The sequence below is a fragment of the Nomascus leucogenys genome, chromosome 19 (genome assembly GCF_006542625.1).
Source record: "Nomascus leucogenys isolate Asia chromosome 19, Asia_NLE_v1, whole genome shotgun sequence".
Lineage (NCBI taxonomy): Eukaryota > Metazoa > Chordata > Mammalia > Primates > Hylobatidae > Nomascus > Nomascus leucogenys.
The window spans coordinates 71,629,666-71,701,754 of NC_044399.1; the positions used below are offsets into that span (position 1 = coordinate 71,629,666).

At 45.5% G+C, this 72,089-nt stretch overlaps 1 non-coding gene across 1 annotated transcript; it reads right to left on the reverse strand.

Moving 5' to 3' along the window:
- Positions 1 to 36,067: 36,067 nt before the first annotated feature.
- LOC115831687 lies at positions 36,068 to 36,174 on the reverse strand. The gene has a single exon (XR_004027193.1). It is a non-coding gene; the product is annotated as a U6 spliceosomal RNA (small nuclear RNA).
- Positions 36,175 to 72,089: the final 35,915 nt, after the last annotated feature.

Here is a 72,089-nt window from a genome sequence, read left to right on the forward strand (position 1 = left end):
GTTTCATTGCTAAGCAAAAAGGAGACAATAGGGCAGAAGAATGTCTACACTGCTACTGATCCTCACCTCTGTGGGTTCGATGGTGTCTTCTGCAAGGCCTCTCCCTCCAGGGGATGCCCAGCTCTGACTGAGCATCATGTGGCCTTCAAGCCTTGAGGGACCTTCAAGCCTATCTAGTTTGATGCATGAGCCCCCCTCCCATTCCTTCTCCGGTGGTTGTCCATTTACTCATTAAGTAAACTCGTAGGCAACTCCTGCTATCTATCACAGAGACATCTATCCCGCTATCTATGTCTCCTGCCCTCTATAACAGGGATGGAGGGGTGAACAGGATTGACGGTGTCTCTATCCTTGTGACGTTAATGGTTCAGTAGGGGAAATTGACATTAAATAGATCATTCACCAAGTTCTTCCGGAATGCGTACTACTTGTGTTGTCACATGCTTAGATGTCCAACAGAGGAATTGTCTCTATTTCTAGAAATAAATGTAATCTGTGACTCTGAGCCATTGGCCTGGTGCAGATGCCATATTCCAGTTGATTGTTGAAAGGGTGCTTTTCAAGAAGAGCACCTCATCGACACTCTTTGGCCATGGCACCGGGAGGCAGCAGGGCTGACAGTGAAGGGCTCAGCACGCAGCACAAATGCCCATGGGCCCACCCCATTCTTGAGTGGCAGCAGAAAGTGTTCCTTCCTGACATTCCTGCAGCCCTGGGTTTCAGGAGCTGGGGTTTCTGTCAGTGAACAGTCACAGGCTTGCTGGCATCCCCACGGCCTGGGGCATGGAGACGCTGGATCAGAGAGACACAGCACAGTGCTTCCCCACCAAGGGGTTGTCAAGAGGCTTGGCTGCCCTACTGAGGAGTCAGACATGGTGGTAAAAACTGAGCTAGGGTCTGAGTCAATGAGGAAATCATGGCTCTTCCTCCTCAGAGCAGTCTTGTGCCCTGCCTGGGCTGCAGCAGCAGGTGACAAGCGACAACAGCCACTCTATCAGCAGTGGCTGCCAGCAGAGGGGACCAGGTCCAGGTGGGGAACCTCCCCCCACTACCGACCACTGATTGCTCAGCCATAGCAGTGGATCCTCTCCTTTTCCTGTGGGGTGGGCCAGGAGAGGCTGGGACCTGTTGGGAGGGGTGGGGAGAGCATTCACGAGGACTGAATTGTTGATCCTGGATTGAGTTGTGAAATCAATGAATGGAAAGGAAGAAAGTCCAGTATAGATTTAACTGGGTGTCGGGGAGGTGAGACAGGGAGGGAAGAAGCCGGGCAAGAGTCAGATCCCCAGTGAGCTCCTGGCTTCTCGGGCTGATCCCGTGAGGAGCTCTGGCGCATAAATTACGCACAGTTTGCCCTTGCTCCACAGTTGGGCATACTTATTCCTGCACCAGAGATTGGCTATGGGCTGCCCTGACAAGTGCCAGGAATGTTCGGGCACTGTCTCTTCCTATGCAGGCAGGGCTGTGGCTTCAGTAGCCAGAGAGCGGGTCTCAAGAGTCACAGGTGCAGGTGATTGAAGAAAAAAGCACAGAGAAAGGAGCTGGGGAGGATGCACTGTGCATAAAGCGGCCTGATAGGTCCAGGCAGAGCTTTAACAATAACCCACCCTCTGGTGCATCTCAGCCCTCTACAAATCCCAACTTCATCTCTCCCATTCATCCTGAGCTCATTCGATTCCACTTGGTGTGAAGGGGAAGCGTAACCTAGAGTTTGAGTCTTCGGTCCTTTAAAAGCAGAAGGGGTTATTATTATTTTGTGTCTGGACTCCCATACCCCCAGCACAGGATCAGGCACTGTACACAGCTGGTTCTCAATCAAAGTCACCTTCTGTCTGTTAAATTGCACAGCTTGGATGACCCTGGAGCCTTGGCTGGTGTGGTAGGTGCTGGTGTTTTGCTACCATTGCGGTCTAGGTGAGGGATTCCCCAACAGGCTTGTTCCAGGGCACTGCTCTGCAGAGGGTGACAGCTGGGATTTGTCCCCTGAGCCAAAAGGGCTCCAATGCTGGCCCAGAGCTGTGTCTCACATTTTATAAAAGGCTGGCCTTGTGGCCCAGGGCCAGTGAGGCCCGCCAGCTGGCCTCTGGCCTGCATGTCCCGTTGGAGTGCCCAGGTGCCCAGAATGGGGGCTTCTTCAGGCAAGGCAGCACCCTTGCCTCTTGCTAAGCCCTGTGCTACAGTTGCCAATGGGCATTAGGCACAGGGGTGGCTGAGAGATGCTGTGGTCTGCAGCCATCTCAGCTCCTGAGAGAGGGGTCTGCACGTGGCCAGGAGGCTTGAAGCTGTGGATAAGGACCCCTGCCCTGTTGTCCTTTGTGCATGACAAGGCCTGCTGGAGGGGCCGTTTGTCCTCTCTCATTAATACCCTGACCTCTCTCTCCGGGGACCTCTGTTCTTCAGGCCCACTAAGAACAGAGGGAGTCAGAGGGGGTCCCTCCCTTAAGAGACTCTACCAGGGTGGGCAGAGACAGGCGTGTAAACCAGCAGGTGAAGCACCACCTTGAGTTCATTCATTCATTCATTGAATGTTAGCTCGGTACTGGCAAGGCATGGCCCTCACCTTCCTGGAATGTCTAGTGGGGGAGACAGAACAAACAAGCAAACAACCACAAATGCAAATGGAATGCAGATGCTTGTTAGCATTGCGAGGGGAGTCAACAGGGTGCTGGCTGGAGCAGCATAGGGAGACGCAGTTTACCCGGGGTCAGGGAGGGTCTCTCTGGGAAGATGACCTTTGGGAGCTGAGAGAAGGCAAGGGACCAAGTGGAAGGTCTGGAGCAGCCGGGGCTGAGGTCCTGGGAGGAGCTGGGTGTGATCCAGGGGGCAGCAGTGGGCCAAGGAGGGTAGGAGCCAGGAGGAGGTGGCCCTGAGGAGGTTGGGGAGACAGCCTGGGCAGCCCTGGGAGGGTCCTTGGGTTGAATTCTGGGGAAGGCACTGGAGCATTTTATACAAACTTCAGTTGATAAATATAGATTTTGTTTTCTGGAAGGTGTGTTGAAAATGGGCAGATGATGACAGGCGTGCAAGTAGGAAGGTCAGTTAGGAGGCAATGGGAACAGTCCAGGTGGGAGATGCTGGTGGGTGGGGGCAGCGAGAAGAAGAGAAGCACACAGGTTAAGTCCTTATTTTGGAATCACTGATGTGAGAGAAAAAGCAAGATGACAGGAGCACTCCTAGGCTTCTGGTTTTGTGATGGGGTGCATGGCCGAGGCAGGCGTGAATCCATGATCCTGGAGAATAACCAGTTTAAGGTTACAAGTGAGGAGTTCCTGTCGGGTTGGGTGTGTCCATTAGACAAGCAAGTAGAAACATCAGGCCGACCTCAGGTACGTGAATTGGGAGCTCAGAAGGGTGATAGCGTCCTTAGAGGGCCGTCAACATACAGATGCCCATCAAGACAATGGGGAAAGGTGTGACCCCCTGCAGAGAGAAAGCAGAGAGGGCCCTGGACAAGGTGCAAAAAGTCTCAAACTTTGGAAGGGGAAAAGCAAGGAGACGAACGTGGCAGGAGAAAGGCCAGAAGACAGGGCGATGGCAGGGGAGGAGGAAAGCGTTTTCAGCGGGACGGAAACACGCTAAATGCCATTGGGAGGAGGAGTTAGGTGTGCACCGAAGTGGCCACTGGATTTGAAAATATGGGCGTGACTTGCTGATCATGATGCCAAATAGAAAGGAAGACTGTTGCAATAGGGAGAACACTCTGAGCTCAGAAATCTGCAAGCGCCTCATGATCAAACAGAAGGGTATCTTTCATTGAGCAAAGCAGGAGCAAGCAGAGACAGGCAGAATCTTCCGAGGGGAAGCTGGACACACAAGAGCTCATGCCCAGTGAGTCTGGGAAATGTCCACTCTGATCAACGATTCCCAGGAGAGGTTGGTTGGTGCGGGGTGATTTCTACTTTCTTGTGTGTGCCCAGGCTTGGGGGCGAGCAGAGTTTAGAGGCCCACAGGAAAGAGAGAAGTCTGAGAAACGTCTGGCCAAGCAAAGCAGAGGTCAGCGGTGGGCAACAGTGGACACGCGGTCAAGGACAGATGCAGTTCCAGTGGAGGTGGGGGTGGAGCCAGACCAGGGTGGGTTCAGAGGGTGAGTAGGAGGTGACGGAGTGAGGACCACCAGGGTATGGCTCTTTTAAGTTCTATTGTGGGGGTGAGCAGGGAGGCAGGGAGATGGGCTGGTGGCTAGAGGGAAAGGTGGGATTAAAAAATGATTTTTCTAAAGACGTGAGGCCAGGTGTGATGGCTCACGCCTGTAATCCCCGCACTTTGGGAGGCCAAGGCGGGCAGATCACGAGGTCAGGAGATTGAGACCATCTGGCCTATATGGTGAAACCCCATCTCTACTAAAAATACAAAAAAATTAGCCGGGCGTGGTGGCACGCACCTGTAGTCCCAGCTACATGGGAGGCTGAGGCAGGAGAATCGCTTGAACCCGGGAGGTGGAGGTTGCAGTGAGCTGAGATCTTGCCATTGCACTCCAGCCTGGGCAACAAGAGTGAAATTCCATCTCAAAAAAAAAAAGGCGTCCCTTACAGCCTTCCAGGGTGGCTCACATCTGTTTCCTCTTGACTCTGAATGAGTTCAGCTAGCTTCTCTCCTGCTTTCCAGCCCCTCCTCACCTGGCCTGGCAGATGAGCCCCACTTTCCCTCCAGGCAGAGCTTGCCCTTGGGTGCCTGGAGCTGGGGTTGGACCCAGAATCTTTTTCTTACATCCCACAGGCATTGGAACTTGCACAAAACCTCCTGACTTCCCCTGAGCACGCTAGGAGTGGAGCAAACAAGCTGCTAAAACCAACAGTTTTCACCTGTAGAACCAAAGCCCTCTGCTAAGGCAAGCCTAGGTGGCCCCCTCTCCTCTCCCCTCTGCCCACCCACCCACCGCTCTGTTCAGCATGTGGGTCACCAAGAGGATCAGAATGAACAATCCGTTCTGTGAGAATTAAAAAAGCTGGAACAGCAAGGGATTCCCTGTCCCCCACCCAGCCTGCAGCAGCCCATGCAAATTCCCACATGCCTGGAAGCTTCAAGTTATTTAAACAAATGCGCACTTAACTCCTTCAATTGCAGACATCTGAATTCTCTATTTCAAGCTTGAAAGGAGAGCAGTTTATCTTGCAGGAAGACAGTGTGGTGTAGTAGGAAACACCCAGATTTCAGGCAGGGCGCAGTGGCTCACACCTGTAATCTCAGCACTTAGGGAGGTGTAGGCAGGTGGATCACCTGCCTGAGGAGTTCGAGACCAGCCTGACCAATATGGTGAAACCCTGTCTCTGCTAAAAATACAAAAATTAGCCGGGCGTGGTGGTGTGCGCCTGCAATCCCAGCTACTCAGGAGACTGAGGCAGGAGAATCGCTTGAACCCGGGAGGCGGAGGTTGCAGTGAGCTGAGATTGCACCACTGCACCCCAGCCTGGGTGACAGAGGGAGACTCTGTCTCATAAAAATAAAAAGACTCAGATTTAGAATTCTATCGGCATTTCCATTTTCTAGCTGCGTGAATTTTAGGCAGTTTACTCACCCTCCCTGTGCCTCAGTTTCCATTTGTAAAACGAAGATGTTAGGAAGAACCCCTCCCTACCTGCCTCATAGGTCTGACGTCGAAATCAGTGAGTGTTTGTGGGGCTGCTTTAGAAACTGTGGTCCAAGGGATGATGGGAGGGAGAAGGTCACTGGGCTCCCCATGGATGCTGCTCACAGAGCGCCTGAACAGCGCTTTTGCCGGAGGAGGCGCGGTGCTGTGCAGCGTGGGCTCTGTTTTCAGCTTGAATCCCACAAAAGCAGTAACTGTTCTGGCTAATTGGAGCAGAATAAAAGTCTCCCCCAGTGCCCCAGAAAGCAAGCAGCAAGGAGAGAAAGCACCGACGGGGGCCGACTGCTGCGGGGTACACAGAGGAGGATGCAGAATGCAGGGATGAGCCGGCAGGGAGAGCGGACAGCAAGCCCGGAGGGACCGGGGAAGGAGCTCCGCTGCTTTGCGGTGGCGGCTGTGGAGAGGATCTGGAAATGAATATCCAAAGAGTGTTTTACTTTGGCTCATGTACTTAGGTCTCAGTTAAATTTTAGTCAAAATCATCTAGTTCCCCTTTCAAAGTGAGGTTTCAATCATTGTCAATGAACCCTCCAGTCTTAATAAGTTTTTAAAGTTTAAAAGTCACTCTTGGAGAAGCTTGGGTATGGCCTATTTTGCTAATTCCAATTAAAACCTGGGTGCCCTGAAAAGGGTTCAAGATAGGTAATTCTATCGAAAACACACCACTTATCTCCCTGTGTTTGCGGATCCTCCAGCAATAAGCGATGGTCACGCCTTTGAAAATGGAAACATACCTTCTGAAACGTTAATTTTGCCAAGAAAGGTGAGAGGTGGAATTGGAATACCTGGGTTGCAATTCCAGCTCTGTCACTAGGGGAGAATTTCATTATTCATTCAATATTCAATCCACAAAGGATTGTTGAAAAAAATGAAGGCCAAAATGGAAGATGTTAAACTCATCTTAATAATCACCCCAAATATAATTTGATAACATTCAGTTATTTAAAAAAGTATAACCTAAGAATTCAAGGATTTTTCAACAGGAGAAAACATACCTATTTCAATGCAAAAATTGCACTGGTAAAACACAAGTATCTTTAAAATTAGGAACAAAAAAAGGAAGCCTGTTATCACACTGATAATTCATTAACAAGTTAAGGCTGGGCGCTGTGGCTCACGCCTGTAATCCCAGCACTTTAGGAGGCTGAGGCGGGTGCATCATCTGAGGTCAGGAGCTTGAGATCAGCCTGGCCAACATGGCGAAACCCCATCTCTACTAAAAATACAAAAAAAAAAAAAAAATTAGCCAGGCGTGGTGATGGGCACCTGTAATCCTGGCTATTTGGGAGGCTGGGGCAGGAGAATCGCTTGAACCCGGGAGATGGAGGTTGCAGTGAGCTGTGATTGCACCATTGCACTCCAGCCTGGGCAACAAGAGCAAGACTCTGTCTCAAAACCAACCAACCAACAAACAAACAAAAACCAAGTTAACTTAAACCCTACCAAGTTCCTAAAAGGATTTAAGGTAGTGGTGCGATTTAATCTTGTTTGGACATCCTAGTCAATTTAGTAAGGCAAGATAAAATAAATTGGGGGAAGAAAGGAACAACATGAGAACATTTGTATGGATAGTGAATACAAAACAATCAGTACAAATTCACAAATTAAAGAGTTTAAGGGAGAGGACAAATGCAAACTATACACATAAAAATTGATAGTACTGAACACCACACTAGCTGGAAAATATAATGGAAAAAAACCATTTACAACAAAAAACAAGTGATCTAACATACTTAGGAATAAACATATGCCTGACTTTTTTTTTTTTTTTTTTTTTTTTTTTTTTTTTTTTTTAAGACGGAGTCTTGCTCTGTCGCCCAGGCTGGAGTACAGTGACGTGATCTCCGCTCACTGCAAGCTCCGCCTCCTGGGTTCACGCCATTCTCCTGCCTCAGCCTCCCGAGTAGCTGGGATTACAGGCACCCGCCACCACGCCTGGCTATTTTTTTTGTATTTTTAGTAGAGATGGGGTTTCACCACGTTAGCCAGGATGGTCTTGATCTCCTAACCTCGTGATCCGCCCGCCTCGGCCTCCCAAAGTGCTGGGATTACAGACCTGAGCCACCGAGCCCGGCCATCTGACCTTTATCAGGAAAGCTGCACATCCTAATAGAGTGGAGGCAGGGAGAGACAAGACGAGCACATTTGGTATTGTGAAAATGTCTCATTACCTTAGGTGAATTCACAAACATAGCCTACCCCAAATCAATCTCAACAGTACTTCTCTGAACACAATTGATTCAGGAAAACAAACAGATGAGGATTTCAAAGGACAGTCTAAGAAAAAAGAGTAAATCCCATGGCTGGACCTGTTAGACATTAGAACGTTTTATAAAATAATAATTTAAAATGAATGATGTTGTGAAACCGGATAGCACGGAAGAATTTTAATTGAGCTTCCCCCTTCCACTGAAATAGACTACAGATGGATGAAAGAGCTAAATTTATTTTTAAAAATAGAAAAGTTAGCAGAAAATGAAATATTTATTACCTCTACTAAGAAGGACCAGTGTCAGCTTTGAAGAAATAGAAGAAACCACAAAAGATAAAACAGACAGAAGACAGCAAAAACAAAACAAAAACTCCCATACGTCAAAAAAAAATGTAATGAAATGCTAGATGGAAAAAGATAGCTGCACCAACTTTGATACAGGAAGAGTTGATAGCAATGTTACATAAAGAGTTCATTAAAATTTATGAGAGAGAAAGTATGACCCAATAGATAAGTAGACAACACATTTTTTTAATATTATACTTTAAGTTCTAGGGTACATGTGCACAATGTGCAGGTTTGTTACATATGTATACATGTGCCCTGTTGGTGTGCTGCACCCATTAACTCACCATTTACATTAGGTATCTCTTCTAATGCTATCCCTCCCCCATCCCTCCACTCCGCAACACATTTAAGCAGGCTATTCACATGAGGGACATCTGGCGTGTTAACAAACACCTGGGAAAATGTTTAGCCTTGATAGTAATCAGAGCAATTAAAATTAAGCAGTCTTGAGGTGCTATTTGATGCTTATTAAAGTAACAGAAACACCTACCTCCAAGCACACACGTGTAACAAGTCACCACGGCAAGGCTGGGGTGTGGGATGTGGGATATGGATGGGGGCACAATGGGTTACTCTAAGTGAGCAATCTGCAATAAGAATCAAAAAATACTCCAGCCATCTCTGCTAAAAAAAAAATACAAAAAATTAGCCAGGCGTGGTGGCGGGCGCCTGTAGTCCCAGCTATTCGGGAGGCTGAGGCAGGAGAATGGCGAGAACCCAGGAGGTGGAGCTTGCAGTGAGCCGACATCGCGCCACTGCACTCCAGCCTGGGTGAAAAAGCGAGACTCCGTCTCAAAAAAAAAAAAAAAAAAATACTCCAGCCAGGCTGGAGTGCAATAGCATGATCTCTGCTCACTGCAGCCTCCATCTCCTGGGCTCAAGCAATTCTCCTGCTTCAGCTTCCCGAGTAGCTGGGATTACAGGCATGTGCCACCACACCCAGCTACTTTTTGTATTTTTAGTACAGACAGGGTTTCACTATGTTGGCCAGGCTGGTCTCGAACTCCTGACCTCAGATAATCCACCTGCCTTGGCCTTCCAAAGTGCTGGGATTTACCTATTGGTTTACCTCCAGAAAGAAAAAACCCCTTTGAAGATGTTCAGTGTGTAGCCTTATTCAATAATAAAAACTCAGTAATAGGGGAAATACCTTCACTATTCCATTTTTTTACAGATATTAAATTTAATCAAAACTGCATGGAAAAATGAAAAATATTTATTATGTATTATTAAGTAGACAAAAAACCCCACCTGTAGATAAAAATCATGTACATATTATCATTTCAATGAAGAAAAATGTATGTCTCTGTAGACGAGGACAAGAATTAGATACATAAAAATGAAAATGGCTTTGTTGGGGTAGGGATTTGGGGGTGCCTTGCTGTTATTGTTGTTTTCATTTTTAAAAGTTGGGGCTGTGCACAGTGGCTCTCACCTGTAATTCCAGCACTTTGGGAGGCAGAGGCAGGAGGATCACTTGAACCCAGGAGTTTGAGACCAGTCTGGACAACATAGCGAGACCCCATCTCTACAAATTAAAATATTAGCTGGGCATAGTGGCAGCCGACTGTGGTCCCAACTACTCGGGAGGCTGAGGTGGGAGGATTGCTTAAGCCCAGGAGGTCAAGGTTGCAGTGAGCCAAGATCATGCCACTGCACTTCAGCCTTGGGGACAGAGTGAGACCCTGTCTAAAAAAAAAAAAAAAGAAATTGGGAGGAACTCCTCTAAGGCTTGTAGGATCCACATCACAGGCACTTTCTCAACCAAAGTCCCTTTCCTGGCTGAAACGGGTGTCCCCTGGATCACCCTGGATGCCCCATTCTCTGGGTCTGGGCTCTGCCTGCCCCTATGAAACAAGGGCATGTCTACGCCCCTCTGAATGTGGACAACCAGCCCGTAGCTTTCCAAGAGCTCCAGCAGAAGCTTCTGCCTCAGTACTTGAAGCAGCTTTGAGGCCTCTGAGGCAGCCACCTCTACAGCACTAGGCCCCAGGTGGCAGAACCTGTCCTCCAGATAAATGATGACTGCAGAACCCCAATTAAGTAGCTTTGGTCTAGTTCCCAGGGCTGCCAGGACATCTCAGCAGTCGGGACTGAGACTACAACCCTAGAGCCAAGAGACGAGCTTCCAGGGCTCAAACTAGAGGAGTCCGAGGTTCTGACCCAAACTCAGCTCCCTTCAAGTCCTGGCCAGCGGGTGGGTACCGGAAGCTTCTGCAGGAGCCAGGAGCGGACTGCCCACAGCTGTCCTGGGGAGCTAGGTCACTCCTGGGAGCCAAGCTACCGAGGCCCTGGGGCCCTGTCCGGAGAAGAACTCCACCCCATCCTGCCCCATGTCTGCACCAGAGGCTCCAGACTGGGCTCTGAGCCCAGTATGTGTATGATGTGTATGCATGAGTGTGCAATGTGTATCCAATGTGTGTGCATATGAGTGTGCAGTATGTGTGCATGCATGTGAGTGCAATGTGTGTGCATGTGAGTGTGCAATGTGTGTGCACGTGAGTGTGCAATGCGAGTGTATACATGTGAGTGTGCAATGTGTATGCATGTGAGTGTGCAATGTGTATCCAATATGTGTGTGCATATGAGTGTGCAGTATGTGTGCATGCATGTGAGTGTGTAATGTGTGTGCACGCGAGTGTGCAATGCGAGTGTATAAATGTGAGTGTGCAACGTGTATGCATATGCATGTGCAATGTGTATCCAATATGTGTGTGCATATGAGTGTGCAGTATGTGTGCATGCATGTGAGTGTGCAATGTGTGTGCACGTGAGTGTGCAATGCGAGTGTATACATGTGAGCGTGCAGTGTGTGTGATGTGAGTGTGCAGTGTGTGTGTACCCATGGGCAAACTCTTCTTATGCCTTCTCTCCTGCGTTCAGCGATCATCTCCTCTGTTCTGGTTTCCACGGGGACTGTCTTTGGGTCTTGACCATTAACTTAGAGATGCTGGCCCTTGTTATTCTTTCCCCAACATCCTGTTTATAGGACCTGAGCACTCATTGCTATGGATGGTAACTACAAGGATAAGGTAAAAACCACCAGCACTTTACAGTTTACAGAATGCTTCCACACCAGCTTGCTCTCTGTGCCTTCCTTCATTCCTACAGAAGGACGGACAATCCCAGCACCAAGCTAACCTCAATGATGAAATCACCTCTACCTGTGGTTTCCACGGAAAATTTTGTCCCACCTGTTATGTCACGATTTTTATAGGATTCGCAAAGATTTGCAGGAACATACGAAGGAGTCACGGAGTGGGGGGCTTGGCATGTTGCTGGAAATTTCCCAATAGACCTGTTTCTTTGGCTGCGGCTCTTCTCTCTCCTGCAGGGTCGCCAGCACTCTGGGCACATGAATCAAAGCATTCGCCTTCCCGAGGAGGGTCCGTTTCAGGCAGGGGTTCTCTACCCCGCTGCCATGGCGAGGTGGTTCGTTATCCCAGAAGCAAGGGGACCTCATTTCATTTATACTGTAATAAAACTCATATTGATTTTAATAAAATTGAAAAATCTCTTTGTGAATGAAAACCCTGGGGCCCCACCCTGTAACTGCTGACTTACCGCATTTTCTGTACACCACGGACGTTGTGATTCATGCCTGGGCACCGCTGCGGTCGAGGGCTGATTTCCCCGGTAGAATAAATGCGAACTATAAAAAAGTTGCACATTTGAGTGCCTCCCAAGGGCTTTTGGTGGGTCCCGGCTGGGAGGGAGAAAATTTTTCCACTGGGGCGGTCAGAGCCGCCAGAACAGCGAGGAGACAGCTTCGGGAAGGGACAGAGAGAGCGCTTATCACTCCACTCGTGACACCTCGGTCCCCAGCCCCTCTCCCTCTGCTGGAGCCCCCGGCAGCTCATTCCTCACGATCAATGCCTCGTCTGGATCGCAGACTGCATGTCTCAAACTGAACTCCAGGTCCCCTGCACCCGAACACCCCCAGCTAGGTGCTCAAACGAGAAATCTAATGCTGGGATGCTGTCAGCTCTCAGCAACGGAGGTAGAATCCACACCTTGCTTAGTCACATCCCCTCCTCAGGGAGAATATTCATGATGTCCACAGGTTTCTACCCCGTCACTATGTGGAGGGTCTGAAGGGCTTGTGATGAGCCAGACACTGTGCTAGGTACTTGGCCTATATTACTGGGTTTATTGTACGACAGAGGCGGATTTGTCCTGCGAGGCCCAGAGAGGTTAGGAGGACTGTGACCATCCTGGTGTTGGGCAACTGGGCAGCCTGGCTCCAAAGCCAGGGGGCTCCCCACAGTGCCCTGCCGCCTCTCAAGCCCATTTTTTCAACAGAAGGGCGCTTCCTCCTCTAAGCTGCAGACTCCCCCAACAAAGGATTTCCTTGAGACAGGAGCCAGCTCCGGATATGCCCTCTTAAGGGAAATAAAAAGTTATTTTCATATTCCACTCATTCAGCAGGACATAATACATAGACTGAATAAAAATAGGAGACCAGGATCCAGCGTTAACATTACGAGGCCACAGGCCAGGATGGGACTGTGACATTCTCAGAATTGTGGTATGGGAGTGGGCGGCCTCCAGACAAGTCATCCATGCCGTGGTGCCAGCTCTGGTGTAGATGCTCAGCCTGTTCCCCTTCTTGGAGCACCCCTCCTGCCCCACACAGGAACAGGTGCGTGTCACCATGCCTGGCTAATTTTTGTATTTTTTTCTAGAAATGGGGTCTCCCTGGCTGGTCTCAAACTCCTGAGCTCAAGTGATCCTCCCACCTCAGACTCCTAAAGTGCTGGGATTACAGGCGTGAGCCACCGCACCCAGCCTTCTTTGTCAATTTTTAAATGTATACATCCATTCTTGATTTGTTTACTCATTCATATATTCATCCATTTATTCTTTTCTTTATTGAGGCACAATAAATAGTACACATTAAAGAGCACAGTTTGATAAGTTCTCTCTCTCTCTCTTTTTTTTTTTTTTTTGAGACGGACTTTTGCTCTTGTCACCCAGGCTGGAGTGCAGTGGTATGATCTCAGTTCACTACAACCTCTGCCTCCCAGGTTCAAGCAATTCTCCCACCTCAGCCTCCCGAGTAGCTGGAACTACAGGTATGTGCCACCACGCCCGGCTAATTTTTATATTTTTGGTACAGACATGGTTTCACCGTGTTGACCAGGCTGGTCTTGAAATCCTGACCTCAGATGATCCACCCGCCTTGGACTCTCAAAGTGTTGGGATTACAGGCATAAGCCACCATGTCTGACCCTATGTTTAATTTTTTTAATTGAAATTTTTATTCAGGTAATTGTAGAATCACATGCAGTTTTAAGAAATAATATGGAGAGATCTCATGTACTTTTTAAGACTCATTTTTCTCCTATAATAACAATTTGTAGAATTATGGTACAATATCAGAAACTGGATATTGACATTGATCTATCAATATTATTCCGGTTTCCCCAGTTTTAGATGTACTAATTTGTGTGTCTGTGTGTGTATTTAGTTATACACAATTTTATCACATGTGGAGATTCGATACCACTATAGCCAAATCCTGAGCAATTCCGTCAGAACCATGATCCCTGTCTTGTCTTTCTGTAAGTATAAATCCCTTTCTCCTGTTCTTTCCCCATTCTTAACCCCAGGCTATCACTCATTTTTTCTCTATTTCTAAAACTTTGTCATTTCAAAAATGCAATATAAACGGAACCATGCAGTATATACCCTCTTGGCACTGGATCTTTTCATTCAGCATGATTTCCTGGAGATTCTTCCAAGATGTTGCCTATGATCAGTAATTCACTGCTTTTTAAAAAAATATATATGTAGTTCATTATTATTATTTTTGAGATGGAATCTTACTCTGTTGCTCAGGCTGGAGTGCAGTGGCATGATCGTGGCTCACTGCAACCTCCGCCTTCTGGGTTCAAGTGATTCTCCTGCCTCAGCCTCTTGCGTAGCTGGGATTACAGGGGCGTGCCACCACACCTGGCTAACTTTTGTATTTTTAGTAGATACGGGGTTTTGCTATGTTGGCCATGCTAGTCTCAAACTCCTGACCTCAGGTAATCTGCCCGCCTTGGCATCCCAAAGTGCTGGGATTACAGGTGTGAACCACCGCACCCAGCATCTTTTTTTTTTTTTTTTTTTTTTAAATAGAGATGGGGGTCACACTATGTTAACCAACTCCTGGCCTCAAGTAATCCTCCCATCTTGGCTTCCCAAAGTGCTGGGATTACAGGCGTGAGCTACTGCGAATTCATTGTTTTTTTTTGTTTGTTTGTTTGTTTTTTCTGAGATGGAATCTGGCTCTGTGGCCCAGGCTGGAGTGCAGTGGCGTGATCTCGGCTCATTGCAACCTCCGCGTCCTGGGTTCAAGCGATTGTCCTGCCTCAGCCTCCTCAGTAACTGGGATTACAGGTGTGAGCCACCGCACTTGGCCGAATTCACTGCTTTTTATTGTCCAGTGGAATTCCATGTTATAAATGTACCAGCTTGTTCATCCACTCATCTGTTGAAGGACATCTGGGTTGATTGATTCCAGTTTTTGGCTGTTAGGCATAAGGCTGCTGTGAACATGTATGTACAGGTTTCCGTGTGAACACATTTTCGTTTCTCTGGGATAAATGTCTAAGAGTGCAATTGCTAGGTTGTGTGGTGGTTGCATGCTTAATTTTATAAGAAACTGCTACATTGTTTTCTAGGGCGGCTATACTGTTTTACATTTCCACCAGCAATGCACGAGATAGCTAGTTTCTCCAGCTCCTTGCCAGCACTGGTGTTGGTCTGTATGAACTTTATATTTTGTCACTGTTTTTTAATTGTAGCCGTTGTGATGATAGATGTTTGGTGATATCTCACTGTGGCTTTAATTTGCATTTCCCCAATGGCTAATGATGTTGAACATCTTTTCATGTGCTCCTTTGCTATCTAGATATCTTCTTTGATGAAATGTCTAATAATGTCTTTTGCTCATTTTCTAAGTGGATTGTTTATTTGTTTTTTACTGTAGAGTTTTGAAATTCTTTTATATATTATAGATAACAGTCCTTTCTTGAATACATTATGTGCAAAGACAGTATATATCTTGTCTTTTTATCCTTTAAATAAGGTCTTTCAGAAAACAAAAATTTTCAATTTTGATGGAGTCCAACATAAATTTTTTCTGTATCAATTTTCTGTATCATGCTTCTGGTGTCAACTCCAACAATTTTTTGCCTAGCTTTGTATTCTGCAGACTTTCTCCATTGTTTTCTAAAAGTCTTATAGTTCTGCATTTTACATTAAACCCCAAACTCGGCTGGGTGCGGTGGCTCACACCTGTAATCCCAGCACTTTGGGAGGCCGAGGTGGGCGGATCACCTGAGGTCCGGAGTTCGAGACCAGCCTGACCAACATGAAGAAACCCCGTCTCTACTAAAAATACAAAATTAGCCGGGCGTGGTGGCGCATGCCTGTAATCCCAGCTACTCCAGAGGCTGAGGCAGGAGAATGGCTTGAACCCGGGAGGCGGAGGTTGCTGTGAGCTGAGATTGTGCCATTGCACTCCAGCCTGGGCAACAAGAGTGAAACTCTGTCTCAAAAACAAACAAACGAACCAACAAACAAACAAAACCCAAACTCATCTCCATAAGTTTAGAGTTTATTTCTGTATAGACTTTATATTTTGTATACGATGAAGTTTAGGTTGAGGCTAAATATTTTGCCAGTGCATGTCTTTTCTTCCCGAAATTGCTTTGGCACCTTTGTCACAAGTCAGTTGAGCATATTTTTGTGGGTCTATTTCTAGATTCTCTTTTCTGTTCCATCGATCTGTGTGTCTGTCTCCTCACCCATACCACATTATCCTGATTACTATAACAATAATATTGAATAGAGTAATCTCTCCCACTCTATTCTTTTTTTTTTTTTTTTTTGAGACGGAGGCTGGAGTGCACTGGCACAATCTCGGCTCACTGCAAGCTCCGCCTCCTAGGTTCACGCCATTCTCCTGCCTCAGCCTCCCGAGTAGCTGGGATACGGGTGCCCACCACCACGCCCGGCTAATTTTTTGTATTTTTAGTAGAGACGGGATTTCACCGTGTCAGTCAGGATGGTCTTAATCTCCTGACCTCGTGATCTGCCTGCCTTGGCCTCCCAAAGTGCTGGGATTACAGGCGTGCGCCACTGCGCCCGGCCCACTCTTCTTCTTTAGAAGACTTTTAGCTATTTTAGAATCTGTGCCTTTTCAAATAAATTTTAGAATAAGCTTGTGTATGTCCACTAAAACCTTGCTGGGATTTCAATGGAAATTGCATTAAACCTGTAGACCAATGTGGGGAGAATGAATACCTTTAAGATGTTGAATTTGCTAATGCACGAACACAGTATCTCTGTTTATTTAGATTTTCTTTGAGGTCTTTCATCAGGATTTTGTAATTTTTCACATACAGATTCTGTACATGTTTTGTTTAATATATACCTAAGTGTTTCATTATCTTCGAAGTACTTGTAAATGATATTGCGCTTTTAATTTCAGTTTCTGCGTATTCATTGTTAATATATAAAGATGCAATCAGTCTTTGTGTTTTGATCGTTTATCCTGCAAACTTGCTGAACTCCTTTTTTAGTTCCAGAGTATTTTTGTTGATTCCTTGAGCTTTTCTACATACATAATCGTCATCTGCAAATAGAGGCAGTTTTACTTCTTCCACTGCAACCTGTATGCCTTTTGTATGTTTTTCTTTTCTTGCCTTATTGCAGTATCTAGAACTAGTGCTATGTCAAATCAGAGAGGTGAGAAAAGACATCATTTTCTAGTTCCTGGTCTTAGGGAGAAAGTATGATGTCTTTAACCATTAATTATTATGTTACCTATAGGGTTTCTTCATAGAGGTTTTCATCAAGTTCCTAACTTTCTGGGTCTTAAAAAAATTAAGAATGAGTGTTGGATTTTCTCAAATGCTTTTTCTGAATTAATTGATATGATTACACAGTTTTTCTTCTTTATCTTGTTAATACGGCAGATTATATTGATTATTTATTTATTTATTTATTCATTTATCTTTTAAGACAGGATCTCCCTCTGTTGCCTAGACTGGAGTGCATGGCTCATTGCAACCTCCACCCCCTAGGCTCAAGCAATCCTCCCACCTCAGCCTCCCAAGTAGCTGGGACTCCAGGCATGCACCATCATGCATGGCTAATTTTTTTGTATTTTTTGTAGAGATGAGGTTTTGCCACGCTGCCCAGGATGGTCTCAAACTCCAGAGCTCAAGCAAACTGCCCGCCTCGGCCTCCCAAAGTGCTGGAATTGCAGGCCTGAGCCACTGTACCTGGCCTATTGATTGATACTTGAAATGTTAAACCAACCTTTCACACCTGGGATAAATACCACTTGGTCATAACTTATAATACCCTTCATACATTTTTAGGTTGACCTTGTTAATACTTTGTTGAAAATTTTTGCATCAAACTCATGAGAGATATTACTCTGTTTTTTTTTTTGGGGGGGGGGGGGTTCACTGTGTTGGCCAGGCTGGTCTTGAACTCCTGACCTTGTGATCTGCCACCTCAGCCTCCCAAAGTGCTGGGATTAAAAGCATGAGCCACCACCGCACCTTGCCCCTATTTCACTCTTGATATTGGTGATTTGTGTTTTCTTCCATTTTTGTCAATCTTTCTAAAGATTTGTAAATTTTATTGATTTTTTGAAGAAGCAGATTTTTGTTTCTCTATTACTTTCCTGTTTTCGATTTCATTGAGTTCTGCTGTAATCTTTATTTCCCCTCTTATTCCTGCTCTGAGTTTATTTTGCTCTTTTTTTTTTCTAGTTTCTTGAGGTAGCAACTTATATTATTGATTTGAGGTTTTTCCTCTTTTTTTTTTTTGACAGAGTCCTGCTCTGTCGCCAGGCTGGAGTGCAGTGGCGCTATCTTGGCTCACTGCAACCTCTGCCTCCTGGGTTCAAGCGATTCTCCTTCCTCAGCTTCCTGAGTAGCTGGGATTACAGGCGTGCACCACCATGCCCAGCTAATTTTTGTATTTTTAGTAGAGACGGGGTTTCACCATGTTGGCCATGCTGGTCTCGATCTCTTGACCTCGTGATCCACCCGCCTTGGCCTCCCAAAGTGCTGGGATTACAGGCATGAACCACCACACCCAGCTGTTTTTCCTCATTTCTCATGTAAGCATTCAGTGCCATTAAATTCCCTCTCAGGGCTGCTTTAGCTGCATCCCACATATTTTGTTGTGTTGTATTTTTATTTTCATTTAGTTCTATTATTTGTATTTCCCTTGAGACTTCTTTGCCTTATAGATTATTGAGAAGTTTAAATTATTTTAATTTCCACCTATTTAGAGATTTTCCTGTTATAATTCTGTCGTATTTAAGGCTCCCGGCCTTTAATAACTTTTTAAAACTGAGATTTTTGTTGTTGTTGTTTTCTCATTTGTTTCAAGAGAATTTGTAATTTACCATTGACGGATCTTTGTGATGGCTGCTTTAAAATCCTTGTCAGAGAATCCTGCCATATGACTCATCTCACTGTTGACATCAGTTGGTTGTCCTTTCTTACTCAAATTGTGATTTTCGTGGTTCTTGGTGGGATGAGTCATTTTTGGTTGTAGCCTGCACATGTCATCATTTATGTTAGGAGACACTGGGTCCTATTTGAATTTTTTATTTTAACAGGTGCCACTCTGTTTAGGATTAGCATGCTGGTCCTAACTTACATATATATATAAATATATATATATATAATATATATAAAGTATAATAACTATATATATATTATACTTTAAGTTCTAGGGTACATGTGCACAACGTGCAGGTTTGTTACATATGTATACATGTGCCATGTTGGTGTGCTGTACCCATTAACTCATCGTTTACCTTAGGTATATCTCCTAATGCTATCCCTCCCCCCTCTCTCCACCTCGGCAAACTATCGCAAGGACAAAAAACCAAACACCGCACGTTCTCACTCATAGGTGGGAATTGAACAATGAGAACACTTGGACACAGGAAGGGGAACATCACACACTGGGTCCTAACTTACTTTTTATGGGATACAGTTCCAGTGATGGTTTAACTTTCAGAACTTCTGTGGTGTTATTTTGGTCGGTTTGGTTTATTTGGTCCTGCTGTTGCTCCCACTAGTTCCTGCTACAGCTACCTGATGGTGCAAAAGCATTTCCTTGGGCCAGGCTGCTGAATGTCTGTCAGTGGAAGACAGCGTTTCAGGTGCATGAGGACAAAGAGGCTCTCTGGGCTGGGCTGTTTGTTGTGGTAATGACTCCTTTGCTGGTGCTGCTGACCGCCCTGGTGTCTCTTGGCAGGAGAGGAGTCTCAGGCACAGTGAGGAAAAGAGAGCACTTCTCCTGGTCAATTACTGTTAGCGGTTATGGATCTCCCTTGTGGGTGGTGCTAGGCTTGCTACACATATTGTTGGAGAGACTTTGATTTAGGAGTGGAATGAGTCTACTTGCAATGCCTTCTGTTGCTATTTTGGGGTTTGAGAAATATCAGATATGAGTTATCTTTCTTGTTGGGCAAAGGAATGATAAGATGTTCTGCTGCTGTGTTTTTCCAGGGTTCCCGAATTAATTCTTTCTCTTTCCACGTTTCATTGTTCTCCTTTGGTTGCCTCTTACATTATTTCCAGGGTTTATAGATGTGCTTAGTGGGGAGAAGGAGGGAAAAATGAGTCTATGGCCATTTTGTCCAGATCAGAAATCTCCCATTTTTAAAAATTGAGTTGTTCATTTTTTAAATTATTGAGTTTTAAGAATCTTTAATATATTCTGACATAAGTTCTTTATTACCTATATGATTTGGAAATATTTTTTCCCAGTACATAACTTGCATTCTTTTAACAGCATCTTTTGAAGAGTGTAAATTCTTAATATGATGAATTTCAATTTATCAATTTTTTAAATGGATTGAGCTTTTGGTGTCATATCTAAAAAGTCTTCATGACCTTGGATTAATAGGTGAAGATTTTTTGCCTACTAATCTTTGGCTAATAATTCAAGGTCACAAAGATTTTATCCTAAAAGTTTTGGAGCTATAGATTTTACCTTATGGTTCTTGATTCATTATGAGTTAATTTTTATATATGGTGTCTCTTTGTCTGCTTTGACCACTATTACAAAACAGCATAGACAGGGTATTAGATATTTAACTAATGTTAATGTCTAATGGCTAGACACTATGTGATGTATGTTACATGCTGATAATGTATAGACGTAAATGCGTACATGTGCACATGTACATTTATAATGTATACATTGTGAATGGCTACAAAAAATAGACATTTACATCTCATAGTTTTAGAGGCTAGAAATCCAAGATCAAAGTGCCAGCATGGTGAGTTCTGGTAAGGACCCTCTTCCTGGCTTGCAGACAGCTGCCTTCTTGTTGTATATTCACATAGCAAAGAGAGAGAGTGAGCTCTGGTCTCTTCCTCTTTCAGCTGATAAGGGCACTAATCTTATTGTGGGGGCCCCATCCTCATGATCTCATCTTAACCTAATAACCTCCTAAAGACCTCATCTCCAAATACTATCACATTGGGGATTAAGGCTTCAACATATAAATTTTAAGGAACACAAACATTCATAATATGGTGCAAGAGAAACATCACAGTTCATTTTTTTGCACATGTACATCCAATTGTTCTAGCACTGCTTGCTAAAAAGACTATCCTTTATCCATTGAATTGCTTTTGCACGTTTGTCAAAATTCAATTATCCATATGTATGTTCACCTATTTTTGGATTCTGTACTCTGTTCTGTTGATCTGTTTATAACACCATAGTGTGTTGATGACTGTAGCTTTACAATAACTCTTGAAATTAGAAAATATTAGCCCTCCAACTTTTTCTTTATTTTCAAAGTTATTTTGACCCCCCTAGGTCTTTTGCATTTTCATATGAATTTCTGATTCATTTTGGTAGTTTCTCTTTTAAAAAGCTTGCTGGAATTTTAACTGGGATTGTATTGACTTTAAAGTTCATTTTGGGGAGAATTAACATCTTAACAGTATTGATTCTTTTTATCTATGAACAAAATATATCTCTCCTTCTATTTAGGTCATCTTTAATATTTCTCATGAATGTTTTACAGTTTTCAGTGTACGGGTCTTGCACATCTTTTGTCAGATTTATCTCTATATATTTCATGTCTTGATGCTATTGTAATATTATTTCTTAATTTCTCTTTCTGATTGTTACTAGTATATAGAAATAGGGTTGATTTCTGAATTTTGACTATATCCTACAACCTTGCTAAAGTTGCTTTTTAGTTATCTTGCTTTCTTCGGTAGATTTTCGTAAAATGTTTTTCCACAGACAATAATGTCGTGTGCAAATAAAGACAATTTCAATTCTTCCTTTCCAATCTGGATGCCTTTGTATCTTTTTCTTGACTTACTTCACTGATTAGAACCTTCAGTGGAATATTTACTAAAAATGGTGAAAGCAGTCATCTTTGCCTCATTCCTTTATTGGATTGAGGAAATATTCTTCTATTCCTAGGGATTTTTTTTATAAATCAGGAATTGATGTTGGATTTTGTCAAATGCTTTTCCTGCCTCTATTGAAATGATCATAGAGTTTTACTTTTTAAGTGTTTGTTGTCATGATAAATAATTGTTTTTTTAAAAGCTTAACCATTTTGCATCCTTGGATAAATTTTACTTGGTCATCATACATTATTCTTTTAATATATTGTTGGATTAAATTTGCTAAAATTTTATAAGAAATTTTGGAATCTATGTTCATAAAAAATATTGATTTGTAGTTTTCTTTAATGTCTGTATCTGTTTTTGGTATCAGGGTAATGCTGGCCTAATAGAGTAAGTTAGGAATAATCTTTTAAATTTTCTGAGAGTTTGAGTTGAATTCATATTATTTCTCCCTTAAGTGTTTGGTAGAACTTACAAATGAAGTCATTTGGGCCTGGAGTTTTCTTTATGAGAAGACTTTTTATTTAAAAACAAACAAATAATTCCATTTCTTTAATAGATTTTGGGCTTTTCAAATGATCTAGTACTTCTCAACTGATAATTTGTACTTTAGATTTTTCCAAGAAGTTATACATTTCATCTAAAATGTCAAATTTATTGGAATATAGTCATTAATAATATTTTCCCATTATCTTTTTAATATCTGTAGAATTGATGAATGCTACCTCTATTGGTAATTTTTGTCTTCACTCTTTTTTTCCTGATCAGTCTATCTAGAATGCATCTTCTTAAGGAACTGGCTTTTGGTTTTACTGATTTTCTCCATTGTTGCTCTGCTTCTAATCCCTTTGGCTTTTGCTCTGATCTTTTTAATTACTTTCTTTTGCTTACTTTGGATTTAATTGGCCCTTCTTTTTCTAGTTTTTTAAGGTGGAGGATGAGATCATTGATCTGAATGACTTGAAACTTTCCATCTTTTCTAATGCAGGTGTTTAGTGTTACATGTTTACCTCCAAGTACTACTTTGGCAGCACCCAACACATTTTGATATGCTGTGTTTTTATTTAGCTGGAAATGCTTTTTAATTTCCTTTTTGATTCCTTCTTTGACCCGTCATTATTTAGAAGTGTGTTATTTAGTCTCCAAATGTTTAGGGACTTTCCCAATATTGCTCTATTATTGATTTCAAATTGATTCTATTGTGGTCAGAAAACATGCCTTGTATAACTAGAATCATTTAAAATTTGTAGAGTTTTTTTATGGTCCAGGGTATTCCATATGCACTCGAAAAGACTGTGTATTCTGTAGTTGTTAGGTCGCACACTTTTATTTTTATTTACTTATTTATTTTTATTTTTTTGAGATGGAGTTTCACTCTTGTTGCCCAGGCTGTAGTGCAATGGTGTGATCTCAGCTCACTGCAAACTCTGCCTCCTGGGTTCAAGTGATTCTCCTGCCCCAGCCTCCCAAGTAGCTGGGATTACAGGCAACTGCCACCATGCCTGGCTAATTTTTGTATTTTTAGTAGAGACAGGGTTTTACCATGTTGGCTAGGCTGGTCTCGAACTCCTGACCTCAGGTGATCTGCCCACCTTGGCCTCCCAAAGTGCTGGGATTACAGGTGTGAGCCACTGCGCCCAACCAGGTCGCACACTTACTGTTAGGTTGGGGACATTATTGTAAGCATACATCTTAGCTTAGTCCAGCTTATGTACCATGAAGGCTCTGTCTGACATTTAAGTACAAACTGCCAGGACCACTCACGGATACTTTCTTTCTCCCTTATCCACTCGGACGACTACACACTCACAATTTCCTTGGCTGATGTTGTCAGAGGATGGGAGGTGAGCTGCATCCCAATACATCATCATCCCATTCCAACCTCTCCCTAAAGAAACAATATTCTTGTCTCCTCCCATGCCTTCTACTTCTCCTCACTGTCTCTCCCAAGACAGGATCAGAGCCTCGATGCGGTCTTGGCAAAGAGAAACAAGTCCTCCCTTTTTTTTTTGGATGGAGTCTTGCTTTGTTGCCATGCTGGAGTGCAATGGCGCAATCTGAGCTCACTGCAACCTCCACCTCCCAGGTTCAAGTGATTCCCCTGCCTCAGCCTCCCAAGAAGCTGGGATTACAGGCGCACACCACCACACCCAGCTAATTTTTTGTATTTTAGTAGAGACGGGGTATTGCCACGTTGGCCAAGTTGGTCTCGATCTCCTAACCTCATGATCCTCCCGCCTTGGCCTCCCAGAATGCTGGGATTACAGGCGTGAGCCACCGCACCTGGCTAATTTTTTGTATTTTAGTAGAGACGGGATTTCACCATGTTGGCCAAGATGGTCTCGATCTCCTGACCTCGTGATCCGCCCACCTCGGCCTCCCAAAGTGCTGGGATTACAGGCGTGAGCCACCGCGCCTGACCAAGTCCTCACTTTTTATTGTAACTCAGAAGAGAGAGCACTCTTGGCCTTGTCTTGGCAGACATGCATCCCATGCTTAAATACATAAACATAAGCTGGGATGAGTGTTATGAGAAAAAGCTTCATAACGCTGTGATAAAATATAGCACGAGGGCCTGGCCTAATCTACAGGATCATAAGAATGTCATTTGAGCTGAAAGAGCAAGGAGGAATAGGATTCAAGTGAGGAATAGATGTGGGGTATGGAAAAGGAGAAAATATAGGCCCGGCGCGGTGGCTCAAGCCTATAATTCCAGCACTTTAGGAGGCCGAGGCGGTAGGATCACCTGAGGTCAAGAGTTCAAGATCAGCCTGTCTAACATGGTGAAACCCCATCTCTACCAAAAAATACAAAAATTAGCCAGGCGTGGTGGTGGGCGCCTGTAATCCCAGCTACTTGAGAGGCTGAGGCAGGAGAATCGCTTGAACCTGGGAGGCAGAGGTTGCAGTGAGCCGAGATCATGCCATTGCACTCCAGCCTGGGCAACAAGAGCGAAACTTTGTCTAAGAAAAAAAAAGGAGAAAATATGTAGAGGGAGAGGCATGTGGAAAGGACCTCTGGTTGGAGAAACAGAACAAGACAGCATGGCTGGTGCACAGAGACTGAGACTGAGATCGGGGAAGCGGGCAGGGCCCAGGTCATGCAAAGTCCTGTTGGCCACAAGAAAGATTTTATTCATCCTCTTAATGGTTTTGAGACGAAGAGGGTTGCATGATCACATTTGTGTCTTGAAGACTGCTGTGTGGAGAAAGGTTAGAGCGGATGGGAGCGAAGCTGAAGATACAGGTTAGCAGGCTAATGCAGAAACCTGAACCTGGCCAGACATGAAGGCAGCTTAGGCTGGGGCTGTGAGGGTGGAGAGACAGAACAGTGGCAGAGAATTTGGTAGGTGCAACTGACCAGGACCCGGCCAAAGTCTTGGCAGGACATCAACATGGAGTATGAAGGACAGGGCAGTGCAAAAAGTGAGGCTCAAGTTTCTGAGCCATCCACTAGGACAGAAAAGAAGTCAAAGTTTAGAGAGAAAGATCATGAGTTCAGTTTTGGGTTTGCAGAGTCTGCGGTACTTTTGTGATATCATGTAGATAGGCAGATATGCAAGTCAGGAGCCCAGAGGAAAGCAAGAACAGAGATACACATGAGGGAATTATGTGCCTAAAAGTGCTGATTAAAGTCACAGCATGACTATGATTACCTGGGGGGAAGTGTAGGTTCAGAAGAGAAAAGTAATGGAGAAAGCAGAGATGCTGGAGGCTAACCATGAGTGAATGTGAGATATAGAAATGCAAAAACATTAGAAGAAAATACAGGGGGAAAAAATGAGACTATAATTCTGGGAAAGGAAAGCCTTCCCATGCAAATCACAAAACCTGGAAGCCAAAAATGAAAAGACAATCAAATCCGAATTCTTTAAAAATTTAAAATTTCTAAACAAGAAAGACACCACAAAGTTAACAGCAAAGCCAAGTGAAAAGAAGTATTTGCAATATGTTTGAAAGACAAAGATGAAAATCCCTAAATTCCATAAGAAAAAAAGACAAAGAACTTAATAGAAAGCTGTACAAAGGAATGATTAGATAATATCTAGAAAAAAAGACACACCAAACCACTAAATGCAGGGAGGTGTGTTCCACGTTCTTAGGAACCAGTTATGGGTAAATCAACAACGAGGGGCCTATGCCCATCAACTTGGCAAAAATTAAATGAAAGCATTCCTAGTAATACGGGGAAACAGACACTTATATCCCATTGGCATATTATGCTTGGAGGGCAATTTGGTAGAATTTGTCAGAACTCCCACCAGCCATGTCTCATTTAGAATCTATATTAAAAGAAAACTCATACATATGTGCCAAGATGCATTTAGTTGTAAAGAAACGCATCATGATTTTGTTTACAAAGGTTAAAAGCAACTGGAAGCAGTATAAACCCATACGTACCGTATATGTGTGTCTATATATTTATGTATGCATGCATATATAAACACTATATAAAAATACCATATAAATACATAAACTATAAATACAAACTACATATCATAAAAAAAGAACCTTCACGAGGTCAGGAGTTTGAGACCAGCCTGACCCACATGGTGAAACCCCGTCTCTACTAAAAATACAAAAAATTAGCCGGGCATGGTGGCACGTGTCTGTAGTCCCAGCTACTTGGGAGGCTAAGGCAGGAGAATCGCTTGAACCTGGGAGGTGGAGGTTGCAGTGAGCCAAGATTGCACCACTGCACTCCAGCCTGGGTGACAGAGTGAGACTCAGTCTCAAGAAAAAAAAAAAAAAAAAAAAAAAAGAACCTATTTGTGCGAAAAGGGTATACATGTTTATGAATATAGGATGGTGGTAGCTAAGCGTTTGCCAGTGCTGTCTCCAGAACAAGAAACAGGAACGCAGTGAGTTGGGTCATGGGAGGGTATAGAAGGGAGATTCACATTTTGCTCTGGAAACTTCTGAATTATTTGAATTAGGCATAACAAGAATGCATTCTTTTTTTTTTCTTTTTCTTTTATTTTATTTTTGAAACAGAGTCACGCTCTGTCACCCAGGCTGGAGTGCAGTGGTGCGATCTTGGCTCACTGCAACCTCTGCCTCCTGGGTTCAAGCGATTCTCCTGCCTCAGCCTCTGGAGTAGCTGGAATTACAGGCCCCCGCCACCACGTCCAGCTGATTTTTGTATTTTTATTACAGACAGATTTTCTCCATGTTGGTCAGGCTGATCTCGAACTCCTGACCTCAGGTGATCTACCCACCTCGGCCTCTCAAAGTGCTGGGATTACAGGCGTGAGTCACTGTGCCCTGCCAAGAATGCATTCTCATATTAGCTATGTAACAAATAAATTACAAAAAATATAGAAAAGAGAAGTCCAATGATGGCTTTCATAGAAAGAAGCCCTGAGAGGACTGGCCACCTACTGGCTGGCTGGCTGCCTCTGCCCTGCCCTCCCACCTAAAGAGTGGTCCTTCTGGTGTCCTGCTGCCTGCCCTCAGTTCCTGTGTCCTTGGTGCTGGTGGCCCGCCACATGGGGCAGGTGTGGAAGCTGGCAGCCTGCTGGAGCTGCCCCAAGTCCCATTGAGAGCTCCCTGAACTCCTGTTTAAAAACATGTTGACTCCCCCATTCATTCACATAACCTGGCAGAATATTTTTCGAATAAATCATGAGCATGGCAGTTACATTCTCTAAACCACACTGGAAAAAGGATTATGGTATTTACTGTGGGGACAGCAAGATTGATTCTCACCCAGAAAACCTGTCAGGTTCTTGATTTAGGGAGCCAGGGATCAGCACAGGTTAGCTCTGATTTATATTGGCTTGCTTCTCCCACATGTCTCTCTCCTGCTCTAGGGGACATTTTTGGGTGCGATGGGTCTGGAGCAGCCACTGTCCTGCTGGTCCCTTCCAAGATGGCCCACAACGGCCACGGATCCAGCAGAGCTCACTGCCCCATAGCTGCCTTCCACCATGCCGTCAGTTCCACTCCCCGCTCCCCTGGCCCTGCCACCTGCTGCTTGAAGTCCAGCTCCTTAGCTAGAAATTGCAAGACCTCCTTGATGGAGCTACTGCCACTTCTCCACTCTCTCCCGTTACTTTCTGCTCATGGCATACCTTGAATGTGACTGACCCTTCCCTACGAAGAGGAGCGAGCAGAGAAACCAGAGAGGATCCCATTGTTGGGCAGCTCAGCGTCTGAGGCAGGACAGTGACATAGACATCCTTGCTCCCGTGTGCTTAGTTCCCTGATGAATGGGCCTCCCAAGTGGGGCATGGAGGAGGCAGCATCCACACTGTTGCTCTAGGCCTCACCTCCTCTGCTGTCTGTGGGCCAGCAGTGCTCCCAGGTCACCTTTGTCAAAACCCTTATCTCCTTTTACTCGTCAATCACTTATGCTGCTTCTGTGTTTCCTCCATGCCTAGTGTGACATCTGGAACACCCTTGGACTCAATGGGCCCAGATGGAGTTATCAGTTGCTCTTGTGTCAGACCTAGCCCATTCTTGGAAATAAACATCCAGAGACCACCAGGCTCTTCTTGTAGGAATCCATGAAGGGTCAGCGGGCAGGTGGAGCAGGTAACAGTAGCGTGTTCCCTCTGAGGTCAGATTTTCCTCTCCCATAAAAAGTCCCAGCCAGGCGCTGTGGCTCACGCCTGTAATCCCAGCACTTTGGGGGGCACAGCAGGCAGATCACAAGGTCAGGAGATTGAGACTACCCTGGCCAACATGGTGAAACCCCGTCTCTACTAAAATACAAAAAAATTATCCGGGCGTGGTGGCACGCACCTGTAGTTCCAGCTACTTGGGAGGCTGAGGCAGAAGTATCACTTGAACTCAGGAGGCGGAGGAGGTTGCAGTGAGCCAAGATCGCGCCACTGCACTCTAGCCTGGTGACAGAGCAAGGATCCATCTCAAAAAATAATAATAACAAAAATAATAAAAGTCCCCAGAAAAGGACTCCCATTTCCCCAAGAAAATGGGGAATCTGCACCCATTTGCAGCAATGGTTCATGTAGAAGCAGGAAATATTTCTCTATAGCTTCCATATCTTCCCAAATGGGGGAGGGAGACAAGAGACTCTCAGAGCCACATGACTAGCTGCCACTATTCCCCAACTTGAGGGGTGAAAGAGAACCCTAAAAATTTTAATTCAAAAGATTTGTATGCTGGTCAATGGTGATCTCACAGTTCTCTCCAAGAAAAACTGGTGAGTATTTCTATTACTAAAAAGCACATCATGATGATTTGCCTAAAATAAAGAAAGAGGTTGCTCCCTCAAGATGGATGTAAGACTCTTAGGAGGAAAGATAAGGGTATTGTGACTTTTTCCATAGCAAAGCTTCCCCATTCCTCTGCTCAGCGCACTCAGGGTTCATGAATCTTAGTGCCTGTGGTGAGAAGCGGGGCTCCCCCCACCACTACGTCTCAGCCATTTTGGGAATTACAGACTCCCGGGTAGGAAGAAGCTCTGGAATTACCCAGTCTGTCTCCATAAATGACCTCTCAGGTCTGGCTTGCATGCCTTTTATGATGGAGAGCTCCCTCCTCCTAGACAGGTCCATCGCTGGTAAGCTCTGATGGTGGAATCCTCTTCCTGGCCTCCACCCTGCCTCAGTCCCAGCCCTTGGGGCCACACAGAAGCCTATTGCTCTTCCCAGGACATCTCTCCATGTTAGTGCATCTTCTCTAGGCTGAGGACTCTGACTCCCACCCCCCACCCTCCTACCTCTCAGCCCCCAAGCCCAGTCCACAGTCTTCTGTATTATGATGTCTCTAGTCCCTCCCCACGCTGGCCTCCTGGGGACATGGCCCATCGGCCTGGCTCCCACCCCACGGGGCAGAGCAGGGCATCACAGCTGCCAGTCATATTCTGGAAAATACACTCCAAGTCAGCCTTGCTTCTCTTTAGCAATAGTTGACACATGTGTTATGAGCTGGCTCTGCAGGGCTTGCAGCTACAGACACCGGTATCAACACACACTCTCACTTGCACCTTCGGGTCCACAAGTACAATTCACCTGGTTTAAAGCAGAAGCAGGCTGGGTGCCGTGGCTCACGCCTATAATCCTAGCACTTTATGGGGGAGGCCAGATCACAAGGTCAGGAGTTCGAGACCAGCCTGACCAACATGGTGAAATCCCGTCTCTACTGAAAATAGAAAAATTAGCCAGGCATAGTGGCATGCGCCTGTAATCCCAGCTGTGCAGGAGGCCGAGGCAGGAGAATCGCTTGAACCCGGGAGACGGAGGTTGCAGTGAGCCAAGATCATGCCATTGTACTCCAGCCTGTGTGACAGAGTGAGACTCCATCTCAAGAAAAAAAAAAAAAAAAGCAGAAGCAGATGACTCCAGTGGCAACACAAGAACTCTGGAAGATGGTCTGAATGCCTGTGCCCACATCCCACTTGCCCACTGCCTCTCAACACCCTCTCCAGAGCAAGGTGGAAGGGGTCTTGGTGAGCATCCTGGCAAACTGGATTGCCAGTGCTTTTGTGAGGAAGCAAACAAATTTACCAAAAACTATGTCTACACCAGTCAATTCATCATACAATCAATTTGGCCAATGACCAATTTGCAAATTTTTTTTAAAATTTAAATTTTGCTGCAGTCATTTTGCCATTTTTTTTTTCTTTTCCACTTGAGGCTGAATTGCTCACAGGTGTTGAGGTTGGGGGAGCGCTACCGTTGACACTGTTCCCCTGGGAGCAGAGAGGCATCCTCCAGGGTCTCAGCAGAGGCCGGCCAGGTCAGTCACTGCCAGTCCAGAGGAACAGAAGCCCATGTGCCTGTCACTCTGGTTGGGCTGTGATAGCTGGAGTCGGCCGCTGAGGGTACAGGGAGCCATGAGCAGGTAAAGAAAAAAACCACAGATGTGGGGGACGGGAACCAGAGGGAAGCAGACCCAGTGGAAGAACTGGGACAGGTGTCTGTGTCTGACATAGATCTGGGCAAGATCCAGGAGGCAACTTGGACAAAAAAGAAATACAAACTCTTAAAGAGATCCAGTGGGAGTGAAGTAAAGATTTTCTGAAACTTAAGAAAAGTGGTTCTTAAATCTTGAAGTTTGGACATAATAAATGAATACATTAATTAGAGAATTGTCTCTATTGAGAATTAAAATAATGACAGAAGATCAGGAGTAGAAATATCTCAAAACCTAGGGCCCAAATACAAAGACAGAAAAATCAGGGAGAGAGAGACAGAGAGTGAAGAAGAGAGATTCCGTAGGCCTCAGTGAAGGGCTAGGAGAGGACTTCTGTGCTGGGGCAGGGATGTTTAACATAACGAGAAGAATACAGGGTGCTTCGTGTATGTAAAGATGAGAATGGTCATCACTAATAGCTGAGAAGCCAGAGGGAATTTTCAAAATCATGGAGTGGAGAGGATAGGAATGCATAGTTACTTGACAAAGCGAGATAAAGGAAGGAACAGGAAAAATAAAACAACAAAGCAAAATAAACAGTAGCCATAACTTAAGAGGGCAGAAATAAAACAAGTGTGCCCATCATTCCCATGAGAGGGAATTGACTGAACCCCCTGATTAAAAGAGACTCCAGACGGAGTCAAGAAAGCAAGCGTGGCTCTATCCTGTTTACCAGAATCTCATCTAGAATGAAATGATTAAGAAAGGTAAAAAATAAAGGTCTGGGCAAAAGGATGTCAGGAAAAGGGCCTCAGCCCTAACCACAACCATAGAAGAGGGAGTGGAAATACTAATATCAAAGTGGGACTGAGGCCCAAAGGCGTTGAATGGGATCAAGACAAACAATAGCTGGATACAACAAAAGCAAAATGAAGCATAGTAATAAGCATCACTTACTGAATGAACTCTTGCTGTGTACATAGTGCTGGGGAGTTCAAGGAATGATGTCATGTCGTCCCCATCGTAGCCCCATAAGGTAGATAATATCATTATCCCCATTTTACAGATGCATAAATCAAGGCCCAGAGACTTTCAGCAGCTTGTTCAAGGCTTCCACTCTGAAGCCCACACTCTTGACCAGCACGCTCTTCCTTGCCCCTTACTTCATGAGAGCAAGAACAGTATTCTACCCAGGGCCGGCACTGATGTGGAGCCTGTTGCACCTTTATGATGTGGCCTTTTGGGGATATAACCCACTTGAACACCTCTAACAATTTTTAAAATATACCAGATTGACTTGTTTTCAACGGAATGATACCATCTATTAATCAAAGCCACTCTACCGCATGCATCTTTTATTCCTGTGAAGTCTCTTCTCAATGCACTCATGCCTTGCCTCCTCTGCCTTCCTCAGGACATATTAAGATGATTTGGGTCCATGTCCGTAAACCTTGATGGTCGGAAGCAATAGTTTTTTTTTCTTCATGTGGGAGTCACAAGTACTTCTAGCCCCATCATGATTTCCATACATCAAAAACATCTACAAGGAAGTAGAGGTTCGACATGATTAAAGTAATCTGGTTCATAGGAGTTGGCATCAAGGTAATAATAAAGTAATTTGATTAATTAGCAGTAAAATGTAATTAAGGGGAAGAGATTTTGCAGTAGTTCTTCAATAGCTCAGTTTAGCCGACGTGACATATTAGACTAGACTTCTGCTTCTGGTACCAGCGTGTGAAGCTGAAATAAACTCAGCATTCTCTATTTTCCATGGTAGTTCATATCTCGGATGTTATCTTATCTAATACTTGTCAATGTTTTCGATGTGTCATCCCAAATAAGCAAGAGCCATTGGCTGGGGACCCCATAACCATCTTACCATAGATTTAAAGAACAATGGCCAATGTAAACAATATTTAATGTGCCTGACTGATACCTAATTATCTTGACATTGAATTACCAGTAAAACCTGAAAGGTTTTAAATATCTGATATTGATAAGAAAGTCATTATCACTGAGCATTTACTTACTACTTACACCAATTTCAGTTAATTACGTGACAGTGAGATTGATTGCTTGTGAAATCTTCAGTCCTCTTCTCACAATTAATTGATATCTAATCAACATAGGTCATCTTGTTAAATTCCCATTAGGGTATTTGCAGGGAGATGGGATTGGAGGCCTTCCTTCTAGTGGTGTTGCTTTCTTGTATCCCGTGGTGCTTTCGGGAGGTACCTGTCCTAAGACTGGAGCCGAATGAAGAATGACAGAGGTTCTCAGACTGGACTGCATATTAGATAATCACGTGAGGAGCTTTTAAAAATGCATATGCCGAGGCCACACACCCTCCCCCAGACAATTCAATCAGATGATCTGGGAGTGGAGCCCAGGGCTCAGTATTATTTTAAACTCCTAGAATGATTCCAATGTGTATCCAGATTGACAGATAGGGGTGAGTTAGACCTGAGGTATGAGCTGGACACCAGCCCCCTGCAGTAACTGGCTTTGATGCAGGGCGTGCAAGCCCGCTCTCCTGTCCCATAAAGGCTGGTGGTCAGCCACGAGCCATGGCCCATTCTCCTAGCAATGGAGCTCTGCTCAGCCCTGCCCTGTCCCACTGTCTCCATACAGTGTCCTGTGGCTGTCTTTCAGCATCCACCCTTGAAGGAAGACTCCTCCTCTCCTGGCCAGCCATACCAGTCTGAGCTTGGTTTGGGGTCCTTCTCTCTTCCTCTTCCCCTCACCCCTCCTTTCCGTGCCATCTTCCTTATTCTCTTTCTTAATTGTGAACCTGCGACTTGGTTCTTCAGCCAGCCTGGTAATGCCAGAGGGTTTCCCCTTCTGGCCAGCCCCACAGCACGGGGCCGGTTATGCTGGCTGGGGAGGTGATTCAGCTCCATAGCCAGAGGGGACTGTGACTTCTTGGTCATTGCTGAATATACAGTGCCTAGGAGGATGGGCATCTTCATAGTTGTCGAATGAGCAAAGCTTTTGAGAATTGAACCAGAGTTACAAAGGGCTCACGTGCTGAGGACAGTGGGTCTGCAGTCACCTGTCACGTAGACTTAGGAGAAAGGAGCTGCACTGCTTTGCTGGGAAACTGTCAGGAGTTTATTTTGCTGATGAATGGAGCAGAATTATTCCCGAGGAGTAGCATGAATTGAGAGATACAGTGAGGGGTGGGGGTGGGGGGCACATGAGCGCCTTGTGCCTGAAGGGTTGGGAATTGGTGTAAGGGGGGATGATGAGGGGGGAATGTGGTGCTGGGGGTGCGTGCTGGTGAGGACTTGTGGACACTGTGCATGCATGTGTGAGGATGCCCACAGTGCAGTCATAGTGAGCTTCGTTTCTGTAGGCATTAGAGAGGACATGCTGCATGACCCATTCTAGAAAATTCTAGGTAATGAAAACCAATCTACAGTGACAGACAGCAGAAGAGTGGCTGCTTAGGGATGGGGACATAAGCGAGAGATTACCAAGGCCCAAGAAATCTTTTGCAGGTGATAGATGTGTTCATTATCTTGATTGTAGTGATGATTCTATGAGTATGCACACACACTGCCACTCATCAAACTATACACCTGTGAAGTTGAGGATCCGTCAATTATATTTCAATGAAACTAAAAAGAAAAGGAAAATGTGGTAAAAGAAAAGGAAAATGTGGTTAAAAAAAAGAGAACAAGGCTTCTGAAGTCTATCTGGGTTCTTACCTTGGCTTCCCTACTTCCTAGCTGGGATCTCTTTGGGTAAATTACTTAAGATCTCAGTGCCTCAGTTTCTTCATCTGTAAAACTGGAATAATAACTTGCTTATCTCGGACAGTTGTGCAAACGAGTAAGATAGTAGCTGAGACAAAAGGATGGGAAGTCCTCATTGCAGTAGCTGGCACATTTTCACTGCCCAATGATTGGCACCAGCAATGATGATTTTTCGTGGACATGCCTGGCGCATGCACCTATGTTTATGTGCACATGGCTGTGCATTTCTGCATCTGTATCCATGCCCGTTTATGTATGCAGGAGTGCAGAGCCTGAATCTGTGTGTCTGTCTGTGTCTGTGAGGGAGCGTGGGGGACTGGGGTTCGTTCTGGGTGTGGGCAGTGAGTTCAGGCATGAATCTTTCCTTCTCCATCTACCACAACCTCCTCCTTTTCCTCCTCCTCCTCCACCAGACCACATGAGTCTTGTTTTTATTTTCGAGATGGAGTCTCGCTCTGTCACCCAGGCTGGAGTGCAATGGCGCGATCTCGGCTCACTGCAACCTCTTCCTCCTGGGTTCAAGCAATTCTCCTGCCTCAGCCTCCTGAGTAGCTGGGATTACAGACGTGCACCACCACGCCTGGCTAATTTTTATATTTTTAGTAGAAACAGGGTTTCACCACACTGGTCAGACTGGTCTCAAACTCCTGACCTCGTGATTTGCCCACCTCGGCCTCCTAAAATGCTGGGATTACAGGCGTGAGCTACAGCGCCCGGCACTTTAAAAAAAAAAAAAAAAAAAAGTTACTAAACTGCTACATTTACTGACTCATTTGGTCTTTTATCATACCCAATAACGCAGTGCGTTTTGGAAATCATGTTCCCTCAGTTCCTTCATGGCTTCTGCAAATCAAATTTATTTTACCATTGAAAATGTCAAAAGGATTCAGCCAAAGGAAACCTGGAGCTTTCTGGGGTGCAGGACCCTGAAGCTGGCTCTCAGGCTGCAGTGAAGGAGGCTAAAGTGTCTCTTTTCCATGTGGATTCAATTTATGTGAATTTCCTTAAAGCTGGGAGGGAGTTGGAGCTCCTCCTGGGAGAATAGAACCTTCAGACGTTTCTGGAGCAGGCTCACATGGGAGGAGAGAATTAGTGTCAGCTTGGGGGGTCAACATGGTATCACCAGTTTGCACTGCCCTGAGCTGGGAGCAGGGTAAGGGGAGCGTTGGAGTCCTGGCCCTCTGGGAGGTCACTGATGAGCAGGACAGTGACCCAGGGCTGTCCTGGAGCTCAGGGGAAGGCTCCCCAGGCCAGGTCTGCACACACTGGGCAATGATTCGAGGACAGTGTTCACAGGGTGGACTTCTGGACCTGACTCCTCTGGAGGTGAGTCCTAGCTCTGCCACTCACCAGCTGGGCAACCTCGGTTAGGTTACTTTACTTCTCTGACAGTGTCATGTAACGTGGAGATCAGGGAATCTCTCTCAGTGCATAGCCCCCACTTCCAGGTTCTCCATCGTATATGCTGAGTCTAAATTGGAATCTAGACCGAGTCAGGGGATTTGGGTATCTTTTTCGTTGTTTATTATTGACACATAACAGTTGTACATGTTTGTGGGGTACAGTGTGACGTTTCAATGTATGCATTGTATAATGACTAAAGCATGGTAGTTGAAACAAATGTGGAATGTGGCCGGGCGCGGTGGCTCACGCCTGTAATCCCAGCACTTCGGGATGCCGAGGCGGGTGGATCACGAGGTCAGGAGATCGAGACCATCCTGACTAACACGGTGAAACCCCGTCTCTACTAAAAATACAAAAAATTAGCTGGGCGCGGTGGCAGGCGTCTGTAGTCCCAGCTACTCGGGAGGCTGAGGCAGCAGAATGGCATGAACCCAGGAGGCAGAGCTTGCAGTGAGCCGAGATGGCGCCACTGCACTCCAGCCTGGGCGACAGTGCAAGACTGTCTCAAAAAAAAAAAAAAAAAAAATGTGGAATGCTTCACAAACTTTTGTGTCATTCTTGAGCAGGGGCCAGGCTAATCTTCTCAGTATTATTCCAATTTTAGTCTATGTGCTGCTGAAGGGAGCACTCAAGTGTCTTTATAAAAAGGATCACAGGTGCAGAAGGCCACATGTCTCAGGTCTCAGGGGTGTTGATTTCCTGATTTCAGAGGAGAGAGACAACTGTATAGGGAGGCTAAAGCTTGCAATACCTCTATGGAACACCTACTGTGTGCCGGGGCCTGTCCTGTCCCTGGGGATGCAAACCATAGATGGGCTGCGCCCCTGACTTCCAGGAATCACCCTTGATTAGGATATGGGTGTGGTGAAACTTCTAGGACTCCAGGATCTGTGTTAGGAAGTGGGATAGAGCATGAGGCAGGAACACCTGGGTTCTGATAGAAGGGATCCTCCAGGAGATGGGCCCAGGCGAATGAAAGACAGGTGCCTACAGTGGTAAGTAATAGAGGCAGGGGTGTAATTGGAACAAAAGGTGGTAGGTTGGGAACAGAGGAGATGAGGTTGAGATGTCAATTAGAGCCGGCTCACAGTGGTCCTGGTGTCAAACGAAGAGGTGGGCTTTATCCTGGAAGGATACTTGTGTTTCGAGTAGGGTGTGTCTGGAGTCCCCGGGACCACCTCCTTGTGCAGTGATTGGCCAGGAATGCTCGTGGGACTCAGCATGCAGCCACACTCATGGCTACGATTCATCACAGCAAAACAATACAGAGTAAGGCCAGCAAAGGGAAAAGCCTCCTGGGTGAAGTCTGGGGAAGACCAGGCACAAGCTTCCAAGGGTCCTCTCCCAGAGAAGCCACAGGTGTGGTGCTCAGTCGCCTCAGCCACAGGTTGTTACAACAGTGTGAAATGTTGTCTCTCAGAGGAGCTCACTGGAGACTCAGGGCCCAGAGATTTTATTGGGGGGATGGTCACATAGACACACTTGGTCTAATGCTTCCTAAATTTCCAGACTCCCAAAGGGAAAGCAGGTGTTTAGCTTAAACCATGCTGTTTGCACAAACATTTTAGGCAGAGTAAGCCGCTCACATCAGTTAGGATGGGGACCCTTCTGTCACCTACATTCCCAGAAACCAGGCAAGGGCTAGCTTGCAACAGGCCTTTTTTAGAATGCCAGTGCTCCACGCCTGTAATCCTAGCACTTTGGGAGGCTGAGGTGAGTGGATTGCCTGAGCTCAGGAGTTCGAGACCAGCCTGGGCAACACGGCGAAACAACAGCTCTACTAAAATACAAAAAATTAGCCAGGTGTGGCAGCGTGTGCCTGTAGTCCCAGCTATTTGGGAGGCTGAGGCAGGAGAATCGCTTGAACCCAGGAGGCAGAGGTTTCAGTGAACTGAGATGGTGCCACTGCACTCCAGCTTGGGCAACAAGAGCGAGACTCTGCCTCAAAAAAACAAAAACAAAACAAAACAAAACAAAAAACAAAAAAAACAAGAATGGTAACACCAACACTTTTCTGCACACAGGGGCACTAACATGGTGAGGTTTGCCTGGAAACCCATGTGGGAGGTGGACTGGCGGTGGAGCCAGGAGGCAGGGAGGTCAGTGAGGAAGCCAGCCTAGCAAGAGTCTTCTGGAAAGAAGATGAAGCGTGACCTAAGGCAGCTGTCTTTGTTACGCTTTTGGTTGCATGTCCCCATGTCACAGTGGCTCAGGAAAATCAAGGAGTATTTAGTACATGGATTCAGGTATGTCGCAGAACTAACTCAAAGGCAAAAGATTTGGCATTTGCACCGCTGTCAGAAAGGATGGGCTTCTCTTGGTTTTCTCTCCCTAAGACCACGGGGTTTTCTCTTTGGCTTCCCTCTGTGCATCCTCTGCAGTCCCTTTTCTCTACAGATTGACTTTCTTTATGTTTTCGACACAATGGCTGCCAGACAGAAAAGCCTGACCCTTCTTGTATTTACACATTCTCTCTTCCTGTGAGCATCTGGGATTCACACCAGCATTTCTCAAGGGCAATTACAATTTCTTGCGAGAGAATTTGATTGATGTGCAATGGATTAGGCATCCTCTTGCTCTAAATTAGCTAACATCAGGGACTGAGAATCACATAGTGTTAGCATGGTTGTCCCATGAGTTGGGACAGGAGCTGAGAAAGAAAGTGGTCTCACGGTTCCTGGATACCAGGTGGTGATCAGTCATTTGAGATAAATCTGACACATCTGAGTTCAGTGAGGGAGATAAATGAAGAAACTGAAAAATTGGGAGGGTGTGAATTTGACATCATTTCAGTAGGTAAATTTTAGAAAAACTTTCTTCAGCAATGATCGTAAAATCAATGGTAGTTGTAACTTTTTTTTTTTTTTTCTTGAGTTGGAGTTTTGCTCTTGTTGCCCAGGCTGGCATGCAGTGGTCCAATCTCAGCTCACTGCAACCTCTGCCTCCCAGGTTCAAGCGATACTCCTGCCTCAGCCATAAGAGTAGCTGGGACTACAGGTACGCACCACCATGCCCGACTAGTTTTTGTATTTTTAGTAGAGACGGGGTTTCACCATGTTGGCCAGGATGGTCTCGATCTCCTGACCTTGTGATCCGCCTGTCTCAGCCTCCCAAAGTGCTGGGATTACAGGCGTGAGCCACTGCGCCCAGCCGGTATCTATAAATTTGACAGCAGGTTCTGCTCTCCAGTGGAACTCATTCTGTGCCTTCTGTTCTGGGAGTTCTGAGAGTGAAGGGAGAAGTCAGGAATACACAAGCCATTCCCCTCACCCTCACTATATAACACTTACTAATGGGGATTTTACTGGGGACAGTGAGGCAAAGAAGTTAGATGGCTTTTGCAAGTTCACATAACATGTCCTTAGAATCACACAGAATCTCTCATTCACTTTTTCTACAAACATATACAGAGTCCCTAATGGGAGAGTGTTGATCTTTGGGGCAGGAGTACAGAGATGAGCAAATGTGCTCTCTACTTTAGAGAGTTTAATCTCGTTAAAGACACCAGTGTGAACGTTCGAGGTGATGGATATCCCATTATCCTGCTTTGATCATTATACATCATATGCAGGTATCAGAACATCACATATAACCCCAAAATAAGTACAACAATTCTATGCAAATAAAAAGTTATATGAAAAAGACACAGGTGTGTAAATTGTACATAATTAGTGAATAACAGAGGAGAATTAGTCAGGGATTGTGAGTTGCAAGCCACATAAATGAACTTTGGGTAACTTAAGCAAGAAAAGGAGGAATTCACTGGAAGTATGTGGGACGACTCACAGAATTAAAGATACACTGCAGCACCAGGCTTTGGAAAGCTCGGGAAAGCGAGTTGTCCAAGGATCCAATGAGTAGGAGAGAATGGACGGTGTCTTCAGGGCTCCAGTGTCAGGAGCAAAGTCATCCCAGTCATTTTCCATCTTGGATCACTTGCTGGCAATTTAAGGCCCTGCAGGATAACCTGATTGGTCTAATGTGGACCATCCCCTAGCATTTTCAGGGCCTCTTGACTGATGGCACCATCGAGGCTATATCTATAGGAAAACGAGTAGTCCCCTATAGAGATCTGCATCCTGCAACCAGAACAAGGCAAGGAGAGATGCAAGGAGAGATGCTGGGAGGGACCGGTGAAGACTCATCGTTGGCTCTAGTATCAGCGCTCTTCCATACCAGTTGAGTTTTTTTTTTTTTTTTTTTTTTTTTTGAGACAGTTTCGCACTCGTCACCCAGGCTGGAGTGTAGTGGAGCAATCTCAGCTCAGTGCAACTCCCACCCCCTGAGTTCAAGTGATTCTCCTGCCTCAGCCTCCCACATAGCTGGGATTACAGGTGCCCACCACCATGCCTGGCTAATTTTTGTACTTTTAGTAGAGATGGGGTTTCACCATGTTGGCCAGGCTGGTCTCGGACTCTGGACCTCAGGCGATCCACCAGCCTAGGCCTCCCAGAGTGCTGGGATTACAGGTGTGAGCCACCACTGCTCCTGGCCACTAGTTGAATTTTCTAGATGGGCCTATGGCCACATAAACATTACATTTCCCTGCATTCCTTGCAGGTAGGCATGCCTGCCTAACTAAGTCCTGGCCAGTGTAATTGAAGTAGAGTGCCATGTGGCAGTTTTTGAAAATTTTTCTTAAAAGAGAGCAGAATCCTTTGTCACCTCCTCCTTGAATCCTGCCCACTCCATCCTGTGGCACTGGATATGCTCTGATGGCTGAAGTTCCAGCCACCATCTTGTGCTAAGAGCCTGAGAACCACACCCCAGGGAGAACTGAAGAAAAAAAAGCCAGAGTAGCCTGGATTCCAGAAGATTGTGTAGTTGCCTCCCAACCCTGGGCTTTTATGTGGAGGGATGACTGCACTTCTATTCTTTTTAAGCCATGGTTGTTTGAGGGACTCTGTTACTTGCAGCTGAACCAAATCCTAAGAGATCCAGCAGGCAAAACTATAGATGCCTGCAACAAGAGGTTACAATTTGCTGCTGGAACCCAGAAGAGAATGCGATAAAATCTACTCGGAAAAGGTCAGGGAGGGCTTCATAAAGGAGGTGACATTTGAGCAAGGTCTATGAAGGAACTGAGCGTTCCAGGCTGGGAGGGAAGGATGGCAGGTCCTGCTCATCTTCCCCCGCTCCCTTGAGACCCGGTGCATGAATCTGGGAGTCACTCCCTTCTGACTGTGTGTGGTGTTCTCACAGTCTCCATGACTAAAGACCACACTGTGGGGTCCTGGAGAAATCAAGCAATTTACCAAAAATGGAGGGAGGTTTGCGCTCAGTGACCCCTCAGTTCTTCTGGGAAGAAGCTAATTTCAGATTGCATTTCCACAAGTCTGACAGAGTAGATGTCTCAGTGGGATTAAGCGTGTACATGTGTTTGTGTATACACCCCTGAGTGTGTGTGTGAGTGAGTGTGTGTGTGTAATCGGAGAGCACTCTGGAAGTGTACCTGCAGCCTGATCTTTATTTGCCAAAACCCAGATCAATATTTTTGTTACCAGTTAATTTAATTTCTCTTAGGCGAGAAGACATTATACTCAATACCTCTTTGGCAGTTTCTGACAGTAAGAAGCTGTACCAGGGCTAGTCCCCACGGCTAGCAGCTTCGTTCCCATTGCCTTGGGACCCATGTAGCTGCTCACAGAAGAGTCACAATGTATATGAAGAAGTTGGGTGAGGCCGTGGGCACAGGGCTGGCTGGAGACCAGTCTATCTGCACTGGGAGGGAGTCATCTGGTCCCAAACCAGTTCTGTCCTTGTCTACTCCTCATGAATCCTTGGCTTGGTCTCCATCAGCCTCCTCCAGGGCTGTGAGTAGGCAGGACCCAGTCTGAGAACCTCATAGTAACCACACTCCATGCCTTGGGCATACAAGCCAAGCCACCAGCAGATTCCTCTGAACATATTTCTAGCTCTAGGTTCAACCTTTCAGCTCTTAGGATGAAGGGAATGGCTGAGACTAGACCTGCCTGGGTGAAGGCTTCTTTTATTAGGCTGAAATGGGAAGTACATGAGGCTTCCTTGCAATAAAAGGAGCCCTTCCCGTAGCTGCTCGGAGTATCTGACAGGCAGACCTGGCTGGGTCTGGGTTCAAGAGGAGATGCAGTCAGAAGTGAAACACACAACACTATTTTCCAGGCACTCCAAGCACCCATTTCATGAATTCAACTCAATTCAACCAGCATTTGAAAACTTCCACTCTCAGACTACAGTCAGACTACAATCACATCCCACCTGACCCATAGCTCATGACTGCCAGCCAGAGACCACCAGAAACACGTAGGTAGCTTAACAACGTTGGCTTTAATATACAAGTTGAAACAAGAGAGATCCACTACAGGAAACTATGAAGCATCCCAGTAAGGGAGGCTTGAAGAGGACTTACAGGAACCAGGCTTGTGTTAGGTGATGGTGGACAGAATTCAAGGGAATGGAGCTTTGCTCTGGATTGGATGCTGGTGAAGGTGATTCTGTATTTGGTATCTAATAATTATTTTCTATAAGGTGAGGAGAATAGAGAGAGACAAAGGCTGTGATTGCTAAAGACGTAGCGGTCCCTCATGGCAGCCCAGATTGGGAGATATTTAGTGATTTTCATGCACCTCTGGATAAGTTTCATGTTGACTGTGTTCAAACATGATTATGAGGGGTCTGGATTGGGTCTTAAGGCGTCACAGTCTCAGAGTCTCCATGTCCAATGTTGATGTCCTGCAAAATTGCCCATGTTCAACAGTAGAGCACCAAGGCCTAGCTGAGCATACCAGCCAGCTCTCGGCTGCTGAGGTGCTTTCCTCTTTCCTACCCAGGAAGCATTCCCAGATGTTTCATTTTGTCCACTCTGTGCCATGGTCTGTGCACTGGGAGTCCAGAGAGGAAACAGCCATAGTTCCAACCCAGGGGAGCTCTCATCTTAGAATGGAGACAGGCTTGTCACTAATATTGGGGACAGGCTTGTGGTAATATTCTCAATTCATAAACTCAGCTGAGCAAAAAAATTAGACTTTATTTTTCTGTAATTCAACCTAATTTCTGTCTCAAGCGTCCCATTCAGCTGGGATAGAAACTTATTTTCAGTTGCTATGGTCTGAATGTTTGTGTTCATAAGTTGAAATCCTCACCCCCAAGATGATAGTATGAGGAGGTGGGGCCTTTGGGAGGTGATTAGGTCAGGAGAGTGGAGTCCTCATGAATGCGATTAGTGCCCCGATAAAAAAGGCTGCAGGGAGATCCCTTGCCCCTCCTACCATGTGAGGACACAGTGAAAGGGCATCATCTGTTGACCAGGAAGCAGGCCCTCACCACACGCTGAATCTGCTGTTGCCTTGATCTTGGACTTCCCAGGCTTCAGAATCATGAGAAATAAAATTGTGTTGTTTATAAGCTATTCAGTTTATGGTATTTGGTTATAGCTGTCTGAATGAATTAAGAAATCTGTCATTGTCTCCCTGTCTGTCTTCATGGCTGCATCTCCATGTTCAGGAGGGCTGGTATAGTGGAAGGGGTGTGGTCAACAATTTGAAATAAAAATTCTAGGTGATGTTATCAAGGTGGGGTGGGGGAAAAAATGGGTAGACATGGCCTCACCCAACTCATAGTAAAACTATGCTAAGGTTTCATCTCAGTCAGCCAGAGGGATGTATTTACAGATTTATGCTGGGAGTTGCTTAAAAAATGTATGTTTGCTAATAGTTATAGAAAATGTAATTTTAAGTCCAGCACAGGAAAAATATCGTATCTGCAATAACAACAGAAACAACTTGATCAACCCCATGAGAAACAAGGAAAGGAAAATAAAGAAAAAATAGGAAGTTGGGAAAACAAAATAAAACAGCAGAAATAAATATAGATCATCTATTACAATAATGCAAACATATTAAATTTTCCAATTAAAAAAGATTCTTAAATTTGATTTTTTTAAAAAGGTTGCTATTTAAGAGCATCTATAACTACATAAGAGCAACTCATGTACTATTTAAAAGCAAAAGAGCTAAAACTAAATGACACCAAAATATTACAAATAAAGAGATAAATAGCAATAACAGACCTGCAAAAGAAATATAGTCAGGCATCACTTAAAAACTGGGATACACTCTGAGAAATGTGCCATTAAGCAATGTCATTGTGTGAACATCATAGCATGAACTTTACAGAAACCTGGATAGTATAGCCTATTACATACCAAGGCTACAGCATATAGCCTACTGCTCCTAGGCTACAAACCTGGACATCACGGTGGTGTACTGAATACTGTCAGCAATTGTAACACAATAGTAAGTATTTGTGTATCTAAACACAGAAAGAGACAGTAAAAGTATGACATAAAAGATTATTTAAAAATGACACTTCTGGCCGGGCGCAGTGGCTCATGCCTGTAATCTCAGCACTTTGGGAGGCTGAGGCGGGTGGGTGACGAGGTCAGGAGATCGAGACCATCCTGGCTAACACAGTGAAACCCCATCTCTACTAAAAATACAAAAAATTAGCCGGGCGTGGTGGCGGGCGCCTGTAGTCCCAGCTACTCTGGAGGCTGAGGCAGGAGAATGGCGTGAACCCAGGAGGCGGAGCTGGCAGTGAGCCGAGATCGTGCCACTGCACTGTAGCCTGGGCGACACAGCGAGACTCTGTCTCAAAAAAAAAAAGACACTTCTATACAGGAAATAAGTTTCTATACCAGCTGAATGGGAAGCTTGAAACAGAAATTTGGTTGAATTATAGAAAAATTAAGTTTTATATTTTTGCACAGCTGAATTTGTGAACTGAGAATATTGCCACAACTAGTGATGAGAATGTCCTCATTCTGAGATAAGAGCATTTACTATAAATGCAGGAGCTTTCAGGACTGGAACTTGCTCTGGGAGAGTCCGTGTGTGAGTGGCGGGCATGAATGTGAAAATCTAGGACTTTGCCATACACTACAAAAACACTGTGCACTTAAACTACACTCACATTTATTTTAAAATATTTTTCTTCAATAATGAATTAGCCATAGCTTATTGCAACATTTTTACTTTATAAGCTTTAATTTTTAAGAACAGTCACGGTGGCTCATACATGTACTCCCAGGACTTTGGGAGGCTGAGGCGGGCGGATCACCTGAGATCAGGAGTTTGAGACCAGCCTGGCCAACATGGTGAAACCCCATCTCTTCTAAAAATACAAAAATTAGCCCGGTGTGGTGGTGCACACCTGTAATCCCAGATACTTGGGAGGCTGAGGCAGGAGAATCACTTGAACCTGGAGGCGGAGGTTGCAGTGAGCTGAGATCGCACCACTGAACTCCATCCTGGGCAAGAAGAGTGAAACTCTGTCTCAAAAATAAAATAAAATAAAAATAACAAAAAACTTTAATTTTTAAAGTTTCTGACTCTTTTGTAATAACACTTAGCATTAAAAATATACATCATTGTACAACTATAAAAAATATTTTCTTTCTTTATATTCTTATGCTATAAGATCTTTTTTATTTAAAAATTTTTTCTTTTTCTTTTTCCTTTTTAAACTTTTTTTGTTAAAAACCAAGACACAACCACACACACTAGCCTAGGCCTACACAGGGTCAGGGTCATCAATATCACTGTCTTCCACCTGCACATTTTGTCCCACTGGAAGGTCTTCATGGATGCATGAAGCTGTCACATAACATGCATGGAGCTGTCATCTCCCATGATAACAATGCCTTCTTCTGGAAAACTCCCTGAAAGACCTGCCTGAGGCTGTTTTACAGTAAACCATTTTTTATAAGCAGCAGAAGTACCTTCTAAACTAACGATGAAAAACATAGCATAGTAAGTATATAAAGCAGTAATGCAGTCTTTTATTATCAAGTATTATGTGCTGTACATAATTGCGTGTGTGCTATACTTTTATATCACTGGCAGCACAGTAGATTGGTTTACACCTGCATCACCAAAAACATATGAGTAATGCATTGTCTATGCTGATATTATGATGGCTATGACCTCACTAGGCAATAGCAATGTTTCAGCTTCATTATAATCTTATGGGAACACCATCATATGCTCGGTCCACCATTGACCAAAATGTCATTGTGTGGTGCGTGACTGTATTAACATCAGACAAAACTGAACTTAAGATGGAAGATATTAAAAGTATTAGCGACAGGCATTGCCGTGTATGAATCCATCAATACCAGCCTTGAAATATACAAAGCAAAAACTGAAATAATTAGAGAGAAGAGTTGACAAATAAACAAATATAGTGGGCGATTTTTAACAAATCTTTTTCAGAAGCTGGTAGATTAAAAGTAATGTATAATTATGTCTGCATAAATGTAAATTTAAACTTGACAAAGAGAGGATACATGTCAAAAAATGAGCTATGCACAGACCACAAAAGAAGTATCAATAAATTCCAAAGAATCTTCATTACGTACAGTTTCTCTATCTGGTATGCAATAAAATTAGTAATCAACAACAAAGAGATGTTCTAAGTATATGTTTGGAAATTAAAAAGCACACATCTAAATTATCCAGGGCTTAAAAAAGAAAATCATAACAGAAATTAACAGGTATTTCAAATTGAAAGTAATAAAGACATTACATATCTCAGCTTGTCTGAGGCAGTTTCTCTGGTTCTTAGAGGAGTAATTTATAGTGTTGAATGCATTTATTAGGAAATTAGAACAGCTGTATGTAACCCACAATCCAAGCAATTCAACTCAAGAATCTGGAAAAAGAATCAGGGAAACTGGAAAGAAGGGAATAATGAAGATAATGATAGAAATGAATAAACAATAAAACAAATAATAGCCACATAAAATAAAGACATCAGCAAAACTAAGTGTGGTTGCTTGGAAAGGCCAATGTTTTACCAATTTTGGTAACAGTAGTTCAGAAAAAGAGAGAGAAGACACACGTGAACAATATTCAAAATAAAAAGAAAATGTCCACATACAGACTACAGATGTTTTATCATAAATGAGTGCTCTGAACACCATGTGCCAATCTGTCTGAAACCCTGGAGAGTGTTTCTTTGATTCCATTTAGACTCTCACAGGTCACGGCACAGAGCCTGGGACAGCGCAGGCCCCCAACAGAGATGTGTTGACTGGCAGAGCAGAATTAAAACTCTGGAGAACAGCAGCCTTTCATTCTGTTAAGACTCCTTTTACAGTTGCTCAATTCAGAATCATATCAGAACAAACACCACTTGGTTGAATCCCATTTACTCAATTGAGAAAGGGGATTCAACCAAGCGGCATTTGTTCAGAAATGACTCATGGAGCCAGGGGAGTTTGATCAGGGAAGGTGAGGTCAAAAATCAGAAAGAAATGGTTACCAAGGCTCCAAAGCAGGAGATTGTCAGATGAAGAAGGTGGAGAGAGGAAGCCACTAAGCAGGAGAAACAGCATTTGCCAAGGCAAAGAGGTCAGGATGAGGACCGTTGGCCACTTATGACTTGTGTAGCTTTGGGCAAGTCCCTTAACTGATCTGAGCCCAAATGTCCTCATCATCAAGCTGAGGGTCATCCCAGTGCCAGCTTCATGGAATTACAAAGATGAAATAAGCTAATGAATGTAAGGTTCCTGTTCTGGGGCCACTCAAGAGTCAGCACTGAATAAATGCAAGCGATGGTGGTGACAATGATGACGATTATTGGTTTTAGCAGTAGAGTGGCACAGGATGTGTGGGGTCGAAGAGGAGTGTAAGAAGACAAAAGGAAAGACAGGTTCAAGTGAGATTGTGAAGGGTCATAAACGCCACCGCAAAAGGCAGACGTTATTCCAGGTATCCCAAGGAGTCATCGAAGGCATTTGAGTTGGGACTTGCTACATAAAATGGGGCACAGCCCAGTGAAAGGGAAGTGTACCTGCGAGTCAACTATGGAGGGGGAAAGATGCCCATGGAAGGAAACTCCTTGGAGGTCCTGGCCACACAATATGTCATGGGTCTTACCACCACCTAAATCTCCACTTTTAAAAATATTTTCATTCCCTCTATTTCAACTTCCCCAGCTGTGTGGCATCAGAGCTGTGTGTGTGTGTGTGTGTATGTGTATGTGTGTGTGTGTGTGTGTGTGTGTATTTAAATATTGGAAACCACTAAAAGCAAAAGAATAGCTCTACACAAATTCACTCCACAGCCACGTTTCTTAGCATCCACCTATTCTCCAAACAAGAGCATGGTGGAAGAATATTTATCTAACTTGGCTAATTAGAAAATATCTTTCCCTGCTTGGGTAGAAGTCTAGGAAGGGAGCATATCTGGTATTCTCCAGCTTGTATGCTGTGGGGTTGGCTGGCCTTGCCTGCTTAAAAAAGCTTCAAAGGATGCAGCTGCTGCATTTAATTTCCCTATCACTCTGCCTCCTGAACACACAGGCACCCTCAGAGGATGCAGAGACCTGCAGTCCTGATGAGTCTCAATAAAATGTGCTACAGAAAGTCAATACCCTGTCGAGTGAGACCTGCCTGCTTCCTTCTGTTAAAATAACATTTTTAAAAAGCTAATTCGTAGAAAAATATAGGGGCTGGTTGATAAGTCAGTGTTGCTGTATCCACTGATCCAGTCCTTTAGTACACATTCCAGACCCCGCTGGCCTCCACATTTATACCTGGAACCTCTCTGGTACTTACCCCTTTCCTTTACCTGTGTCTCCCTCCATGCTTGCTCAGATAGGGGCTGATTTAATGTATTTAACAAACATGTATGAGGCACTAACTATGATCCAGGTTCAATGTTGGGCACAAATTATCCACTGATGAGTACGATACATTCTTAGCCCTCAAGGGTCCTGTGGGGAAGCAGGTAAACCAGAATGCAGGCAGTGTGATGTGTGCTCCAATGGGGGATGTAGGAAGGGGAGCAGGAGCATTGGAGATACAGAACCTGAATCTGTCAAGTAGAACTTAGGATGACTCCACCAAAAAGGCAGCATTTGAACCGAGTCTTGATGGATGAGTGGCAGTTTTCTAGATGGGCAAGATGGGGGAAAATATCCCAGGCATGATCCAAGGCAGAGGTGCATGGGACGCCGGTGTGATTGGGCAACTCCAAGAAGGCTGTGATAGAAAAAAGCCCGACCGCTCAGCCAAGCATCTGCATGGGACTGGCCAGCCTGTAAATACAACAGAGGATGTCTTGGTGTAGCCTATGGATAGGAAGCATCCTTGCCACCATCACCACCACCTCCATCACCACCACCTCCTTCGCCACCACCTCCATCGCCGCCACCTCCATCACCACCACCTCCATCACCACCACCTCCATCACCACCACCCCCATCACCACCACCTCCATCACCACCACTTCCATCATCACCACCCCTATCACCACCACCTCCATCACCACCACCCCTGTCACCACCACCTCCATTACCATCACCCCCATCACCACCACCTCCATCACCACCACCTCCATCACCATCACCACCATCTCCATCAGCACCACCTCCATCACCACCACCTCCATCACCACCACCTCCATCACCATTACCACCACCTCCATCATCACCACCTCCATCACCACCACCTCCATCACCACCACCTCCATCACCACCACCTCCATCACCATCACCACCACCTCCATCAGTACCACCTCCATCAGTACCACCTCCATCATCACCACCTCCATCACCACCACCTCCATCACCACCACCTCCATCAGCACCACCTCCATCAGCACCCGTCTAGCAGAAGCCATTTTCTTTCTTGCCCTAAATTTCTGCTGTGGCCCCATTAAAGATGAAAATAGGAATTTCAGCCCTCCTGGAAGTGTGGGCACATCGTTTTTACCCTTGTCTCCACCCCCTTGCTCACTCCTCCCTAGGGGAGAAGTGTCTTGACTGGCGTGAGGTTCTGCTAAAGGATTGAGCGTGAGTTGCTGGGTTTCTCTGGATCATCCTCTCTTTTGACCAGCCTGACTATGGCTGCAGGTGTTTTTCTTCCTCCCCTGTATATGATAATCTCACCTGGGCAGTCATGGGTGGGTACATTCAATTTGGGTAGAAATCCAGGTTTTGTTCAGAAGTTTCAAGTAGCATTTTCCAACCAAGTCTTACTAGGAAAAACGAAACAAAACAAAAACTGTTTTGTTACCTGTCTGTTTCTTGTCTCTATTACTCAATTGCTTCAGAACCTGGAGGAGTGTATCTATTATTTATTACCATATAATGCTGCATAAAATTGCTACATATCCTCTGTAACCTACAAGCATTGCATTTGTCGTGCATATGTCTGGGGTCAGCTGCAGGAGGCCCTGCCGCTCTGCTGATCTTGGCTGGGCTCACTCGTGTCTGGCAGCTGGTGGGCTGTTGGCCCATCTAGAATGGCATTGGCTCTCCTTCGTGTGAATCTCATTCTCTGTAGGCAAGCCTGGGCAAGTTCTCAGGGTTGTGGTGGAGGAGCAGAGAGGAAGCAGAAGCAAGCAAGATCTGCCGAGACCTAGGTGTGGAACAGGCTTATCATCATTTCTCCTGCATTCTTTTAAATGCAGCAAGTTGCAAGACCTGTCCAAATTCAGTAGGAGAAAAGACTCATATTCTTTAGGGAGAGGAACTTCAAAGGGCATGGATACAGAAGGGATAAAGAGCTGAGATAATGGTCATGATTGCTATCTCAGAAAAATCATCACTCTCACCACCATTATGAACTTGGCCTCACCACCAAGGTTTGTGTCCTCACCTCCATCATGGACCCTCTGTCTGTGTGAAATTCATCTTACAATATGCATAGTTCTTTCTATCTGGTGGATGTGAACATGGCTTACAAACTCTAAACCCAGGGTCTAATGTCAGGGATGAATCATTTCATTGAGAGAGAAAGAGATGGCATCATTTTCTTCTTTCTTTCTTTCTTTCTTTCTTTCTTTCTTTCTTTCTTTCTTTCTTTCTTTCTTTCTTTTTCTTTTTCTTTCTTTCTTATCTTTCTTTCTTTCTTCTTTCTTTCTTTCTTGCTTTCTTTTTTCTTTCTTTCTTTTTTTCTTTTAGAAATGGGATCCCACTATGTTGCTCAGGCTTGTCTCAAACTCCTGACCTCAAGTAATCCTCCTGCCTTGGCCTCCCAAAGTGCTGGGATTACAGGCACCAGCCATTGCACTTGGCCATCACTTTCATTTTCTACGTGAGAAAACTAAAATCTGCAGATGTCTGCTGATCGTGCTAAGGTCACACAGCTGGACAGTAGGGAGGCCCAGGCTCTTGTCCCCACCTGCTTGTTGAGTGGCCAATGTGTGCCTCTATCAGCATCAGCAAAATGGCGTGTTTGTCTTTTTGCCTTCTCTCCATCCACAAAATCCAAGGCTTCCTAAAGCAGAGCCTCTTTCAGGATACACGCCCTCAGCTCCCTTGAATCCGGAGGCTGCCTGTCTCACCCCCGAAGCTTAATTAAAATGAAGATGAAGTACTCTCCATGACGGGTCACGCTCAGTGGCAGCTACTGTGCCAGGGACCCTGCCGGCCCTCTGATGCTGAGAATTCTTCTCCAGCTTCTGCTCTGGCAGCAGTTTCCTCCGGGAGCCTCATTATAATTCCTTTGGTAATTAAAACAACAGATGTTATAATTAAAAGGCTCCTCATTAAATCACAAACAACCGAAGCTTGAGGTGGGTCCGCATTGAACAGTGTCACCAAGTCACCTTTGAAAGGGAATAAAACTCACGTGAAAAGGAATGAAACTCACGTGAAAGGGAGGTCTTGGCCCGATTCAGCGCCGTAAAAGGCAGCCAGGCTGGGGCTGCCTGTGAGGTGCTGGGAGATGCATCAGAAAAGCCCACAGAGGGTCCTTGGATCCAAGTGAGGGGATATGTGGTGGGGGATAGAATGACCCCCCCAAGGCTGGGATGGAGGAGACAGACAAGTGGAAGAGCCCTGGGGGCTGCCCTGTCTTGCTCGTTCTTTTGTACTTAGGGACCAGGACCATAGGGAGCTCCCAAGGCAACAGAGACATTAAGGACTTGGCACAAGAAAGAGGAGGAAAGTCCTAGATAAGGGTTCCGGATACTTGTTTCTTATCCTGGCTGGGCCACTCGTCCTCTCATTGTCCCTGAGTAAGCCCCATCTCTGAGTCACAGGACATTTGTCTGGGACATGGACAGAATAACACCTAACTCTGAGCTCCTGGGGCATGAGATGCTTGTAAATCCTCCAGCTTGGTGTCTGGGATGGAGGGACCTGGGAGTGGGAACTACCTGGGGTGCTGGGAGGTGTTTCCAAAAGGCACCTCACCAAGGAGCTACCCGGGCACAACTGCAGTTGATGGCTGACTTTATTTTTTTTTTTTTAGACAGAGTCTCATTTTGTCACCCAGGCTGGAGTGCAATGGCGTGATCTCGGCTCACTGCAACCTCCACCTCCTGGGTTCAGCGATTCTCCTGCCTCAGCCTCCTGAGTAGCTGGGATTACAGGCACGCACCACCATGCCTGGCTAATTTTTGTATTTTTAGTAGAGACGGGATTTTGCCATGTTGGTCAGGCTGGTCTTGAACTCCTGACCTCATGATTCATCCATCTCGGCCTCCCAGAATGCTGAGATTACAGGTCTGAGCCACCATGCCCGGCCGATGGCTGACTTCTGACTCATGTCCATGCATCTGCAGGGGAAGCTTTCCAGAGAGGATTTCTCAGGATTGTGTGTTGTGTATGTTGTGTGTGTGTGTTGGTTGGGGGTGCTATAGCTGCATCAAAACCCTACAGAAGGGTAGCACCGCTGTCTTCAGCTCCCTTGCCCACTTCTTACCTCCCCACTCTGGCTATGCAGCTGAACTAGAGGGAGGTGTAAACAGCTCAGGGCAGTAATAACATGTTTTTATTGAAAGAGCCCGACCTCAGCCCTTCACTGCAGTCCAAATTGGCTTCCAGTCTCTCTCGCCTCTTCCCAGACATTGTCCTTGGGTGACCCTCATTCTGTCTCTCAGCTTGTTTCCACAACTGTGAACTGAGGGCATTGATGCCCCTGCATGAGTCGCCTTGAGCATTTGATGATAGAATAGTGGATGTGAATGCTTCTCCAGTGCTCACTGCATGCCAGGAAGATTCTAGAACTTTACCTACAGCAATTCATTTCATCCTCACAACAGCCCTGTGGGAGGGCAGGTGGAAGAGTGAGTAGATCAGCCAGATAGGAATGAGGAGTTGGAGGAAGAGTTGGGGTATGGCCAGGTAAGTGGCAGCCAGTGTGGCAGGGCCATGAAGGCTGCTGCAGAAATGGCTCCGAGTGGCTCAGGCCCTGCCCAGCACCATCTTGAGCCTCTTTCCCATCTCTGAAGCCCACCTCCGGGCAGTCCAGGCCCACAGGCACCAGGCAGGCAGGTGCAGAGGGAAATGATGCTCCTTCTCTGGGTGGCCTGAGCCAGGCCAGAGTTTCATCCCACTAGCTCAGAGTAGCACCAGGTCAGGTGGCACTGGGAGAGGTGAGAAGGAAACTAAGGCCACTTCAAATATCAGAGCAGGAGGGGGAGACCTAGCTTGTCCTGAATACTCATTACCACATCTCCAGCCTAGCACTATGCCCAGCACGTGGAAAACACTCAATAAATATTGGATGGATGGATGGATGGATGGATGGATGGATGGATGGATGGATGGTGATGGATGGATGGATGGATGGATGGATGGATGGATGGATGCATGGATGGATAGATGGATGGATGGATAGGCAGACAGACAGACAAACAATGATAAGTGGGCCCTATAACTACTATTTATTGAATACCTACCATTCAGTGTGTACTAGACATCACATAATTCTCTATTCCTCAGTGACCTTGCAAGGTAAGCTTAATAATCACCATTTTACATTGCACTTTACAGTGCAGTTAAGTGACTTGCCTTAGTGCACACCCCCAGAGAGTGACAGCACCAGCATTTGAACCCTGACACAAGCATCTCCAAAACTGCATTCTTCCCACTGTGCCACCGTTAAGACGAGTCCACCAGCCCTGTTTAGGTGAGTTCTAGCCCTCCCTGTGTGTCCCCACATGCAGCCAACTGGCATCCGTAAGCTGTCCATGCCAGGACCTGTGCTGAGAACAGTGGGCCGTGCTGGGCCTGGGGGGTGTGCAGGGGCCAGGGGAGCCCAGTGGAGGCACAGACTGATTTCACCTGGCATTTTCTCAAGACTTTGGTGTTTGAACTGTGTTTTGAAGGCAAAGAAGTCAGATAGACAAATGAAAGAGAGGGAAAAGGCACTCCAGGCAGCAGGAACAGCATGTGCGAAATCAAAGAGGCATGAAGAAAACTTAAAATGTAGTCTTCCAAGTCATGTACTCTAGAACTTAAAGTATAATAACAAAAATTAAACATAGAAAAATAAAATAAAATAAACTTTTTAAAAAATGTAGTCTTCTTGCTGGTGGCAGTGATGGGATGGGGTGACAGGGACAGGAGAAATGGCAGGAAGAGGAGGTCGAAGCTAACCTATGAAGGCCTTGGGGTGTCAGGCCAGGAAGTGAGAAGACATAGAAGTTTAAAGCTGGGGAATGTGATGCTCAGATACTCAATAAGAAAGTCCAATCAGGGCCGGGCGCGGTGGCTCACGCCTGTAATCCCAGCACTTTGGGGGGCCGAGGCGGGTGGATCACGAGGTCAGGAGATTGAGACCATCCTGGCTAACACAGTGAAACCCCGTCTCTACTAAAAATACAAAAAATTAGCCGGGCGTGGTGGCGGGCGCCTGTAGTCCCAGCTACTCGGGAGGCTGAGGCAGGAGAATGGCGTGAACCCTGGAGGCGGAGCTTGCAGTGAGCCAAGATGGCGCCACTGCACTCCAGCCTGGGTGACAGAGGGAGACCCATCTCAAAAAAAAAAAAAAAAGAAAGTCCAATAAGCATTAGGGATAACGATGACCAGAGGCCGAGAGACCTGATGCACATGTCTGGGTAATTCCAATTACTTTTTTTTTTTTCGAGACAGAGACTCACTTTGTCACCCAGGCTGGGATGCAGGGGTGTGATCCCAGCTCACTGCAGCCTCAACCTCTTGGGCTCAAGCAATCCTTCCACCTCAGTCCCCCAAGCAGCTGAGACGACAGGCGTATGCCACAATGCCCAGCTAATTTTTTTTGTATTTTTGGTAAAGATGGGGTTTTGCCATGTTGCCCAGGCTGGTCTCAAATTCCTGAGCGCAAGTGGTCTACCAGCCTTGACCTCCCAAAGTGCTAGGATTACAGGTGTGAGCCACTGCATCCTGCCCCAATTACTCTTATGAATCAAAATTATAGCAGAATGGGATGAAACTATCTTTGGAGACCATCTCTATCCCCCTGGTTGCATAGGTGATGAACCTGATGCCCAGAGAGGGGCAGCAACTCGCTGATGATCACACAGCAAGTCAGTAGCTGACCAGGACTGGTAGCAGCAGCTCGAGGAGAGGTGGACATTCTTTCCTTTTGTCTTTTGTGACTCCTGGTGCTGAGCAGAAACCAAGTTGGTGGCTTCATGAATTGTGAAATCCCAGCACGTCTGGGAGGTTTGTGTAAAATGATGCTAGTAATAAATTTTTTCCCCTTGAGGACAATGAAGTACAAAAGGAGGGGGCCAGTGCTTGACGGGAGCTCTGATTAAAGCAAAATACAGACGTTTTCAACAATAAAGGCTGCTGGCGCCACAGAGAAATGAGTGACGCAAAATACAACAGCCCGAGGCTGAGCTGGGAGAGAAGGGGGGCTGCAGGGTGACTGAGTCAGAGGCTGAATGAGCTGGAGGTGGGGGAGACACCTGTGGCTGCTGTCTTATAGCTCCATTGCTGCAGGAAAAATTCTGCCCATTGCATCCAGGCGGGGACCCCACCCTGATGCCTATACCCCCACTCTCCTCTTGCCAGGGAGTCCTGTGGCTTCCTGCACAGCAGACAGGGTAACTGCATGCTATAGATTCTGATCAAGGAATTTTTTCTGTACAAATTTATTTTTAAAAAGTAACTCGTTGAATTAACTTGCAGTGGTATGGTCTTTATTTTCTTTTTTTTTTTTTTTTTTTTTTTTTTTTTTTTTTTTTTTAGCATTCTGCCACTTAAAAATAAATAAGAATAGACACAATCCCACAGCCCAGACTCCCATAGGCTCGGCTCTCCCCTGGAGATGCGGCTTAGGGTATGAGTAAGCTGAGGCTCAGGTGACCCCTCAAGAAGGGGAGGAAGTTCCCGCACTTGGATTCCCTTTCTCACACCTAGGCAGTGCCCACAACCTACCTTGTACAGCGTGTTCTTCATCAGTGCGTATCTTGTGCTCCAGGTAGGTCCTGTGCTGCAGGAGGGAGGCCCTGTGGCATCCCCCTCCAAGAAATGGCTGTACACGCCATGCTCAGGAGAAGCCAGGCTCTGGTTACTCAGAGCAGAGTGTCTGGGTCCTCCCTTCCATGAGCCTCAGTTTCCTCATCTGTCACATAGAGGATCGATCGGCATCACCTTTGAGTTTGCCTGAAGCATCAATGAATAGGGCATTTGTCCCCTAGACTGGTCTAACAGTGATTTCTGCCAGTGACTCAGAGGGAGTCTGACCCAGGATATGTGTAGAGAGCCTGATGCTTCTTGGAGGGAGTGCCTTAATCCATCTGGGCTGCTGTAACAAGCATGCCATAGGCTGGGGTTTTCAAACAACAGACATTTATTTCTCTCAGTTCTGGAGGCTGGGAAGTCCAAGATCAGGGTGTTGGCCAATTCAGTTCCTGATGAGGGCTCTCTTCCTTGTTTGCACACAGCTACCTTTTTGCTGTGTCCTCTCATAGAGGGGGTAGAAATCATATTTCTTGTGTCTCTTCTCAAAAGGGCACTACTTACCTCCCAAAGGCACTACCTCTTAAAACCATCACGTTGGGGAATGGGGCTTTAGCACATGAGTTTTGGGAGGATACAAACATTCAGTCCATAGTGGGGGTAAGGGGGGCTGTGAGCCCACACATGCGGGTCTGAGCACTGGCATGGAAGGCGCTTATAGGGTCTGGAGTCCATCCTCACCTAAAAGGCACAGTGAATGGTGTGAGCTGGTGGAGGCCCCATGGGCTCAAGCATGGCCACCGACAAGTACAACCCACTTCCCCTCTCTGGGTCTCATTTCTTTACTTGAAAAGTAAAAATAGGTAATGCCTCTGTTCACTGTTGTGAACAGAGAATGACATTATGAATGAGCAAATGATCTTTTTCTTTTGTTATTATTGTTAGTATTCTAATTATACAAATAATATATGAGTATATTGTTACTGCACACATTTAAACAATGATGTTAACATGTAAGTAGACCTTTACCATCTATCCCAGGCCCACGACCCTCCTTGGAGGTAACCACTATTCTCATTAAATGTCTGTTCATCTATGACTTTTTATTTACATGCACATACATAGGCACGTTTAGAAATAAAGAACTTTCTTTTTCTTTTTTTCTCTTTTATTTTTTAATTTTAATTTAATTTTATTTTATTTGAGATGGAGTCTCACTCTGTCACCCAGGCTGGAGTGCAGCGGCACGATCTCAGCTCACCGCAACCTCTGCCACCCAGGTTCAAGGAACTGTCCTGCCTCAGCCTCCCAAGTAGCTGGGATTACAGGTGCCTGCCACCATGCCCAGCTAATTTTCATATTTTTAGTAGAGACTGGGTTTCACCATCTTGGTCAGGCTGGTCTTGAACTCCTGACCTTGTGATCCACCCACCTCAGCCTCCCAAAGTGCTGGAATTACAGGTGTCAGCCACTGTAAAAAAAAGCCACGGCCTTTTTTTTCTTTTATAATGAGATTGTACTAACTGGGTCTTCTGCTCAGGATCACACGAGGTTGCCATCAAGGTGTCCACTAGGCTGTATTCTCATCTGGAGGCTTGAATGGGGGAAGCATCCAAGTTCATTCCAGCTCATTCAGCCTGTTGGAAGAATACATTTCCTTGTAGCTGCATGACTGAGGGCCCCGGTTTTTTTTTGTTGTTGTTGTTGTTTTTACTGGCTATTAGATAGAGACTGCCCCTGGTGCTAGAGGCCACCCAAAGCTCTTTGCCACATGGCCGTCTCCCTATCTCTAGGCAGTTAGCACATGACAGTTTGCTTTTCAAGGCCAGCAAGAGACTGCTTTCAATCTGCTAAGACAGAGTCCTGAAAATGTAAGGTGGTCATGAGAGTAATAGCTCATCACCCTTGAAATATTCTTTTGGTTAAAAACGAGCCATAGTCCCCACCCACACTCAAGGGGAGGGGATTACACAAGGGTGAACTCAGTGTGGGTCACCTTAGGGTATGTCTACCTCAGGGTGGTAATAGTCCTCTTCCAAGCCCTGTGTTGGTTCCAGAGTCCTGCGCTCTCTCCCTGATACTTCCCTACACCTTGCCTAAATCTTTGTAAATAGCCTCTTTATTAAATTGTCCTCAAATTACCCAGTCTGAACATGCTGTTTTTGTGCCTGACCTGTCATAGAGACCAGTAGCCAGGGCATAGTTTTTGCAAACTATATATGTGAAGGGTAAAATCCAAGGGGAAGGATGAAGGTAAAAAGGAAACAAAGACAGGCGTTGCGAATTCTTTCCAAACCCAAGCAGTCCATACACAAGCAGAAAGTCCGACTTCATTATTATGGAATAAGGGATAAACACGTCTTCCTCCTTCCTCTACCAGGTTCTATAAGGAAAAGTTACTCTTAAACACCCCTGACTTCTCTCCTCACCGTAACCTCTATCTGCTTCTACCAGATGAGGAGTGAATTATTTGGCTGGTGCCTTTGGGACTGGGACCTGGGCCGCCTAACTTAGTTTCTCCTTCTGCTTCCTCTTTGAACTCCACCTGCTGCAGAGCGTGTGTATTCTACACTGCTGCTTCATTCAGAGGAGGCCTGGTAATGTCAGCCTTGCCTGTGGCCTGTGTCTATTTCTAATTCTGGGGTTCAGAATATGGAAGCACATGGTTATAGCATATCCCAACCATATCCTCCAAACCAGCTTTAAAAGGACTGTATTTTGACTTTTTAAATGATGGCCATTCTGACTCATGTGAGATGATATCTCATTGTGGGTTTTTGTATTTATTTATGAGATGGAGTCTCACTCTGTTACCCATGCTGGAGTGCAGTGGCGTAATCTCGGCTCACTGCAACCTCCATCTCCCAGGTCCAAGCGGTTCTCCTGCCTCAACCTCCAGAGCAGCTGGAATTACAGGTGTGCACCACCACACACCGCTAATTTGTTTTTTTTTGTATTTTTAGTAGAAATGGGGTTTCACTATGTTTGGCCATATCACCAGGCTAGTCTGGAACTCCTGACCTCAAGTGACCCGCCCGCCTCGGCTTCCCAAAGTACAGGTCTCATTGTGGTTTTGATTTGTATTTCTCTGATGACTAGTGATGTTGAACATTTTTTCATATGCTTATTGGTTGCTTTTATGTCTTCTTTTGAGAAGTGTCTGTTCATGTCTTTTGCCCACTTTTTAATGGGGTTGTTTGGTTTTTGCTTGTTGAATTGTTTAAGCTCCTTATGGATTCTGGCTATTAGACCTTTGTTGGATGCATAATTTGAAAATATTTTCTTCCATTCTATAGGGTGTCCGTTTACTCTGTTGATAGTTTCTTTAGCTGTGAAGAAGCTCTTTAGTTTAATTAGGTCCACTTTTTTGTTGTTGCGATTGCTTTTGAGGACTTAGTTGTAATTTTTTTCCGAAGGCCAGTATCCAGAATGGTATTTCCTAGGTTTTCTTCTAGGGTTCTTATAGTTTGAGGTTTAACTGTAGTTTGAGGTTTAACTTATAGTTTGAGGTTTAAATTTGACATTTAAATCTTTAATCCATTTTGAATTAATTTTTGTATGTAGTGAAAGCCAAGAGTCCAGCTTCATTCTTCTGCATATGGCTAGCCAGTTGTCCCAGCACCATTTATTGAATAGGGAACGCTCTCCCCATTGCTTATTTTTGTCAGCCTTGTTGAAGATCAGATGGCTACCAGGTGTGTGGCTTTATTTCTGGGTTCTCTATTCTGTTCCATTGATCTATGTGTCTGTTTTTGTGCCAGTACTGCTGTTCTGGTTATTGTAGCCTTATGGTATAGTTTGAAGTTAAGTAATGTGATTTCCTCCAGCTTTGTTCTTTTTGCTTAAGATCGCTTTGGCTATTTAGGCTCTTTTTGGTTCCCTATGAATTTTAGATTTTTTTCTAGTTCTGTAAAAAATGATGTTGGCTGTTTGATAAAGGAATAGCATCGAATCTTTAGATTGCTTTGGACAGTGTGGCTATTTTAACAGTATTGATTCTTCCCATCCATGAGCATGGAATGTTTTTCCATTTGTTTGTGTCACCTTTGATTTCTTTCAACAGCGTTTTGTAGTTCTCCTTGTAGAGATAGTTCGCCTCCTTGGTTAGATATATTTCTAGTTATTTTTTTTATGGCTGTTGTAAATGGGATTGCATTCTTGATTTCACTTGTAGCTTGAACATTATTGGTATATAGAAAGGCTACTGATTTTTCTACATTGATTTTGTATCCTGAAACTTTATTGAAATTTTTATCAGATCCAGGAGCCTTTTGGCAGTCTTTAGGGTTTTCCAGGCATAGAATCATATAATCAGTGAACAGAGATAGTTTAACTTCTTTTAGTTCTCTGGGGAAATGCCTTCTGCTTTGGCTCATTTGGTATGATGTTGGCTGTGGATTTGTCATAGATGGCTCTTATTATTTTGTGATAATACTTTATCATATGGATAATACTTTATTATATAATAATAATAGGTTCCTTCAATGCCTGGTTTGTTGAGTTTTTTTTTTTTTTTTTATCATGAAGGGATTTTGGATTCTATTGAAGGCTTTTTCGACATGTATTGAGATAATCGTATGGTCTTTGTTTTTAATTCTGTTTATGTGGTGAATCACATTTATTGATTTGCGTATGTTGAACCAATCTTGCATCCTACAAATGAAGCCTACTTGATTGTGGTGAATTAACTTTTTGATGTGCTGCTAGATTCTGTTGGCTAGTATTTTGTTGAAGTTTTTTGTGTCTATGTTCATCAGGGATATTGGCCCGTAGTTTTATTTGTTTTTTTGTTGTTGTGTCTTTGCCAGGTTTTGGTAGCAGGGCAATGCTGATTTTATAGAATGGGTTAGAGCGGAGTCCCTCCTCCTCGATTTTTTGGATAGTTTTAGTAGAATTGGTACCAGCTCTTCTTTGTATGTCTGGTAGAATTTGGCTATTCCAACTGGTCTGGGTGTTTATTTATTTATTTATTTATTTTTGGTTGGTAGGTTTTTTATTATTGATTCAGTTTCAGAACTCAGTATTGGTCTGTTCAGCGTTTCAGTTTCTCCTGATTCAGTCTCGGGAGGTTGTGTGTTTCCAGGAATTTTTCCATATCTTCTACATTTTCTAGTTTGTGCTCTTAGAGATGTTAATAGTAGTCTCTGAGAAGTCTTTGTCTTGCTGTGGGATCAGCTGTAATGTTACCTTTGTCATTTCTGATCGTGCTTATTGGGATCTTCTCTCCTTTTTTTCTTTGTTAATCTAGCTAGTGGACTATCAATCTTGTTTATGCTGTTAAGTTAGTTCAGCCATTGTGGAAAGCAGTTTGGGGATGTCTCAAGTAACTTAAAACAGAACTACCATTTGACCCAGCAATCCCATGACTGGGTGTATATCCAAAAGAAAATAAATCATTCTACCAAAAAGACACATGCACTTGTATGTTCACTGCAGCACTATTCACAATAGCAGAGACATGGAATCAACCTAGATGCCCATCAACAGTGGATTGGATAAAGAAAATGTAGTCCATGTACACTATGGAGTACTATGCAGTCATTAAAAAGGACAAAGTTATGTTCTTTGCAGCAACATGAATGCAGCAGGAGGCCATTATCCCAAGTTAATTAATACAGGAACAAAAACCCAACTACTGCATGTTCTCACTTATAAGTAGGAGCTAAACGTTGGGCACTCATGGAAAGATGCTGTCAATAGAAACTGGGACTAGAGGGGGCAGTGAGGGAGAGGGACAAGGGTTAAAAAACCACCTCTTGAGTGCAATGCTCACTCTCTGGGTGCTGGGATCATTTGTATACCAAACCTCAACATCACACAATGTACCCACGTAACAAACCTGCATGTGTATCCCCCAAATCTAAAATAAAAGTTGAAATTATAAAATAAAATAAAGTATCTATAGACAAAATAAAAATAAAGTTATCAGGTGAAAAAAAAAAGCCCTGAAGGCCGGGCGCAGTGGCTCATGCCTGTAATGCCAGTACTTTGGGAGGCCGAGGTGGGCGGATCTTGAAGTCAGGGGTTCAAGACCAGCCTGACCAACATGGTGAAATCCTGACCCTACTAAAAATACAAAAATTAGCCAGGCATGGTGGCGTGTTCCTATAATCCCAGCTACTTGGGAGGCTGAGGCAAGAAAATCGCTTGAACCCAGGAGGCAGAGGTTGTGGCAAGCCGAGATCGTGCCACTGCACTCCAGCCTGGGCGACAGAGTGAGGCTCCGTCTAAAAAAAAGCCCTGTAGCTGCAAGAGACATGATTTCATTCTATTTTATGGCTGAATAGAATTCCATTGTCTGTATGTACCACATTTTTTTAATCTAATCGTGTTCTGACTTTTAAATGACTGCAAAATAATGTGTACATGAGGACACAGAGTGTGGAATAATAGACATTGGAAACTCGGAAGGGTAGGAGAATAGGGGGTGAGGGATGATAAATTACTTAAAAGGTACAATGCATGTTACTCAGGTGATGGGTACACTACAAGCCCAGACTTCACCACTACACAATAAATCCATGTAACAAATTTTTATTAATACTTGCACTCCTTAAATTGATACAAATAATAATTTAAAAAGTACTGTATCTGATATTTTGACCTTCATTGGCGAGACTTTCTTTGTCTCTTCATCAACCTATCACGTACAGTTGAATAATAATCATGGAAAGTCAAACCAAATAAGATTTGCCCTTTTACTTGTCGCGCTGGCTAACATTTTAAAGTGAAATATCAGTGCTGGTGAGATTGCAGAGAGATGGGCATCTCATTTGTTTTTGTTAGGGGCAAAAATTGGCACAAATATTTTGAAGTACAATTCAGAAATGTGAGTCAGAAGCCTTAATAGGTTCATAATCAATAATTTCATTTTAAGATTTGGATAATAAAGTAATCTGAGATGCAAAGAAGACATGCACAAAGATTAATTTCTGCATTGTGCATATGAGCAAATCTTGAGGAGAGAACCTTAAAGGTTTATCAGTAAGAAAAAAGTAGGAATTAGTAGGTACCCTTTAAAATGTTACTTTCAATGAGCATTTAATGATGGAAGAAAATGATTCTTTTTTTTTTTTTTTTTTTTTTTTGAGACGGAGTCTCGCTCTGTCGCCCAGGCTGGAGTGCAGTGGTATGATCTCGGCTCACTGCAACCTCCGCCTCCTGGGTTCAAGCAATTCTCCTGCCTCAGTCTCCCGAGTAGCTGGGACTACAGGCGCGTGCCACCACACCAGGCTGATGTTTTTGTATTTTTAGTGGAGACGGGGTTTTACCAGGTTAGCCAGGATGGCCTCGATCTCCTGACCTCGTGATCTGCCTGCCTCAGCTTCCCAAAGTGCTGGGATTACAGGCGTGAGCCACCACACCCGGCCCTGGCAGAAAATGATTCTGATATCATACAAAGTGAAAAGAACAGAAGAGAACATTCTTGAGAATATGATGCTGACTGTGAACACATGGAAAAGACTGGGTTGATTCTGTGTGATAGTTACAAGCCCTTCTTGATTTACTTTTTTGTTTTCTATAGACCACATATTTCTATTGTAAACATGCATATTCTACCTACCCCACTCCCCCAGTTACCCAGGAAAAAGGAGAACCACGTGCTATCCTCTTTCTGGGGATCTGTGATGTCACCAAAGGATCTTTTCTGGAGTATGGAGTGAGTTGCATGATGTTTTCTGCAAGAGGAATCTTCCCTAGTCTTTCAAAACAGGATGCTGACTTCCTGATGCTCTGGGGCTGTGTCCAAAGGGGCAGCCTCACTGAGGAAGCACCCTCCAGAATGTTCTTTCGCTGACCTCTCATCCTGTGGTTTCTCCCGGGAGCTCTCACCAGGTCTTTCTTTCTGTCCCCCAAGAGGACTTTTGGAAGGTGTTGTTCCCTTGTGTGGACATTACACTCCTGATGCTCCTGATTGTGCTGTTGCAGCACAGGCTTCCTTTCAGTGTCTGACCAGCAGATACACCCACACAGACGTGCACGCAGAATCTCAGCATTGCCCTTTATGAATATGCAGAGTTGTGTAGCTGCCCTGCCATTGGGTCTGGCAGTGGGTCCTCGTCACTAAGGAAGTGACCCTGGCTTTTTGCTTTACATGAACAACAGGAAGGTGCCTCAGAAGAGGGGATGAAGTGGCCATTCTGAGCAGCACCATCTGTGTCAGCAGAAACTGGAAGGCTGAAACCCATGGAGAAGCTGGGAGGAGTTGCCAGAGAGATGGAAATTCCAAACCCTGCCCATCTTATCTGTGAGGACCAGCCCCTGAATCTGTTTCTGCTTTGCTGCTGGAGGCTGGGCACTGGGCCCAGGAGGTCTGGGAAGACACAGTGAAGGGAAGGTGCTTTGGGAGAGAGAGCTGTGATGAGGGCCAGGTCTTACCAAGGATGCTGTGCTTGGTGGGCATGACCTGGTGTGGCCTTTCAAAGAGAAGGAACACATCTCTTGTTTGAGACGGTATCTTTTGCTTTCCACATATCCTTAAAGTAGGAGAGTTAACTCATGTGGTCTGTGCTGACAGGGAGTTGCCCAGACACTAGACAGATCCTAACTCATTAGCAGCTGGGTGAATGGAAATGAGGACTTGGGGAGAGGGATATGCACCCCTGGCTGCCCCAGCAGTGGGGAGAAGTGTGCCAAGTCATTACACTGAATTGTGGTACAGGTCAGGGGTCCAAGCACAGGCTGTGGACTCTGTTAGAGGCTCAGTCTAAGGCTGATATCAGCTCTAGCCTTTGGCTGGGCCAGCCCTGTGTCTGTAGAGGAGGTAGTGGCTTAATCTAAGGCCATGACCGCCCTCTATCAGTGACTGAGGCCTGCAGCTGACATCAGGGCCTGTTGGGTGGCCAGGTTAGAGTCAATGTTCTTCCTCTTATTCTAAAAGACTCAGTTGGCTCAGCAGGAGAGGCACAAGGATTATCTGCTGGACTCCGCCTTGGTGTCACCCCTGAGAATGTGCCTAAGGAAAAGCACAATTCTAAGAAGCCAAGGACTCAGAAACCAAACTTCCCACACGTCAGTGCCCCAGTTGCCACTGCCCTTCCTGCCTCCCCATCCCCCAGTCCAGCCTTGCTAGCACCACCTCATCTCCCAACACACACCTATGAGCCCAGGCTGGTGTGTGATGGCAGAAACCAGCGAGGGGGTGTCAGATGCTCACCCCGGGGTAGCTCACAATCTGACTGGGGAGGTTTGGGACCTGTGGGAACAAGAGCAGTTCCATACACCATGGCCCTGATTAGGAGCCTCCTGTGCTCTGAGGAGGGGCAGCTCCAGATAGCTGGGGCAGCCAGGGGGGACTTCCTGGAGGAGGTGACGTTGGCACTGACTGGTAAAACTCTGGCAGGCAGTAAGGCCAGAACCCAGTCCTATCAAGAGACATATAAAAACCTGGCACTACCAAAAGCCTTTTCTAGATGTTACTTGACTTCAGGCACAACATTTTGATAGTTTCCACATAAGATGAATCTGAAACATATGCATTAACTTCTCCTTAAAGATACATACTTGTTTTAGTTGGCAAGATGTAACATGTGGTTTGAGGAATGTACAGTAACTGAAGAACTGTGTGGGATCCAAGACTGGGAGGTCTCAGAGGCTAGAGTGTCACTGTGTGGGATCCAAGACTTGGAGGTCTCAGAGGCTAGAGTGTCACTGTGTGGGATCCAAGACTGGGTGGTCTCAGAGGCTAGAGTGTCACTGTGTGGGATCCAAGACTGGGAGGTCTCAGAGGCTAGAGTGTCACTGTGTGGGATCCAAGACTGGGAGGTCTCAGAGGCTAGAGTGTCACTGTGTGGAATCCAAGACTGGGCCGTCTCAGAGGCTAGAGCGTCACTGTGTGGAATCCAAGATGGGAGGTCTCAGAGGTTAGAGTGCCTTGCTGTCTGTACCTGGAAGCGGCTTCTCCAGTTCACACATGGCAGGGACTTGAGACAGCATTACCTGCCCCAGGTGTTCTTCTGAAGACGTTCTAGCACTCAAAAACTCAAGTCCAAAGTCAGGCCGGATTTTAATGTGTTTCTTCTACTACAGAGGATGCAGACACAAGCTGGGTGTACCCTCGCTAAGGAGCTCATGGCTTGAAAAAGACAGTGAAGCTCTGATCCTCTAAATGTGTTCGGTCATGTTGATTCTCATCAAACCTCCCCTTCTTCCCTCGAGCCTTTCTGGTGCAGGTGGTCCTTACATCCCACATTGAGATAGTCTAGCTACAGTTCTTTTAATCTGCACTACAAGGAGAGATTTTTGTGAGGATTAAGGTTTGGTGTTGCTAAACCACAGACCTGAGATGAATCCAGACACCCCTTTCACAACTGGTATGTCACCTGCCTTACTTTGGCACGGAAATGGCCCTTTGAGGTGGTGCCCTCAGATCTCCATCACTGAATGAGGGTTCCTCCTGTGGACAGGGTGATGCGGAAGAAAATGGTCATTCTTGAAAGCACGGGTTTGGATGAGCAATTCTTCAGAACACAAATGCCACAAACGTTTATTGACAAAGTGAATCCTGCAGTGTGAGGTGGAAGGATATCTCACTGCATTAGTCGCCTACTATATAAGAAAAATTACACCAAAGTTAATGGCTTAATAACAACAATCAGACTTGATGATCTAACACGGTTTCTATGGGTCGGGGTTTGGGAACAGCTTGGGTGCGCAGTTCTTGCTCAGGGTCTCCGCAGGGCTGCCATCATCTGGAGGCTTGACTGGAGCCAGAGGCCCTGCCTTCAGTGTAACTCACTCTCACGGTTGGCAAGTCGGTGCTTTGCTGTGATCTAAATGTTTGTATCTCCCCCAAATTCATACGTTGAAATCCTGGCCCTCAAGGATTAGGGTTAGGAAATCCTAACCCTCAGTGACTGGACTCAGCCCCAGTAGCAGCCTGGACAGCCCAATCAGAGTCTCAGCCGCAGGCTGCTGATGCCAGGAGTGTCCAGAAATCCTCCATACAGCCGGAGGTTCAGCAACGGATACTGAGACCCGTCACCTCAAGGTGATGTTTTTAGGAGGTGCAGCCTTTGAGAGGTGATTCAGGAGGGCTTCACCCTTATGAATGGGATTAATGCCCTCATAAAAGAGGCCAGAAAGCGACTCCTCTTCCCTTCTGGTATGTGACGTTGCATTGAAAAGATGATCGTCTGTGAACCAGGAAGTGGACCCTGGCCAGACACTGCACCTGCTGGGGCTTTGATCTTGGACTTCCAGCCTTCAGAACTGTGAGAAATACATTTCTGGGTTTTTTTTTTTTTTTTTTTTTAATGGAGTTTCACTCTTTGTTGCCCAGGCAGCAGTGCAGTGGCACGATCTCGGCTCACTGCAACCTCTCCCTCGTGGATTCAAATGATTCTCCTGTCTCAGCCTCCTGAGCAGCTGGGACTACAGGCACACGCCACCACGCCCAGCTAATTTTTGTATTTTTAGTAGAGATGGGGTTTCACCATATTGGCCAGGCTGGTCTCAAACTCCTGACCTCAGGTGATCTGCCCATGTCAGCCTCCCAAAGTGCTGGGATTACAGGTGTGAGCCACCGCACCCGGCCAAACTTCTGTTGTTTATAAGCTGCCCAGTCCATGGTATTTTGTGACAGCCACCTGAGCGGATGGAGACGGTGCTGGGTGTTGGCAGGCAGCTTCCGTTGCTGTCCACGCAAGCAGTGCCACAGGGCTGCTAGAGAGTCCTCATGATACAGTGACTGACGTCCCCCAGTTACTGTATCATGTAACATACTGCACAGGCCATGAAACCAGGCAGTGAGGAAACCATTGCAGAGGCCAGAGGTTCCATTTCTAAGTAACTCACACGCATCTGATCCAGCTGGACATCCCGTGGTGGCAGTAAATTACTCTGTTCAAGTCACCTGCAGAGATTTCCCACTCAGAGATGGCCCGCTGGGATTGGTCTTCCACCCTGAGACCACCCCACAATTTATAACATGTCACATTACAATCATTGGTCACTGAGTCACTAAGGGAATGTCCAAATGCTTGGTGAGATGTGAATGATACTTGAGCACTGAGGAGAAAAAAGGCAGAGAAGAGTGATGGGTTAATAGGGGTAATAGTGATGAATTAGGAGCCAGAAAACCTGGGTCCTACTCAGTAAACCAGTGGCCACTGCCTGTGTGCCAGTGAGAAGAACACTCTCAGTTAGCAGGGGTCTAGGGGGATGGTGAAGTGGATGGTTCTGGAGTTAGATAACTGGTCACCTGCTCGCCAATGGACTCACTGTGTCTGAGCTCTGCCTCTTTATATGGACAGGTTGCCTGATGCGCACCGGTGATCAGTGAGTGCTGGCTGCTATTATTAGAGCGTTATTATGCCTATAATAACCCAGCTCTCAGCTCAGGCCCTGTGCCATGTGTATTCCCGAAATTATCTTACTAACTGTCCCAGCATCTCTCAGGATTCAACTTCCATTCCTACCGTCATTGCCCATGGGCACATCATGGCTGCCACAGCCACAGGCACAGCGACATGGTCCAATTTACATCTTTCAAGAGTGTGGGTATAGATGCAGGTGAGTCGGAAGATTTGTGGAGGGAGAGGGGATGATCCAGGCTTGTCTGGTTGCTTCTATTTTCTCTATGAATTCGAAAGCAAGGTTGTCTGCCCAGAGAGGGCCTGAGAATTTGTGCTGGGCCAAGATCAGAGGCAAAGCGAATCCCTTTGTCTGGGGTGTTATTTCTGCACAAAGAACCTCTAAGGCGAGGCCCAGGCCAACAGCTTCATAAATGCCACATTGGAAAAGTCCTCTGAGCATCCCACCTTTTGGAGCTGGGCCTGCAAAGTGCTTAGAATAGCGCCTGGTTTGCTGTGGTTGCTGCTGCCATGGCTGCCGTAGCAGCTCTCACCTCGACCACTCCTCTTTGCTTCCTTCAGCCAGGAGATGGGGATATCGTGGGGTGTAGCGCACAGGCTGCATCCAGCAGGTCTGCAGCAATGGCAGTGAGGCTCTTCTGGGAGTCACTGACCGAACTCGGTCCCAGCAGCATCCTGGACAACCCGATCAGAGTCTCCTCTGCAGGCCGGTGGTGCCAGGAGTGTCCAGAAGTCCTCCATACAACCTGAGGTTCACCACGGGGATACTGAGACCCAGTGAGCAAAAATGACTTGTCCTATATACCACAAAGAGCCTGGAAGAATTGAGACGAAAACCCAGAGCACCTGACTCCCCTGACTGGGGCTTTTTCTACCACTCTTCATTGCCTTTTCTTCTATGCATACATCCAGGCTGTCTTTGTGGAGCTCCCCTGACATTTAGCTTCTGCTTTGATTGATGTCTTATCTGTGGGCATGCTGGTCTGGGCCCCAGCAGCCTCCATAGAAGTTTGGGCCGTAACATTCCTTGAAGATATAATACAAGTTAAGAACCAGGCTTGTGTTAAGTGTGGGATATTACCAATGAATGAGGCACATTCAGCCTCTATCCCAGAGAACCCCAAAGAGCAGTATGTGAGGCAGACAATGTTAGACAAGGCCAAAAAAACAAGTGAATTGCAATACCCAAAAATGAGGGCAGCAGCAGGAGCATGGATGAGGCAGGGTGAGAGCCCTGTGGGGCGGGTGAGGACACTCTCCTTGGAGCATCTGTGAAGTCTTGTCCAGGAGGTGACCCCTGAGTTGTCAATGAAGGAGAGATCAACCTTGTTAGATGTGCGACCTCGCATTGAACACATGACTTAAGTCCACAGTGCCTCAGTTTCCCTGGCTATGAAACAGGGAATAAGAACAGCATCCTCCTCACAGTGTTATTCTAAGGATTAAAAAACACCTATGACATGCTAAGCAGGGGACTGGCCCACAGTAAACGCTCAGTGAGTTCTGATTGTTGATGCTGCTGTTATCATCACGGAGGCCCCTAGTGGTCCACCACGAGGGGATCTTTTCAGAGGCCAAGGGAGCCGTTGGAAGGGCTAGGGCAGGCAGCGCTGGGCATACTGAAGAGAAAGGGAGCTCAAGAAGCCTGAAATACGAAGCCAGGATCAGTGGAGGCAAAATCCATTCTCAGTAGAGGCAGAATCCATCTCATTATCATAGCTGGCCAGAGAGAGAACTGGGTCCCTCCTAGAGTGGTGAGCTCCCTGTGACTGAAGGTGTGCAAGTAGATGATGAGGAGTCACTTGGTAGAGATGTGGAATGTGAGTGTGAGTGCAGGAATATGTATTTGCGCATGTGTGTGGGGCGGTGGTGGGGGGGGGGGGCGGTGATTTTCTTCTCCAGAAATTGTGGCTTTTCTTCTCTTGAATCTCACTGCAATTCAGGGCCCTTCCATTCATGAGGGTCTATTGTTCTATTTCTAAATCCCTGAGGTCCAGCACCAAAGGGCCAGGTTAAGCTGGGCTTCTGACTTTATTGCAGCCTCACACAATAGCCATGCTCCTGCCAGCTTCACTGGGGAGGGGGACTGAAAACCTTTGTGGGTAATCCACAGCTTTAGCCAACTGAGGGGCAGGTATTAATTAAAGTGCAGATTAACTGTCTGTCATGGGTATCAGCACCGGGACTTAGAATTGCTTAATAAGAGAGTTTGTTACACTGTTTTGCCGTGAGAAGGCAATATTGATCAGGAATCCCTGGCCTGGAACTAATTGAGTATTCACCCCCAAATTGCAATGGCTGATTATGTAGAAGGTCATCTCTTTTACTGTTACTTGGGAAATTGCAGAGGGGTTGGCACACAGTGAAAGAGGAGAAGAAGCCGAAGAGGGAGGGAGAGGAGGGAGAGAGAGAGAGGTGGCAGGGGAGAAAAAGAATGAGAATGAGACAGGGAATTCTTTCTTTCTTTTTTGGCCTGAGAAATCAGATATGACAAGCCGGATAACACCTTCATCTTGAAACAACTTCTTATCCCTTGGAGAGGAGTTTCCTTGTTGTCCAAGTTAACCAGGAAGTGTTTGCAGTACTGTAATTTTAATGAAGGAAGCTTTCGGTATGTTAATCGTGGGAATACACAAATATGAATTCATTACTCTCTGAGCCGTCTTCCGCCACATGGTAGCATGAGGAACTATGAGAACAAGCTTGTAACGGTGTTTTGGGACTCCTGCAGCTTCTGAGAAAGGGTAGGATCCTGGAAATGTCTGCAGGAGCTGAGACAGGAGGGAATGGGTCTTGGGGGGGGGGTCTCAGGGCTCTAGAGTCCTCAGCTGTCTCAAGGTGGCCAAAACAGGACCCTGAGTGTCTAGAAGGGTGGTGTTCCCCTTCTGCTGACTTCTGACTGCAAGCCAATGGCCTGCCCACCTTCCCGCCTCCAGCACAGACGCAGCTGGGTGCACGCACCCAGACTTTGGTGCACACACATCTTACATCCTGGCTCACGGTCTGGTCAGAGAGTGAGGAAAGTGATGGTGAACACACAAACCAGGGTGACCCAGGCTGCAGAAAAACTGTTCCAATGGCCCCCTGGTGAGGGCTGCAAACTCCATCCTGTTTGAGAGTGGGCTCCAAAGCTGGGCATGAAGTCAACATCAACTGGCAGAGAAGGGTGAAGCTATTCCAAGGAAAAGGTGCACAGCCAAAGGCACAAGAAAAAATGTGCTGTGTTCCGAAGACATCAAGGATCTTGATGGAGTGAAGATGTGGGTGTGGCTCAGCATGGGGCTGGGGGCTGGACTGCAAAGAGCCTCAATGTTTAGACTTTGGCCTGAGCGCCATGAGGGATCACTGGAGGTTTTGCTGCAGGGGAGTGATAGGGGCGAGGTTATAGGAAGACCATGGATTTGGAGGTTGAGGAAGGAGTTGGAAGGAGACTCAAGCCAGGGAGACCACTGAGGAGGTAATTACAATATCCAGGGGCAAGCTGATGAAGATCCGAACCAGGGAAGTGACTTGGGGTGGAGAGAGGAGGGCTGTTGATGGAAGAGGGAGTGGCTCTGATTGGATGGGAGGATAAGAGGACGGGAGAAGCCCAGGATGACGTCAGTGACTTAATAAGTGAGTGGCTGATGGCGCTGGTGAAATGGGGACACAGAATCAGATGCATATTTGGGGAGAAAATGGAACATGGAGTCTTGGCTGTGCCGAGTCTGAGAACTTAGGAGGTGCCCAGGGCAGCTGGATCTATAGGCCTGGTATTTAGGGGACAGACACAGGTATGGGGGTCCTAGAGACAGATTTAGCAACTGAGGCCAAGTGAGAGGAAGCTATATGATGAGCCAGGGGAGTGTGAGAGTGGGAAGGCCAACTCCGAAAAAACAGCACCCCTTAAGGCAAATGAAAAGCGCCCAGGGACTGAGGGGCCACCATCCACTATCTAGGCCATATCCCAAGGAGTGAGCTTAATGAAAGGCAGCTCACTATTTTAACACATTCTTGGTTCTACAGACTTCACAGGAGAGGGGAGGCCTAGATTTTAATAGTAATATATCTCAATGTAGGC